Raw genomic sequence first — 72,089 nt, forward strand, 5'->3', positions numbered from 1 at the left:
AACCTGGGCAACCTCAAGTTCAAGCTCGTCGATCTTATTCTTTAACCCACTGTTCTCCTCACGCACTTGGGCAAGCTCTGCGGTAGTTTCGCTCAGTTCTTTGGATTTCTTTTCCCGATCTGCTTCGACTTGTCCCAGAAGGGTTTCTCTCTCGGTTGATCTCTTCTCCAGTTTAGCCATCTTGGCCTCGCCAGGTTTTTGGGCTTCCTCTAGCTCAGCTATTTTGGCCCTCATAGGAACGAGCTTACTCTTTAACTCAACAACTTCTTGAAGTTTGGCGTGCAGTTTCTGGCGCAATTCAGCCTTATCCTTGCGTAAACTTCGAAGCTCATCGTTGAGAGCACTTTCCACTCGCGAGAACTCTAGCCCTTGCATCAGCATGTCGCATCTAAGTTTACCAGCTTCGGCTCTCGCGGTGCTCGCCTCTTCCTGATGAATGCGGTTGTCAGTTTCGAACTTGCTCAGAGAATCCTTCAGAGCTTCACCAACAACTTGAGGAAGGTTCTCAACAACCATGGCATTTAGGTGCGCGGTGAAGGACTTCAGAGCTTCCTAGAGAGGGGCTGGAAGAGCTGGAGTTGGAGGAGGTGTTGAAGGTTGATTCTCGCCACCACCCTCACAAGATTGGATGGCAAGGGGAATCTCGTGGCGTGGTGGTGAGGCAGGTAGCTCCGCTGCAGGTTGAGGGGAAGCTTGCGTATCTGCAAGTTGTTCTTGTGTAGCTCCAGCAGCTGAGGCGTTTGAAGGGAGAACATCCCCAGCAGACTCGAAGGGTGTGGAAGCGCTGGGGGGGTTCTCGGCGTAGTTGGGGCTGGTGCCTTCAGCTGCTAGTGGCTCAGCTACAATCGTCCTCTTTCTCTTGCAGACTAGCCCGTCTTCGGTGCTTTCGTCTTCCTCTTTGTCTGACACCATCCTAGGGGTCTTCCTCTTAGCCCTTTTTGGTGGCAGCTTCTTTCGCTCAGGGGCAGGAAGAGCGACGACAGTGGATGGGCCAATCTGTGGAGATTTGCCTTGGGCAGCAGCGACCTCTGTGACAGAGTTGGGAATGGTTTGGGAGCCCGCCGCCAGATTATGAAGTTTGGCAATGGAGTGCAGCCTAGCCATTTTTTCTTTCCCCAACATCCTATCTGCATAAAGAAATCAATGATCACAAATCAGCCCAGTTCAAGCAGTTGATGATGCGCAGGAAAATAAGCAGTGTGAACTAATGCGTGAGTTAACCAGTCAAGATTACACGTAGATCAGAATAACACAAGCAATATTAATAAAAGATAGAGTAATGCGAATTCGGGAAAAGGGATCTTGGAGATGAGGGGAAGACAAACCTATGTGAAAGTCCAGTTGACTTTCGTGGAATTCGTAGGTGATAATGGAGGAGGTGACCAGGGTTATGTTGGAGGAGGCAACTCCTTTCCAGAAGCTGCATAGATCCTTGTCAAGCTCCCCCATCTTTTCCGGACTTCTAGCCCTCCTGAAGTTATCCTTGGACTCCTTCTTTCCCTTGTTCACCCAGTACAGGGGAAATCCGTCGAGGAGGGTGGGGTCTTGGTCGTTGCGGCAAACACGGACAAATTTGCCTTTCCAGTCCTTGTAGGATTGCTGGAAGATGGAGAGGATGGACCTCCCAGCAACCCCGTTGAGGCTGACCCATAGACGATCACCTGGGTTCTTGGCCTCGAACAAGAAGAGGAACACGTCCATGGAGGCTGGGTGTCCCAAGTGCGCGCAAATGATCTGGTACGCCCTGACAAATGCCCAGCTGTTGGGATGTAGCTGGGCGGGGGCTATGTCGAGCTCAGTCAAGAGCTCCCTCTCGAAGCGAGTAAAGGGGAAGCGGAGCTTGACCTTCTTGAACATGGTGGCATAGACGAAGCATAAGGGTTCACCATTGTTCCCCTGGTCGTCGGTGCAGATGGGCTCCCCAGGGGGACAAGTACGAACGGTCACCTTGTCATCATGCTCCTTGAAAAGGAAAGGTGAGCTTTATCACCTTTCTTGAGGCGAAGGATGTCGATGTCGGTGTTGATGGAAGAGGTCTTACCCAGCAAAGCTGAAGTAGCCCAGGGGTACAACTGTTTGTAGTCAGGAGGAGGTCTCACAGCTGCGTTGGTTTGAGGTGGGGTTGGTTGCGATTGGACGGGTCGAGAGGATGCGGGTCTCTCGGCCTGGCTCGAAGGGATACTGGGATCCCTTGGTGGATTGCGAGAAGAAGAAGGGATGACCCTACGAGTTTTCGGTGGAGGGTTTGGAGTGATTTTGGTGCGAGCCATCAGAAGAACTGCAAAGAAGATGAAAAAGGGAAGAGATGAGAGTTCATAAACAGAGTGACTCAACTGAAAAGAAGACAGAACGAACAAGGGGGGCTCGCAGAGAGAAAGCTAGAAAACCTAAACGCAGGAAAAAGCGAAGCAAAGAACAAAAACAACCCACAACGTATGCTCCAGACAGTTAATGGATGATGCAAACCGATTAAAATGCAGCAAATGTCAGTGGGAGAGATAAAAAGTTACCTTTTGATGATCAAAGGTGTATTGAGCAAGATGATGATCGAGGGAGACGAAGCGTTCGCTAAAAGTGTTTCGGGAGTTTGGAGTGAAGAAGAAGATAATGAAACAATGAAGTGGCGCAAAGGTTTTAAGAATTTCGAACGTTGCAGGAAGCGCAAACGGCAATGAATAATAGTCGTTGATAAGTCCACGTGCCATCTGATCGAAGGGGGTTGGTGAAATGTCAAATCAGTAAACAGTATGAGCGTCAGCGCACAAGGCCACGTAGATCGCCGAAAATTCAACTCCTTAGTCTTTTCGCTAGACAAGTCACAGCTTAAGACTGAGGGGCTTGTGTACCGATCAGGTCATCGGGTGTGATGACGTGGATAGTAAGCGACTACGTGGGGCGTGCTTAGCGGGACACGTGGACAAGAGAAAGATGAATGGTCAAGAAGTTAGCATAGTCGTCGTTTATGGAAGTGGCGTTCTACAATGTACATAGTCGGTTGTCGCCAGGTTTTCGTATCATCGCCGTGTTAGATGATGGAAGATCAGGTGGTCAGGAATCACCACAAGAGGCATATCGCCGGATTTCCCAATAAACTTGGTTGAAGCTGTTGGAGGTTCAGGCGTGTAGGTTCAGTAAAGATGATCATTACGTCAGCATGAAGCATGGAGGTTAAGTGAGTTGGAGGACACAACTTGCTCATCGATGATGGGATTCCCAGAGTGGACATTCGTCGATGGCAAGGTTCCCTCAGCTAGAACATGCATGGCGTGGTGGGGAGGAAGGTGGCACCTGCGACAAGCGATATCACAGAGATGATGTACTTTGTTGCATCCGATACTCGCTTTGTCGGGTGGCGTTCCAGAGCGCGTTACGTGCTAGGTTACACCTTGAATAAGAGATTTGGCCGCATAACAGGATGCTACACAAAAATGACGCTTAAGTCACTCTAGCCCAGATGATGACACGTGTAGGGTTGGATGCTGCATAGAAATGACGCTCAAATTACCCCAGCCCAGATGATGACACGTGTACAGTTGGATGCGAGCCACGCGTCCAAAGTGTAACCGTCTGGAGAGAGAAAATACTTAGGTATAAAAGGTAAACTTAACAGAATTTGCAGAGGTACGTGGATGACGACTCATTATTTTGTTGAGAACACTTGAGTACAGTTCTACAACACTTAGTTTTCTCTCAGTTTTTGGGTGTTCCTGTTACTGACTTGAGCGTCGGAGAGCCACCGGCCGCAGAGGCGCCATACTGTGTTTTTCAGGTTCTCAGAGAGACAATTTGTAGCGTGGACTTGAAGCGCACATGGTGTTAAAGCTGGTGAGGAAAGATCGTGACGAGGCATCGTTCTTGCGCTTAGTCAACCGGCAGGATCAAAAGGAATTTGGGATGCAATTGAAAATGGTCCTTTATCCCAATGTTTGAAAAGGATGGATCTGTCATTGAGAAACCATGGTCTCAATGGAGTGATGCATAAAGCAAAAAGGTCAAATTCGATTGCATTGCCAAAAATATTATAACATATGCTTTAAATTCTGATGAGTTTTTCAAGGTCTCGCAATGCAAATCATCAAAAGAAATGTGGGACACTTTGGAAGTCACTCATGAAGGAACAAATGAGGTGAAAAGAGCTAGAAAGCATGCTCTTATCCAAGAGTATGAGATGTTTAGAATGCTTAAAGGAGAAACAATTGCTGAGGTGCATAAAAGATTTACGCACATCATCAATCACCTTATGAGCCTAGACAAGACCTTTGATAAAGAAGAGCTGAACATCAAGATCTTAAAATGTCTTGATAGAGCATGGCAACCAAAGGTAACTGCTATTTTCGAATGTAAAGATCTAACATCATTAAGTGTTGCTTCTTTGTTTGGAAAGCTTAGGGAACATGAGTTAGAGATGAATAGACTCAATGTTTAAGAGAGTGAAGATAAGCACACAAGGAGCATAGTCTTGAAAGCATCCAAACACAAGGGAAAGAAAGATTCTAGTGATGATAGTGATGAAAAAAACCTTAGCTTGCTGTCAAGAAAATTCAGCAAATTCCTAAAGAGAAACCGCAACAAAGACAACAACAAGGATAGGTATGGAAACAAGAAACCTAATGAATTCAATTCAAATAACTATACTTGTTTTGGTTGTGGTGAGCAAGGTCATATAAAGGCAGATTGTCCAAACAAGAGCAAAGAGAAAAAGACTAGTTACAAGGAGAAGAAAGGCAAGACAAAAAGAGCCTACATAGCTTGGGATGAAAATGAGGTGTCATCATCAAGTTCTTCATCAAGTGAAGATGAAAAAGCAAACATATGTTTGGTAGCTGAAAATGATGATGAATCTTGCAGCTCAAGTGAGGTAAGTTCATGTGCTTCCTTAAATGAACAAAATTATAGTGAATTGCTTGAAGCTTTTCAAGAAACACATGATGAAGCTAATAGATTGGTCTTTTCAAACAACCGATTGAAAGATCTTAACAGTTGGCTTGAAAAGAGAGTTAAATCACTTGAAGAGGATTTGGAAAAAGCAAAAAGTGATTTTGAAAAATTGGAAAATCATTTCAAAAATGCCTCTTGCAAGTGTGATACTCTCATTCGCAAAAATTGTGAAAATCTTGAGAAAAAGGTTCATTATCTTGTTGAAACTGTGGACAAGCTTTCAAAGGGAAAATCAAACTTTGAGAATGTCTTGGCATCTCAAAGCTGTGTTTTTGGAAAGGCTGGTTTATGCTTTAATGCACAAAACAAGCAAGATAAGTTTTCAATTTTTTTTTTAAGAAAATCAGAAAAACAACCGATTGTTAAGACGAAACAACCGGTTGTTACATGCTTTTACTGCATGAAGAAAGGCCACTCTGTTAGGTTCTGTAAAATAAGGAAATATTCTGTTCCAAGAGGTTTTATGAAATGGATTCCTAAGGGATGTGATGTTTCTAATTGCAAAGAAAAGACAAACGGACCCAAATTTGTAAGGGGACCAAATCTTGCTACTTGAAATCGTTTATGCAGGAAAAATAAAGAAAAAGGGAAGAACTGAGTCATCTGATCAAGCTGTTGAAGAAAAAGGGAGTCATTGAAGCTGAATCAATGCTATGCAAAAGACCTCAACAGTGAAAAGAGGCTTCTTGATCATAAAACACATGGCTCATTGAAGAATCAACATAAGGATAAGACTTTCCTTTATTTGTTCTTAATTTTTGTTTCAAAGCTATTTCTTATGGCCAAACAATCTTTTTATAATCAATGTCATCTGCTTTGAACTGCTTCTGCTCATGGTTAAAATTCAAAAACAAGTTTTTTACTGCTGCAGAAAAACAATCGATTGTTTCTTCGAAACAACCGATTGCTTTGGGTCTGACAACACTATGAAGAAATGGTTTTAATTGCTATTTTGAATTTCTATCCGTTGCAGATCAATTTAAAAGAGAGAATCTTGGTCAAAGAATCTGTGTTGAAAGCTGATTATGTTCAGAAAGAAGTTACAACAGTCATAAAGGAATATATTCCAAAATCTTGGAATTTCAAGAGCCTTAATGACTAGTCAAAGATCACATGTGAAGACCATGTGATTTTCAGCTTTTTCTGACATTTTCTGTGCAGAGCAGAGTCAAGTCCTCTCTCTCTGAAAACCAGGTACCCATTGAATGAAATTAAATTCAAATTGATTCTCTTACTGCTATAAAATCTGGTGCAGATTTCTTCCACAAGAACAACCAATTGCAACATCTCTTGCAATATCTCTTGCAACATCTCTTGCAAAAATCTGTGAAGTGTGTTCTCCTCTGTTTTCGTCTCTGCCATCATGGAATCAACTCCTCCCACCTAAAAAAGAGTCAAAACCAGGGTTGTAAGGTCTGGAGGAAGGCTAAAAGGCTGGTTTTCTGGAGACAATGATCTCATTGAGAAGTATAGGTATGAAACAAGTATCAAGAAGATAAACAACCCCAAGGTTGTATGCTTTGATTGGCTGAAAAGTCAAAAGCTTGATAATGTGAGAAGGCTGCTTAAGGATCAATCTCTCAGAAAGTTCCTGGAGATGAAGGGAAACACTTATCCAGATTTGGTGAGGGTGTTCTACACAAACTTGAAGTTTGAGGGAAACAATTTTGTTTCTCATGTGAAAGGTGTAGAAATGGAGATAACTCATGAAGTATGGACTGCTGTTGCTGGTCTTAAGTTCTTTGGTCTGAGAATCAACAAGGGAAACCTTAGTGTGGTGGAGGATTTTAACAAAATCCAATTATACAAAAGTTGCTTAAAGAATAAACATGCTCAAGTTAGTACATGCTCGGTTGGAGGTTTGAAGCTTGATGAGAGATTGCTTGCTCTCATTGTAACTTGGATTCTAACTCCAAGGGGGAGTAATCATTCTGTGCTAATTGAAGAAGATCTGGTTTATATCTTCTGCATCACCAAGAAAATCAAAATCAATTGGATCCATATCATCAAAGAACACATGCAAAAAGCCATGAGGTTAGGTGATTATCATTATCCATAGGCTGTTTTGATATCTAAATTTCTACTCTATTTTGAAGTTAATCTTGAAGATGAAACTTCTGAGCTGGTCAAGTCAACTCAAGAGTTGAGCAATGGATCACTCAGCAAGATGGGTTTTACAAAAGTAGGTGGAAAATGGATAAGCAAGGATGGTGATCATGGTGCCTCATCTAGTGGTGCTGCTAATCTTGAACAAGATGAACCTGCTGATATGGATGTTCAAAATGATGATCAACTTGAAGATTATCAAGATGTTGAACCTAGTGCTGGTGCTAGAGATCAGGAAGATGGAATGCCAACCATGTCTTCTTTTGAAAGATACATGATCAATAGGCTTGATACTTTTGGGGAGAATCAAAGAAATCTTCAAGATCTATGTGTTAGCAACTTCCAGAACATTGATAACAGATTCAACAACATGGATGCAAGATTCATGACTCTGGATGAACAGATTGAAGCTGTTCAGAATCAAATCTTTGATCTTCAGTTTGTTGATGAAGAAGAATGAAGGAAAATCAACCGATTGGCTATCGGAACAATCGATTGTTTTCTTGCTATTACATCTGGTTTTTAAATTTCTTTCTTTCTGCTGTTGCTGCTTTATTTCTGATGTAATCCAAACAATATCTTGTTTTATATCTTATCTTTGTCTATTTGTGAAGACAAATAGGGGGAGATATATGTTGTGTTTTAAGTTTCTGTTTTCAGTTGATAAAACAGTTTGGGTTATGTAATATGTTTCTGATATTATGCTTTGAACTTTAATTGTTTATCTGTGCGCTAACAAAATATCAGAAGTTCAATGTTTTGCTCAAAGTTCTATTGCAGGAACTGCTTCAGATTTAATCAGGTACAACACAAGCATCAGGGATTTGTCTTCATCAAATAGGGGGAGATTGTTGAACCAAGTGATGTTCAAGTTTTGAAGAATCCAAATCCTTTGAAGGATGTTGAAGCCTTTGCTGTGCTTGGTGTTGCTGTGCTGGTTTAGCTTAGTTCTGGGGTAGTTTATATGTTGTAATCCACCATTTGATTAAATCTAAAGCATTAGCAATCTCAATCTTTGTGAAAGTAAAATGTTTTCAAACTAAGTTAAAACAACCGATTGGTTTGTCGAAACAACCGATTGTTTATACTTAGCTGTTTTGAGAAAAAGATTGAAAACTGTTTTTAAATGCTTAAACTGTTAAGTACCAAAACAACCGATTGATTAGAGGAAACAACCGATTGTTTGTTTTGGGACCATAACAGAAAATCTGTTTTATCTTTGACTGAGCTTTAAATGATTTAACTGCTTACGCTCCAGTCATTAAATGCTTTGACCAATCTTTTAATGCAATTTAAGAGTTTGTTAAGATTTGATAACAAACTACATCTTTGAATATATTCAGAAAAACAGATTTGAGATTTAAGAATCTTTGACAAGTTTTTGTTAAGAGTTTTGAGTTTTTCAAAGAGCTGAGATTGCTAAGAGTTTGTGATTGATCAAAGTGTATGGAATAGGATTCTGCTTGTATTGATTTCAGATTATCTTCTGTAACAAGTGTAATCCTTGTACTCTGTTGAACAAGTATTCGTTTCTATGTTTGCTGAGATTGGCTCTGTGTTCTTGAGGGGATCAAGGTCAACAATCTTAGTGTTGGTGTGTTGACCAAGGAGAGTGTGTTTCTTGAGGTGTTCAAGGTCATTTCTCTTGGTTGTTGTGTAAGTGATCAAGGTGTGATTGCTTAGTGGATTTCCTCAAGGTTTCTGAGAAGACTGGATGTAGCTCTAGGTTTGGAGTGAACCAGTATAAACAGTTGTGTACAATCTCTCTATCTCTAACTCTTTAAATTCAGTTTATTTTGTTGTTTACTGGTATAAACAACCGATTGTTTCTACGAAACAACCGATTGTTTTTTTGGTACTACAGCTTTTGCTTGCTGTTTTGGCTAACTGAATTTCTGAATCAATTGTTTTCTGAGATAAATTCATTCTAGTTTTGAAAAGTTTGCGAAAACTCTCTTTAAACAATTCACCCCCCTCTAGTTTAAAGCCATCTTTTCTAACATTAATATTCCTCTTCTGAAATCGAAATCATTTCCCCCTTTCCTTATTTCTCTTTCGATTCACAAATGGAAGGGTTTGGGAAATGATAGTCACCGAGTGACTTTAGGGGAGGAGTGTGGAGAAAGAGTTGGAAAGAATGCTCTATGTGAGGAGGGGTGGGAGGGTTTGCGGTAATGAGAGTGAGAAGATTTAGGGTTTAGTGAAAGGGTTCGAAAGACTGCTCTTTGTGAGGTGTGAATGGGTCAGCTTTCCAAAGAGGTAAAAGTGAGGTTTTCAAAGGGATCAAAAGAAAAAAAAAATTGAAAAAAAAGGAATGGTATGGAGGGAAGAAAATACTGGAGAGTGAATATTTCGAAGGACAATTGTGACGGTTCTAAATGACACATTTTGACGGAGAGTTCTGGCAGTTATTAAACTGTCGTATTATACAGAAAATTGTGGCAGTTTTTAGTAACTGGCATATTAAAACCGCCACTACATACACGTTTTTTTGTAGTGAGTTCTAAAAAAAATTCAAAAAGAAAAAATTTGAAATTTTAACTAAAAATAGCAAGCTGAAACTCATTCTGGGAGTGACAAGTGGCACTCTGTATGACTTACACGTGTGCAAAACCCCATTTCTTTAAATACTCCATTTCTTTATATACACTTTCAGCGTTTCTCTCTCCTATTACTCAACTTCCCCGGTTTCTCTTTCTTTTTCGTTGCCTTTTGGTTTCTTCTTCTCTAGGTTTCCTGTATGGTTCTTCATTTCTGGCTTCTTCATTTCATTTCTGCCTTCTCCTTCTCGAGGTGATTATTGCTTCTGTTATGTGGATTCTGTTCATCTCATTTACGATTTCTTTGTTCCACAACATAAAAATGAAAACTTTTTTGGTTTTTCTTATCAAAGTTTCGTTCTTTTCATGTTTCTACCGTTTCTTTACTTCTTTGTTGTTCACATGGTTGATTCTGTGTTTTTTTGTTACTTTTGACAGCATAAAAATGATATCCATCTACATTTCAGTTTTTGCAGCAACCGGTGGAAGTGGAATGAATTTTCGTTCATATCCATCGTATGTTCAAACACCACGGTAAGATCTTTTCCTTCTTCTGTTCGTCTATCCTCATGGTTTTTTTTCATTTTTCACTTTTTTGCTGATTTAATCTTTTCTGCAGTTTTTCCATCTACATTTCAGTTTCTGCAGCAACCGGTAGTGGAAGTAGAATGGATTTTCGTTCATATCCATCTTATGTTCAAGCACCAAGGTGAGATCTTTTCCTTCTTCTGTTCGTCTGTCCTCATGGTTTTTTTCATTTTTCATTTTTTTGCTGATTTAATCTTTTCTGGAGTTTTTACATCTACATTTCAGTTTCTGTAGCAACCGGTAGTGGAAGTGGAATGGATTTTCGTTCATATCCATCGTATGTTCAAGCACCAAGGTGAGATCTTTTCCTTCTTCTGTTCGTCTGTCCTCATGGTTGTTTTCATTGTTCATTTTTTGGTGATTAATCGTTAATGGAGTTTTTTTGGGCTACTTAAGGTTTGGACTTCCACTCAAAGAGATCTCTTTTTTGTTGTTAAACTTTCTTTGGCAAATTTTGAACACCTTTTCTCCATCTACATTTCAGTTTCTGCAGCAACCTGTAGTGCAAGTGGAATGGGATTTTCGTTCATATCCATCTTTTGTTTCAGCATCAAGGTGAAATCTTTTCCTTCCTTTGTTTTCATTGTTGTTTTCATTGTTCATTTTTTTTGCTGATAAAATCGTTAATGGAGTTTTTTTTGTGCTACTTAGTGTTTGGACTTCCTCTCAAAGATGTACAGAAACCGGTAGTGGAATGGCTACTTATTATGTCCCTTATTTGATAACTCTTTTAAGTTTAGTTAGTTTATTTGATAACTCTCATACATGTGTTTATTTTCTTTTAGGATCTTCCTTTTGCTTTTGCAAATTATATTCGGGAAAACAGGTTAAAGTATGTTGTCTTTCATCGACATAATAGTGAAGTAAATTGCAAAATTCTGATAAGGCCACCAAAGCTTCTATTAAATTTGGTTGTGGATGGAGAGAATTTTGTCAGATCCATGCACTCTGTGAAGACCACAAATTGATCTTTCATAGTGGAGTAACCCCAATTCATATGATGGTGTTGTTAGTGCTGTGAAAATTCAAGATTGTATTCTGAATTTAATTTTCCAAGGACAATGTTCTGATTATAGAGATTCAATTACTATTATAGATAGATGTAATTTGCAAATTGTTGTAATGTCCAATATAGAAAATTAATTGTTTACTTTATTTTAGTTATCAAATTTTGTTTAAATACATGGTCAAATTTTGTAATCTAATATTAAATATTCTTATGAAATGTTATTTTGTATAGTTTACTTTGAAAAGAGACATGAATGTGTGTTATTTTTTTTATTCTCATTAATGTATTTAATTTTATTATTCGCATTAATGTATTCTTTAGACAAACTTTAACGTTAAGATTATTCGCATTATATTATTCTTCAAAATTAAAATTCAATTTCAAAATTCAAATTCAAATTCTTCAAAATGCATATTAACATTAATTAATATTAATATTAATATTCAAAATTTAGAATTCCAAGATCATTAATTACCTTTCTGCTTCATATCTTCTTTTTCTGATTCATATCTTCTTCTGCTGCACACTTATTTCGAATTCCAAGATTATTATTATTATTATTATTATTATTATTATTATTAATCTTCAAATATTTAATTTTTCATATTTTCAAATTTTTTAATTCCAAGATCATTAATTACCTTTCTGATTCATATCTTCTTTTTCTGACTTCTTCTATTGTTGCACACTTATTTCCCAGATTATTATTATTATTATTATTATTATTCCAATATTTAATTTTTCATATTTTCAAATTTTACAATCCAATATCATTAATTACCTTTTTGATTCATATCTTCTTTTTCTAACTTCTTCTGCACACTTATAATTCCAAAATTATTATTATTACTAATAATCTTCAAATATTTAATTTTTCAGATTTTCAAATTTTCAAATTTAAAATTTCAACAACATTAATAACATTAATTACCTTTGTGATTCATATCTTATTTTTCTGACTTCTCCTGCTACACACTATTTCCAATTCCAAGATTATTATTATTACAAATGTTCAAATATTTAATTTTTCAGAATTTAAAATTTTAAAATTTAGCATTTCATTCAAATGCTTAAATAAATACAAAAATTAAATGATTTAATGTTTTACACAAATAAAAGTTATTTTAGTTTATAAAAGTTAATTGAAAATTTATAAATATCAAATACCATTAAATAAATGAAGTTTTCAGTCATTTTTACACACATATCCCATTTGGTTCAAAACACTTTTCTAAAATTATAAGATCTGACATTCCCATTTTCTACTTTCAGTAAACTTAGATTTGATTTTAAACCTTTACCCGCGTGCGTTGCATTGGTTTTTTTGTTTCTATTACCTTCCTGGCTTAAGTCATTAATGTTGTTTTGTGCTCTTTGTATCCAACTTTTTCTCTTCTTTGATTTCTTTTCCTTTTTCATGAATCTGTCAACCCCACAACTACTTTCAGAGGTTTGTATCTTCATTTTCCTGTTTTGCGAAGGAAGTATTAAAAAGTTTTCATTTTTTTAAATATCATTTTGTAGAGATCTGATTTTATACTTCTACCAACTTTCTTACATTTGGTTCTTTTGTTTTTATTACCTGATTATGTTAAGTCATTATCTCACTTTTTCTCCTCTTTGATTTCTTTATAGTTTCAGTAATTTGTGAATGGCACCGCTACTTTTATAGCTTTGTTTCTTGATTTTCATGTTTTCAAACTGATTCCCCAGTATATCAAGCACCAAGGAAAGATTTTTTCCTTCTTTCGTCCGCATGCAAAAGCAAGAGTCTATGGTCATATGAAATTGGTAAGATTTCTCTGTTAGGGTTTCCACCTTTCTGTCTATGTTCTGCATCTGCGTATTCTGGCAATCTGTGTATTATTTCAGAAATTTCAAAGCAAGGGTTCTTTTTTGTGCTAATCAAGAATCCTCTTTTGCAAATGTCCTAAGCAAACCTACCTAAAATTCCATTTATTTGCATAGTACGGTTATCCGATCATGCTAGGAATTTCAAAAATGGTGTACTTTCTTTTCAAATGTTTTCTTTATTATGCAACCTGACTTTTAAAAGTCAAACCACAAGTTTATTAATCGCAATGCTGGAAGTAGAATTGTTTGCACGTTTTACAGTTTCGATTTTTTATAGGCTTAATCTCTTCTGTACGAAACCTGACATGCTTAACTTCGTTTTTGTCATTCATTGAACATTTTTAAACTTAAGTTTTTTGTCATTACAGTTTGGAACGTTTTTGTCACAATACAAGACAAAGATGTAAAATACTTTATCATTTTCTTTCATATTTTTTTGTACTACAGTTTAATGTAATTTATATTAATCATGCTTAATGTTTGTTGCTATCTTTCAGGGTGATAGAATTCATGTTTCCGTTAGAAGAACTCTAATTTATAAATTTCAAAATGATATTTTTGAGGATAAAGTTTATTCCTTCAATTTCTTTAGTGTGTCTACTAATACAGGATCTTATGGCACTACCTGTCACCAATACAAAATAAATTTTCAGTTTGGAACCAAAGTAACCTGTGTTGGTAATGATCTGGTCTCATGTCCAAAACCTCATTACACACCAATTTTTGTGTTAAAGGCGTCTGGTTTTGATACGGACTACTTAGTCGGTTAGTAATATTCTTTTACTTGAACAAATTTCTTTCGACATTTTTTTAAATGAATATGTTTTTACAGATGTTATTGGAATATTAACTGGTGTGGGAACTGAAAGAGAGCTGAATAGATCAAGTTCAACAACTAAGTTAAATGCGATTTCTATTGAAGCTGATGGGTAAGCTAATATTTTGTACCATAACGAATCCAAAATATTTTTTCTTACAATTGTAATTTTAACTTACAACAGCTACCGCATTGAGTGTACTTTATTTGGTAACTATGTTGATGAGCTCAATACATTTATATCATCTGGAGATGTGGAAAATATTGTCATCAGAGTGCACTTTGCTAAAGTAAAAATTTTCCAGGGTATGTGAAGTGATGAATTTCTAATTTATTTAAATTTTTTTATTGCTATTTTATTTACATGATATTTGTTATAAAACAATGCATTATATTTTAATGCAAACAAGGTTTTTCTACAAAATTGCTTGGACTGTACGAAAATAATATATAATGATAAGTCCAAAGATGCAACCGAACTCAAGAAAATGTTAGTTTAATATATTATTTTTCGATAATTAAAATGTATGAACCTTTCTAACCACAACTTTTACATGTGTAGGATGATTGAAAGTACAGATTCTCCTACACAGGGACTCAGTCAATTGTGTGATTCTGGAAAACAGAATGTTGAGGATGAATTCATCAGCTTCATTCATAGAAATACTATTCAAGGCCTGAAAGATTGCAAAAAGGTATTACTAATGTTTTTTAACAGATTTTTGAAATGGATTATTAATATTTTAAGATTATTTTTTTTTCTTTTTACAGGAAAGCACTTTTGTTATCTTAGCTACAATAAAACATATTGTAGCTGATGACGATTGGTGGTACACAACTTGCTTATGCGGTAAAGCTGTTTACCCTGATTCTAAAATGTTTTTTTGTGAGAAATGTAACAAACATGTTATCAAAGTCCAACAGAGGTAGTGTTTGTACTTTCCTGAATTTATTTTTAATTACATATTACATATTTCTTAATACTTATTACTTATTATATTATTATATTAATTATTTTTTATTAATTTTAATTATTAATTTGTTAATAATTAACTATTAATTATATTCGTTAAATTATAGATAGAATTTGTAAACCTTTATGTATTTTATATTTCAGGTATAAGCTGAAGCTGCGAGTGATTGATGAAACGAATTCCACGACTTTCGTTCTATTTGACAGGGATGCCACTACACTGATCAATAAATCTTGCGCCGAATTATTTGAAAGTCATGATAAGGTAAATTATCGAACCATGCATATGTTTATTTATGCATATAAGAAAAGGTTATTATATTAATTGATTTTTTTTTTAATATTTAGAACGTTGATTCTGGTGTACTACCAAAAGACTTTGATCTTTTGATTGACAAAGTTGTGTTGTTTAAAGTTGGTTGTGTTAAATATCAATATCTTAGGTTTGACCAATCATTCCGTGTCAAAAAAGTTTGTATTGATGATAGTACTATACAAAGGTTTTGTGAAGGTCGTGTTGAAAATGTGGTATGTTTCCTAATTTTAGTGTATTATTACTTACATTTTACCCTTAAATTCATTATTTATACTATTCTTACTTAATTTAATTTAGTTATCATTTTGTGAAGGAACTTCATTCTCAGAAGAAAAGACTGTGTACTGTTAAAGATGTCCAACATAATGAGTCTTTTGTACCACTTTCTTAGGTAATTATCATTTGAAGTATTAACTTAAAAAAATAATAATTTACTCTTACTAATATGTTTTGTTATCATCGCAGGATTTATTTAATAAATTTTCCACTGAAGCTGCTGATTTGCAATCTAAAACTATTGATTTAGGCAGTGATAGTGTCTTAGGTACTGCTACTGAATTGGTTGCTCCACGGGTTACAACAGATTTTGCTTCACCTGCTCACACACCTGATGATGATATCCCACTGAGGATATTAAGAAAAAATATCAAGATCGAAAAGGGAGTAGTATAATTTCATACTGTTTCTCTAATGTTTTGTAACTTGAATGATCTATTTTCATGTCTTTTTTCTTTAATTTCTATATAGAACATATTATGATGTATTAGTACAATTATATTTTTAAATCGCTTTATGTAATATTGTTGGTTTCATATGTTGACATTATGTTTGAGGTACGTACTGACTTTATAATTCATTTTGACATTATATTTTGTTCTTTCATGAAATCTCATAATCGTAATGGTAAGTGCCTCAACTTTTACTTTTTCTTTAATTCATAAATTTATATAGAATTATATATTATTCTATTAATTATAATTTGTGTTTTTTTTGTGAAGGTTATTGAAATATTTTTTTCCTTTCCCAGGTATTGTTTTCCTTTATTACAGGTATTGTTTTTTCGTCAATTCATTTTTTATAGATAATACCTTAGTATGTGATAAAAAAGAAATCTTTGTGTAATGCTATGTTTGTCCTTACGAGAAAGATTTTTAAAAAAAATAAATAAATTTCCCTTACACTCAACCTCTAAGAATTCAAACGGATATAGAGGATAACATTAACTACGTGTTAGAGCAATTAATGCATCACTTCATTTTTTATTTTTTATTTTTGCATAAACTGTCCCTTCTGTATCATTTACACTTTTTTCAAAGTATTCATTTCATCTTCCAAGATTAATTAATTAAAAATTATGGATAGAAGTAATAATTACAGAAGTTAAAAGTATTATATTTTAAATTCAATATGAAATTATATTTTAAATTTTAAATTTTAATTACAGGTAGGTTATTTAATGTTGGAGGTTAGGGTTTAAGTATTTAATTTAAATATATGTATATATATATAATATAATATATTAATAATAATATATAACATATGGACAAATTATAATACAGTTTTATGTTCACTATTTTAATTTATTATTATATAATGCTAATTAATTATACGTGTCATTAATATTCATTTTATTTATCTATGAAAATAGTTGTATTTTTTATTAATTATTATTTGTTAATTTGTTAATAACTTATTTAAACTGAAAAAATCCTGTTGTATAAGGCAATGGAAAATGGAAACGTCAAAGAATAATTACAGATAACAACTCACCTACTATGCTTTTTATAGTTTTGTCTTTTCGTATTTATTTTTCTTTACTTTAATATTATTTATTTATTAATTATTATTATTATTTCTTAATTTATTTTACTATCATTATTGGATTTTAATTATGTTTTTTATTATTTAATATAGGAACTGAAAAGACATGTTGCTTCAGAGAAAACTTAACGTAGATTTGTAACTGAAAATGTATGATTGCTATATATAAGTAACGTAGGGCTTTTTATTACTCACAAACCTATTGCTATCTTCTTTGTAACTTCTTAAATTAGTCTTCTCTACTTCTTCCCTACTTCCATCATCCTCATCTTTCTTTTTCTCATTGTCATGGCTGTCATTTCTGAAGAGATCGTAAAACTTTCTGCTAGAGGTTTGTTTACAACAGTTAACATTCGTGGGGAGGTATGTTTTTTTTTTCTTCAGAAATTTCTTACTTTTCATAGTTTTTTCAGTTCTTTGAGTATTTTTATGGTTTTAAAATGGATAGAATGGACACGTGGATTGTGCATTCGCCATCGAATTTGAAAATGAACTGGATGAGGAATGGACCCTCAATGACAGTCAAGGCAATATTCATATAGTTTATTATAACAAAGATATACTTTGTCCCCAAATTTTGTATGGATGGTCCAGTCTGAGTGATTTTTATGGGTTTAAAGGTCACTATAGTATATTGTTTTGTTACGTGGGTAATAACTCCTTCAATATAATTGTTTTTATTGGGGAGTTATGTGAAATGGTTATAAGAAATTTTCTGAAGGATGTTCAAGGGAGGGTGCCGCTCAACAATTGGCCTTTTATACATTTTGGCTTAAAGTTGAGTTCAAAACAGGTCTTTGGAGGATATGTGGTTAGTTTAGCATCCTTTCTTTTTAAATGGTTATTAATATATTCTATTTCTTTTATTAACTAATTATTAACTAATAATTCCGTTATTGTTTAAGGATCTGCCTTCTCTTTTTGCTGAATATGTTCGTAGAGGGAAGTTCAAGAAGGTTACTCTACATGGATGGCTACAAGATGTGGAATGCAACGTTTTCAAGTCCAGGTTTCCTTCGAGAAGCGTTACACTCTATAGCGGGTGGAAACAATTTTGTCGTCTTCATTCTATTTGTGAAGATGACAAAATTATATTTGAATATTATAACAAGAAGCCCTCTTCTGATATCAAGGTTATACGACTGATGACGAGTCACTACAAAAGACTTAGTGCTTAGGATAATCAGTTATTATTTTGAACTATATTAGTTTGTTTAAGTTAATTTATTTTGCAAGTATTGTTTCGTTTTGTTGGGAAGCATCCAGTTTCCACTTTGAGGAAACAAGAACAATTTATTTTGTTTACTCTTTATTTTTATTTTATTGTGGTTATGTTTAATTAGCTCATTTTATTTCTTTGTATTTATTGTTTAGGGTTCCAATATTTTCAATATGTATACATACTGCTTTTAATTTTTCATTTCTTATCTGGCATATTAATAATGCGTTGGCATTTCTAAATATGCTTAACGCTATAAGAATTGCCAGTATATTAAAAAAATTATAAGCCTGTTTTAGATTGTGGAATGCATGTATATTAATTTGATTTTCTATACATTGTTTATGTTTATGTTTATATTGTTTATGATCAATTATTAATTAATTAGTTATTGATGTATTAACTATTTTTTTTTATCTTGAAACCTTTTGATGTACATATGTTTGTTTTTTGTATCATTTTTCTAATTTTTATGAGTACTATTTTATTTTAAAAATCTTTATTATATATTTCTTGAGGTGAGTTCATAGTTCAATATGAATTTGCTTACAATCTGTTTCTGGAGGAAACACACATTTTTTTATTTATTTGACTTGGTATAATCTAATGAATTATACTTTTAATTGCAGTAATTATTGTGGAGTATTTTTTGCAAGTTGAACTTAAAGAAGGAAGTTGGACTTTAATACTTTATTTTTCATGTATATATCTTATGGAAACATAGTATTAGAAAGAGTTTTATTTAATTTAAATTAGTTTAAATTATTGTAATGTATTGTAATTTACAAGTTATGGAAAAAAATTATTCTTTAACTTTTACATATAATTTGTGGGTCGTTAACATTGTAAATTTGTGTAATTTTAATGTTAATTTTTTTTTATATTTAATTTAATTAAATTAAATTTCAACTCCTCAATTTATCTATTTTTATATTCTTTAATTTTATAATTTTTATATTTAGCCAGACTTATTATAATTTTAAAGTGCAATAAAAAAAAGTTAAAATGTTGAATAACATAAAAACATTGTTAAGAAGAATTAAAGTAGCCCAAGAAAGGACATTTAAATTATTTTCAAATAAAATAAAATTGTATAAAATAATATTTAAGACATCGAGAACTTTCAGGTAATCATTACTTCCACACTGAGTACAAATTTCGAAGTTAAATTAAAAAGAAAAAAAAATTAAAAAAAACTAATATTAGTGCAAATTCAAAATAACTTAATAACACAATTTTCACAGTAGATCATTAACAAATGACTGAGGAAGTTTCTGGAAAAGCACATAAAGTTGGGTGTGCTAATATTAGTTCAAACTCATTTTCCCTTTATCATGTTCATCTTCTTCGGCATTCATAAGCCAACTGATATCTATTTGTTACAGTTTAGAACAACATCTTCTTTTTGTCCAGTATATCAGATACCAGATCTACCAGATTGTTTACTCTGTTTCTGCTTGATTCTGGGAGATACAACTGAAACGCTATAGAATGGAAAAGGTAATTAAAGCTTGGATCTTTTTTCATTCCTACCATAAATATTAATTAAAGGTGCATGCATTTCATAGAAAAAATGTTGTTCTAATAATATTTCTCTATCTTAAGCTTTAAGACATAAAAATTGTTTCTCTTCTACTGTGATTTCCCAATATAGAACTTGGTAACCATACGCACTGTGGAGGTATCCATGGAATGGAAAAGGTAATTAAAGTTTGGATCTTTTTCATTCTGAGCATAAATATAGATAAAAGTTTCCACTTTTTAAATGTTTTTAGTTCACAGATTTAAGGTATATACATTTCATAACAAAAATGGGCTTATAATAATAATTTTATTTACCATTTTTTTCATTTATATTTTTTTTCTTTGATTTGTGTTTTACTTAAATTAGTAAATACAGAATGAGCATATCTGTTTTAGTCAATTTATTTTGGCGGTATACATATATTACATGTTCTTGCATGCTGTGTATTATTTCAGATATATCCAATGCAAGGATTCCTTTTTTTTTGTTAAACAGAAAAGCTGTTATGCAATGGTGCAAAAGAAAGTTACCCAAAGTTCCTTTTTTTTTTTTTGCTTATTATGGTTGTCAGAACATCCTCTATTTTTTTAAATTGACGTACTTTATGCTTCTGTTTTTGGAGGTTACTTTGTTCTTCTATGGTTTAAGAGATGATTGTTTCTAGATAAATGTCGGTCCAAATATATTACTATATTTAATATTTACTATATATATATTATTATATATACAATCTGATAAGTTTATTCCCTGCAGTTTTGCTCTTTCAAAAAGTCAACCAACAATTCATTAATGACAATGCTTAAAGTAGAACGTTGTTCTTTTGGACTAGAACATGAATTTGTTTTCATATCTTAAAAATTAAGTTCCCCTTTTTCACAGCAACTTCTAGACATGCATTGCATGAGCTTTCTTCATTGAACATTGATACTACCTAAATGTGTAAATGTTTTTATTGTTGTTATTATTTGATTATTTTAATTACATTACATTTCGAAGTTTGTTTGTTTATTATGCAAAATAAAGAAAAATGTTGCAAGTGTTATCCCTTTTCAAAGGTAAATTTTTGGTTGAACATTTTTAAGTATTAAATATCATTATTATATCATTATTATTATATAAAAATATTACACATTTTTATTTTTTCAATATTTTAATATTTAATTAATAACTGCATTATGTCAAAGTAATAACATATAAGGAAGTCCCGTTCCTAACCATGTACCATCAAAATTGGCGCCAAAACAAACAGCCAAAACAAAGCTAAAGTGAACAATATATTGTACACACTTACTCGTGAAAACAGTACATACTTTTATGGCTGAAAATATTTGTTCTTACTACAATACTCCCTGAAGTTCAGTCATTCAGCTTTCAATAGTTATGGAGCAACTAAAGCAAAATATTAATAGAAGAAATAGGATTGTTAGCCTTTCTCAAACAAATTCTAATGTATTAGGTACAGGAACTACAACGTATATTTATATTTTTAAGTGTTATATGTTGAATCAAGTGTGTTCAAACTTTGAAGAATCCAAATCCTTTGAGTTTGATGGAAGGCTGGATGTGCTTGATGTTGTTGAGGTGCTTTAGAATAGGATCTGGGGTAGATTATCTATGTAAATGCACTCTTGATTGAATCCAAAGCTTAAGCATTTTCAAACCTTTTGAATTGAAAGTGTTTTTCAAACTAAGTGAAAAATAAACTGTTGTTCTGTCGAAACAATCGATTGTTTTACTCTTAGGTGTTTTGAAAAAGGTTGAAAACTATTTTTGGTGATTGACTTGCTGTCAAACCAAAACAACCGATTGATTCACACATTCAACCGATTGTTTGTTTTCAAATCATAACAGAAAACTGTTTTGTGTGTTGACTGAGCTTTAAATGTTTTTGTAACTGAATGCGTTCCTGTTTTAAATGCTTTGACCATTCTTTGAAAGCTATAAAGAGTTTGTTCATCTTTTGTAACAAACAAGAACTCAGATTTAATCATAGAAAAACATATTTGAGTTTTTCACTGTTTTTGCTTTCAAGAGTTAAAAAATTGCTTTGAGCTTGCTTTGATCAAGAGAGAATGGAATAGGATTTCATTTGTATTGATTTCAGATCATTCTGTAACAAGTGTAATCCTTCTGTACTTTGTGTAAACTCTGGTGTGATAGGCCAAGAAGTGTTGTGTGCTCTTGAGGTTGTGAAGATCAACATTCTTGTTGGTGTATGTGTTGAGCCAAAGGAAGTGTGTTTCTTGAGGGGATCAAGGTCACTTCTTTGGTGGTGTGTGTAAGTAATTTATGTTTGGTTACTTAGTGGATTCCCTAGTGGTTTCTGGGAAAACTGGATGTAGCTCTTGGTTTAAGAGTGAACCAGTATAAACTGTGTGTGCAATCTCTCTCTCCCTTAAACTCTTTAATTTTAGTTTGTATTTTTGTCAACTGGTATAAACAACCGATTGTTTCTGCGAAACAACTGATTGTTTTTCTGGTGTTGTATTAAATTGCTTTATGTTTTTGGCAAACTGAATTCTAAATCAAGTTTTCTCAAAGGAATTTCATTCTAGACTAAAAAGTTTGCGAAAACCCTCTTTAAACCATTCACCCCCCCCTCTAGTTTAAAGCCATACATTATAACAATATATACATACATATAGATATACATATATATATTTAAAAATTTGGTTCAAAAAACAATTTCATAGTCTATTATGATGTAAGAATATATAATGAACTTTAATCACAATTTATGGTAAAAATATATAAAAAATAAATGGTATGTTATATTCTTAATAGATTTAGTGTCTGCTTATGATTTGACCTATTGTTTTACATGGGTTTTATTTTCCAGAGAATGAAAATCCAAACACAACATGCATATCTGAATCCAACAATGGTAAGCATAACTTTAAGTATATTGTTTACTTAAAAGTACTGTATGTTATTTATTTATGATTTTATTTGTAATTTGTTTTTTTTTTTAGTTCTCGCCACTGATAAGGGAAAATATGCCAGAAGAAAAAGAAAAAATATATTGTATGAACTGCAGAGCGGAAAAGTAAAAAATCAGGTAGTGAACATAATTACCTTTTTTTTATCATTAATAATACTACATGTCAAAATTTATCCATGTATTTTTATTTTGAAACATGTTAATCCAAATGGAATACACTTAACTCATATAATTCTATGAACTTAATTTTAATGTTATGTAATTGTTTTATTATATATATTTAAAAATTAGGTTCATAAAAGAAGTTAATAATCAGTTATGATGTAAAAGTGAATGAACTCTCAACACAATATATGGTAAAAATATATAGAAAATAGATGCTATGTTATAGTTTTTAACAACTTATTATTTTACATGGGTTTTATTTTTCAGAGAATGAAAATCCAAACACAACATGCATATCTGAATCCAACAATGTTAAGCATAACTTTAAGAATATTTTTTACTTCAAAAGTATTGTATCTTATTTATATATAATCTCTTTGTAATTTTTTTTTTAGTTCTCGATGCTGATAATGGAAAATATGTCAGAAGAAAAAGAAGAAATATATTATATGAATTGCGCAATAAAGAAGTTAAAACAACAGGTAGTGAAACCTAAATATATATATATATATATATATATATATATATTTAAAATAGAATTAACATTATTTTTCAATTGATATAGAATGTGTAAAACCAATTCAAATTAGTTTTCAATTGATATCAAATTTGTCATTCGTTTACCTTATTTATCACTCATTTTGACTTTTTGTTGTAGGTGGAAGTACTCCTAACTCATGTCAAGATCTTGGTTCTCTAGCATCACGAATTATGATAACAAATATCGTGTTTAAGGTTACTCCCAACAATCAATTAATGCATTCAACAACCAAAGTATTGTCATCAATGAGTACTGTAAGTAATGTAGAACTGCTTCAAGGTCAGTGAAAACGTATTATAAATTATATTCATTACAATTTAGACTAATACTACATACTACATCAATAAACATTTTAGTTTTTATATATATTGTTTTTGTGGAATCATTTTTTTTTGTTTATATTAATCAGATGTTGCCAAATCTGCAAGGGCGGAGGGGGAAAACTTCATTTATGATCAGCGAGAAAAGGTTGATAAAAAAAGAGGTAGTAACAATGACATTTTATTTCATTTAACTCTCGCAGTATGTCATTCAATGAAATTTCTAATTATAGTACTAAAGTCAACTCTTATGCCTCATTTATTTTTTTGTATGTCAAACTATTGTGAACTCAAGTAAGCAATTTTTGTGTCAAACTTCTCAAATAAAAGCATAAATGATTCTGTCTCTGTAAACCTGACTCCTGACAATGAATTCAACACCATGCATTCAATTACAAAAGTATCAATTGGTACAGTTATTAATGAAGAATTTGGGCTTACAATGCAAGTTCATGGTTCGTTCTTAATGGATAATTCACATGGTTTGATTACAATTATAGTATTATTACAAATATACTCACAATTTAGATTTATTAAGTATAGTACTAATTTATGTTTTACTATATTTTTTCTTAATCAGTTGAAATTATTAAGTAGTAATAATTATCATATATATATATATATATATATATATATATATATATGGTTCAAACACACTGAAATGTTAAAGTTCTTCAAATCATTGTTGAAAGATTAACTTTAATGTAAAAGAATTTATAAGTTCTTATTGTTGGGTTTAATAGTGCCAAAGTTCAAGAGGGGGGGTGAATTGACCTTTTAAAACTTTCTCGCAGAAACAGTGTTTAACACAGTTTTACAGAAAATAAATCGATTTATGTGAAAATGAACAGATTTATTTCAGCACTGTTTTTGTTTGAAAAGCTTTTAATTCAGCAAGGTTAATCACAAGATTATGCAGTGAGAATTTCCAGATGCACACACACAGATATCAGATTTGAAAAACAGTGAAACACAAAACAGCAAGCTTCAATTTCAAGCAAGTGATTAAGGTTCAATTGATAGCATGCTAATTAATTGAGTGACCTTTGCAAACAACCTGTTCCAGTGGCTTTTAACAGACTATGAGTGTTCTTCTTGATGTCAAGCAATTTTCCAGAAATTAAGAACAATGAATCACAGAACAGCAAGCTTCAACTTTAAGCAATTGTTTAAGGTTCAATTAATAGCTTTGACAGTTTCTTGAGCAACCTATCACAGTCAATCTGTTCCAATGGCTTTTAGCAGATTATATATGTTCTTATCAGATTCAAACAACTTTTTCAGAAATCAAGAACAGTATGCACAGTGCCCAGAATGAACAGATTTATTTTCAATTGAACAGATTTATTTCTTTGTTGTTTTATCAATTATGCAGAAACGAAATTGCAGAGAGTGAGAGAGAATGAACACAAGCAGTTATACTGGTTCACTCAACTGAGCTACATCCAGTCTTCACCAACAACAGGTGGAAATCACTAAAACACAGTACAACCAAGTACAATTCCCACTGTTCTTGAAACCTACAAGAACTTAGGTACTCTTGCTGAAAAAACCTATTTCAGCACACACACACCCACTCTTCAAGAACACCTATCAAGAAGAGTGTTCAACCAAACTATTACAAGAAATGAGAAGTGAAACGACTACACCTGATTGAGGATACAAAGATCTGCCTTAAACCAGTAGGCAAGATTGCTAGAACAGTAGCAGCACCTCACACCAAGCTTTTGGAACCAAACCAAGAACAAGCACTTTGTGATTTTTGAAATCTTTGAAGAACAAATGCTAATCCTTTGTAAACACTTAACTCTCTGCTGTCAAAACTTGTTTTTGCAAATGTATGAACTGTTATTAAGCTCAGAAACAAGTTTTCATTTTATAGAAAACCAACTTAAAACAGATTTTTGAAAAATAGTTAAAGCTGTTATAAAATGAACAGATTGAAAATAAAAAGAACAGATTTATTTTCAAAAGCAGTTAGAGAATTTGTTAAGTGAGGAGACTTAGTCAACCATTCTGGTGCTGAGATAAAAACTGAAAAACGTTTAAGCTTGACATGGCACCAGAGACAAAAAGAATCTATTCATTTACAGATGAACAGATTTATTTTTTCAAAACGAAAACAGAGAAAGTTTAACTATTTAAAACTCAGTCGTTTTGAAAAGAAGAAGACTTAGTCAAAATACCTGATGCACAAAATCTAATTTTTACAAGACTTAGCCAAGGCATCAGTGTAAAAATGAATTTGTTTATTTAGAAAAGAACAGATTTATTTTTATGCAGTAAACGTGTTTTTTGTAAAACATGTGAAAAACAGTTTAAGAAAACTTATGCTTGTTCTTATCACATGGCCAGTGGTTATGAGGTGAGTTACTCAGCAAAAAGCCCACTCTTAGACAACCTCTAAGCACTACCTAAGACACACTTAAAGCAAAGCAAAATACAAATGAAATGTACATATAAGACTTCATCAAACACTCCATATAAGTCTTCATCAAACACAACTTGAAGGGGCAGCAACCATCTTCAACAATCTCCCCCTGTTTGATGGAGACAAATCCCCATAGCTAACCTCGTAGCTTTGTTGCTTTAAGCACTTGCACTGCACCAGATTTTAAACCAGAATTGCACCTGCACTGCACCAGATTTTAAACCAGAAAAAAACAGCAGTATTGCATAGCATAAGACATGGTTTTAAGGTGCAGAATTAACTCCCTGTTTCAGCTAGCTTCACCTAGCATGGTGAGCTATTTTTCTCCCCCTTTGGATTCATCAAACAAAATATAAGCATAGGGAATAAAGGGATATAAAGCAGAAACCATAATCATAATAGTTCAGAAACAGAAAACCAAACTGTTCAGCATTACAGAAACTTGAAAACTGATAAAGAAAGCATTAAAAGCAGAAAACTACTGATCCTTGTAGTAAAGCTCTGCAAGTTGTGCCTGAACCCCTTCAATCTGATCATCAAGGTGTTGAAACCTTGCATGAGTAGTCTCAAAGTGTGCCCTTTGTTCTGCAGACATTACATCAAGACGATACAGCACTTGCCTCTCAAACATAGACATTGGTTCTCCACGGTATTCTGGACCTTGATAGGCAACTATGACATTTGCAGCAACTTCCTCATGTTCAGATTGGGTAGCAGGTGAGTCATCATCCATAGGAACAACTTCATCCTCATCCTCATGTTCTGCTTTCGGGTCCTTCTCCTTGAGAACCACCCACTTGTCTTCAATTTTGTGAAAACCCATTTTGGTGAGAGTTGAAGTATCAATCTCACTTACAGCTTTGATAGGGTCATTTCTCTCATTTGTAACATCAACACCAAAGTAATCAATTAATTTGGAAACAAGAATAGCATAGGGAAATCGGTAATCAGCCAACCTTTTTGACTTGAGCATGTGTTCATTGACAATGAACACCCAGTTTACCTTAATCTGGTTCATGATGCAATATAGGAGAATGAGATCCTCTTCATGTAAGACAGCATGGTTTGTCCCTCTTGGAATCAGTTGTCATGCTATGATGTATGCAACTAGACGTGGAGTGAGGTTCAAATGCCCTGCATGGAACCTGTTTATACTCTCTGTAGGATTCCTCATGCAACTCTTATAATATTGCAGCTTGTTGAATTCTGAGATTCCACTGGTATTTCCCTTTCCTACTTTCAATCCAGCATATTTTATTCCAGCCACAGAGTTCCACACCTCACTTGTGATCTTCATCTTAATTCCTTTCACATAAGAGACAACATTCTTCCCATCCAATGTGAGGTTAGTATAAAACACCTTAACCAAGTCAGGATAAACATTACCTGTTAATTCCAACATCTTTTTCAGTTTCTGGTGCTTCAACACAGCCCTTGTTTCTACCAGTTTTTCAGATTTCAGCCAGTTGAAATCCAGCACTTTGGGTATGTTGATCTGCTTCCTGCTTGTCTCATGAATGTAGGCATTGATGCCTTCTTCATTTCCAGCGAACCATCCTTCTAACACACCTTGAAAGGTGGTTTGCTTCCCCTTACTTTTCTGTTTCTTGGAAGAAGAAGTCATGGTTGAACCTGAATTCTTTTCTTGGTTTCAAATAGTGAGAACAGAAAGAGAATGGCCAATGTGTGTAGCAAGTATTCACACAGATTTATAGCAGAATAAATGGATTGATATGGCAGTTATGAGTGGATATGCATGAAGATTTTATGCTCTAAATTTGTGCAGAGAATCTTTGAAAATATGCACCAAATATTTAGGGTCACGATGCATACACTCAAACTCTTATTGAGCACCCAAACCATCAAATCGGTTACATAACCATGACCAAAACCGTCAAAGGTACAGAGGTTAATGCCCACTAAGTCAGTCAAGCAGTCAAAGATCAGAAATTCTATTTCCTAGTCATCAATGCATATCAGTGCAGAAAATAAACACATTCAATTACGAATAAACAGATTTAATTTTTTACTGCTAGGCACAATTGACATTTATAATACCCAATTCATTAAGCAGAAAATTAAACCTATCTTTGGCTAATGGTTTTGTGAACAAATCAACAAGTTGTAAATCAGTACCAATGAACTTAATATCACATGTTCCATTAGATATGTGTTCCCTTAGAAAATGATGCCTTATTTCAATGTGTTTGGTTCTTGAATGCATGATAGGATTTTTGGTTAAGTTGATTGCACTTGTATTATCACACAGCAGAGGTATATGGTTAAGTAAGATACCAAAATCATTCAATTGTTGTCTTATCCATATAGTTTGAGCACAACAACTCCCTGCTGCAATGTATTCTGCTTCAGCAGTGGAAAGAGCTACACAAGCCTGCTTTTTGCATTGCCATGAGATCAAGCTTGATCCAAGCAAATGACATGTTCCACTTGTGCTCTTCCTATCAATTTTTTGCAACCTGCAAAATCTGAATCAGAATATCCAGTTAAACTTAATGAAATATTACATGGATACCACAAGCCAACTTCTTTAGTTCCTTGCAAATACTTCAAAATCCTTTTGACAACATTGTAGTGTGATTCTTTAGGAGCAGATTGAAACCTTGCACACATGCACACTGCAAACATTATATCTGGCCTGCTGGCAATGAGATACAGTAGTGATCCTATGAGTCCTCTGTATTTGGTTTCATCAACAGAAATTCCAGCTTCATCATGATCCAAATGACAGCTTGTTGAGAAGGGTGTGCTGATTGGTTTACACTTGTCCATTTCAAATTTCTTCAGCAAATCCTTGCAATACTTAGCTTGACTTAGGAAAATGCCATCCTTGAGTTGTTTGACCTGCAAGCCTAGAAAATAGTTCAACTCACCCATCATTGACATTTCAAACTCACTCTTCATGACTTTCACGAAAGCTTCACACAATTCTCCATTGTTTGATCCAAAAATGATGTCATCCACATATACTTGGACTAGAATTGAGTCATCTCCTTTCTTCTTAATGAACAAGGTCTTATCTGATGTGCCTCTGTCATAGCCTTGTGAGGTTAGAAAATCACTTAGCCTCTCATACCATTGCCTAGGAGCTTGCTTGAGTCCATAGAGAGCCTTTTGGAGTTTGAACACATATTCTGGATGTTGATGGTCTTCAAAACCTGGTGGTTGTGAGACAAATACTTCTTCATTTATATAGCCATTTAGAAAGGCACTTTTCACATCCATTTGAAATAGCTTGAACCCTTTGATGCAGGAGAAGGCAAGCAGCAGTCTAACAGCTTCTAACCGAGCCACTGGTGCATATGTCTCATCATAGTCTATCCCTTCTTCTTGATTGTACCCTTTAGCTACAAGCCTAGCCTTGTTTCTGGTGATCACTCCATGCTCATCCATCTTGTTTCTAAATACCCATTTTGTTCCAATTACATTCATCTCAGGTATTCTAGGAACAAGAGTCCATACCTCATTAAGAGCAAATTGATTCAGTTCCTCTTGCATAGCTAAAATCCAGTTGCTGTCCTTAAGAGCTTCTTTCAAATTCTTGGGTTCAACTTGAGATACAAAGGCCATTGCTTCACAGAAATTGTTCAAGGATTTTCTAGTTGACACTCCTTTCTCAATGTTTCCAATGACATTATCAAGGGTTAAGTCTCTTGGGGTTTTCCACTCTTTTGGCAAACCTGCAGCTGCAGTAGATTCTTGTATAGCATGTGTATTAGCAGTATCAAAATGAATCGATTCATTTTGATTTAAAACAGATTTAAATTCATTACTGTCAGGTTCATCAGCAGCAGTTTTAGATATGCTATGATCAGTTTCATCAAAAACAACATGCATTGATTCTTCTACTATAAGCAACCTTTTATTGAAGACTCTATATGCATGACCATTCAAAGCATAACCAATGTGCACACCTTCATCAGATTTAGCATCAAACTTACCAAGATTTTCTTTGCCATTATTCAATACAAAACATTTACACCCAAATACTCTAAGGTGGCTTACACTAGGTTTTCTGCCCTTATACAATTGATATGGGGTTTTCTTAAGAATTGGTCTTATTAAGGTCCTATTTAAGACATAACCTGCAGAATTTTTGCTAATCTCTTAAAGGCAGTGTAAGCATCATGTTTATGTGCAAGAAATAGAGTCCATGTAAATCTAGAGTAATCATCCATAACAACTAAAAACATACAAATTTCCAGCCAAGCTAGTGAATTTTTGTAAGATCTTCTATCATATGTTTGGAACAGCCATTGTCCAAGTACCATTGATTTTTCTTGCTTCCTATCTGCAAAACAGAGCAAAGATGATACAAATGGTACCCTTTACAGTATAGGGTCCAGCACAGATTAAAACCTTCTCTTTGGTAGCCATTTTGCTAAGTTCTTAGGCACAAGATGTTTTCTAGCAATGCAAGACCTAGATGTATGACCAGATTTCATGCAGTAAAAACAGGTTACATGAGATGCCTTTTTGCCACTGTTAAAAGCTGAAAAAACTGATTTTGCTGGAACAAAAAAACTTGAAAGCTTTTTGACATTGGTTGTATTTCCAGGGGTATAACCAAGTCCATTCTTATTGAAAACAACATTCTGTGATCCAAGGAGAGACTCAAGGTTTTCTCTTCCCTTGGTGAAATTAGAAAGGGTTTTCAGCAAATATTCTACTTGTTTTTCCAATCTTTTGCAGTTTTCACAGTTTTTAATAGAGGCATGCAAGCAAGTCAGTTCAAGGCTTACCAAATCTGTTTTGGCCTTATGCAATTCTTCCTCAAGTGTTTTTACTTTAGGTGCAAGCACATTATTTACCTTTTGCAGCTTATTACATATTACAGCTAGCCTATTGGCTTCATCATGTGTTTCCTTGAAGGCAGCAAGCAAATCATCATAGTTATCAGAATCAGCAGAAAAATTACTTATTGATTCAGAGCTTGACTCCTCATCCTTCATCATGAAACACAAATTGTTCTCCTCATCTTCTGTTGAAGAGCTGCTGGTTGAGGATACTTCATTTTCCTCCCATGAGATGTAGGCTCTTCTTCCCTTGTTCCTTTCAAATTTCTTGCTGGCAGATTTGTCCCTTGTTTGATTGTCTGGACAATCTGTTTTGATATGCCCTGTTTTGCCACATCCAAAGCAAGTATATTTAGAGGAATTTGAATCATTGGGTTTAGGATACCTTCTTTTCTGCTGGTTCCTATTTTTGCTTTTCTTCCTCAGGAATTTGCTGAATCTTTTTGTAAGAAGGCTGATTGTATCATCATCTTCAGCATCTTCTTTTTCTTCCTTGATCTCATTCAGTTCAGTTGCTTTCAGTGCAAGACCTTTGGGTTTTCTCTCTGTTGTTTCCTGCTCTTTAAGTCTTTTAAGCTCTAGCTCATGCTCCATCAGCTTTCCAAACAGTGCAGCAGTTCCCAACTTTGACAGATCACGGCTTTCAGAGATAGCTGTCACCTTTGGTTGCCAGCTTCTGTCGAGGCACTTCAATATCTTTATGTTGAGCTCCTCTCTGTCAAATTCTTCTCCCAAACCAGTGAGGTGATTCACAATATGGGTGAATCTTTTCTGCACATCAGCAATGCTCTCCTCGGGTTGCATTCTGAACAGCTCATATTCTTGGATGAGCGCATGTTTCCTTGACCTTTTCACATCTTCAGTACCCTCATGAGTCACTTCTAAGACTTCCCACATCTCCTTAGCTGACTTACATTGAGATATCCTGAAGAACTCATCCATTGTCAATGCAGAGGTTATGATGTTCTTGGCCACAAGATCATGTTGAGCCTTCCTCCTTTCGGTCTCATTCCATTCTGATCTTGGCTTTACCTTTTCTTCATCCTTGACAACCTGCATTGGCACATAAGGTCCATTGACCATAGCTTCCCAAATTAATGCATCAATGAATTCCATGAAAATTCTCATTCTAACTTTCCAAAATGCATAATTCATTCCATTGAACATAGGTGGTCTATTAACAGCAGAACCCTCAACAAAAAGCACATTAAACTCAGACATTATTACAAACAAACTTGATTAAAATACAAGTCCTAGCTCTTGATACCAATTGTTGGGTTTAATAGTGCCAAAGTTCAAGAGGGGGGGTGAATTGACCTTTTAAAACTTTCTCGCAGAAACAGTGTTTAACACAGTTTTACAGAAAATAAATCGATTTATGTGAAAACGAACATATTTATTTCAGCACTGTTTTTGTTTGAAAAGCTTTTAATTCAGCAAGGTTAATCACAAGATTATGCAGTGAGAATTTCCAGATGCACACACACAGATATCAGATTTGAAAAACAGTGAAACACAAAACAACAAGCTTCAATTTCAAGCAAGTGATTAAGGTTCAATTGATAGCATGCTAATTAATTGAGTGACCTTTGCAAACAACCTGTTCCAGTGGCTTTTAACAGACTATGAGTGTTCTTCTTGATGTCAAGCAATTTTCCAGAAATTAAGAACAATGAATCACAGAACAGCAAGCTTCAACTTTAAGCAATTGTTTAAGGTTCAATTAATAGCTTTGACAGTTTCTTGAGCAACCTATCACAATCAATCTGTTCCAATGGCTTTTAGCAGATTATATATGTTCTTATCAGATTCAAACAACTTTTTCAGAAATCAAGAACAGTATGCACAGTGCCCAGAATGAACAGATTTATTTTCAATTGAACAAATTTATTTCTTTGTTGTTTTATCAATTATGCAGAAACGAAATTGCAGAGAGTGAGAGAGAATGAACACAAGCAGTTATACTGGTTCACTCAACTGAGCTACATCCAGTCTTCACCAACAACAGGTGGAAATCACTAAAACACAGTACAACCAAGTACAATTCCCACTGTTCTTGAAACCTACAAGAACTTAGGTACTCTTGCTGAAAAAATCTATTTCAGCACACACACCCACTCTTCAAGAACACCTATCAAGAAGAGTGTTCAACCAAACTATTACAAGAAATGAGAAGTGAAACGACTACACCTGATTGAGGATACAAAGATCTGCCTTACACCAGTAGGCAAGATTGCTAGAACAGTAGCAGCACCTCACACCAAGCTTTTGGAACCAAACCAAGAACAAACACTTTGTGATTTTTGAAATCTTTGAAGAACAAATGCTAATCCTTTGTAAACACTTAACTCTCTGCTGTCAAAACTTGTTTTTGCAAATGTATGAACTGTTATTAAGCTCAGAAACAAGTTTTCATTTTATAGAAAACCAACTTAAAACAGATTTTTGAAAAATAGTTAAAGCTGTTATAAAATGAACAGATTGAAAATAAAAAGAACAGATTTATTTTCAAAAGCAGTTAGAGAATTTGTTAAGTGAGGAGACTTAGTCAACCATTCTGGTGCTGAGATAAAAACTGAAAAACGTTTAAGCTTGACATGGCACCAGAGACAAAAAGAATCTATTCATTTACAGATGAACAGATTTATTTTTTCAAAACGAAAACAGAGAAAGTTTAACTATATAAAACTCAGTCGTTTTGAAAAGAAGAAGACTTAGTCAAAATACCTGATGCACAAAATCTAATTTTTACAAGACTTAGCCAAGGCATCAGTGTAAAAATGAATTTGTTTATTTAGAAAAGAACAGATTTATTTTTATGCAGTAAACGTGTTTTTTGTAAAACATGTGAAAAACAATTTAAGAAAACTTATGCTTGTTCTTATCACATGGCCAGTGGTTATGAGGTGAGTTACTCAGCAAAAAAGCCCACTCTTAGACAACCTCTAAGCACTACCTAAGACACACTTAAAGCAAAGCAAAATACAAATGAAATGTACATATAAGACTTCATCAAACACTACATATAAGTCTTCATCAAACACAACTTGAAGGGGCAGCAACCATCTTCAACACTTATGTACTGATGTTGATTGATTTATCTTATTCTATCACTCATTGAAATTTTTTGTTGTAGGTCAAAGTACTCTTAAATCAAGTTAGGATTTTGCTTCTCAGACATCTGGAATTACAGGCTCAAATTTCCCTTTTTCTCACAACCTTACTCCTAACAATGACTTAAACATGATGCATTCTACTACCAAAGGAATGTCATCAATGCAAACAATTACTCATGGAGACATTAGCCTCACTCAACATCCTCATGGTTAGTTTACAATCCATTATTCGTTCTATATGATTACAATATATAGAAATAACACATTAGAAATTTATTTCTTTATTTTTTTTGGGAAACTATTTTTTTTGTTTGTATTTGTGCACATTTTGGGAAAGATGCAAAAGGGTGATCAAGCTAGAGGTAGTAGAAATATAAACTGAATGAAAATTAATTTAATGAAAGACACACCTTTTTAACCTAAATCATTGTGTTTCTCAATCAGTGACCCCTAAGAATCATTTGAACGTCATGGATGCAACTTCTCAATCTTTGTCATGTTTACAAACAATCTGTACTACCCCTAAATTTCAAGGTTAGTTCAGGAAACCATTGTAAATTATTTTTCGTTATTCTTTTATGACAATTAAATTTCAAAATCATATTGATGTTTTAGTACTACTTAATTGCTGCTTTGGAACATATTTTGTCCAGGTAATTCAGTTGCAGGGAGTGTAAGGTATGTATTTAGTAACACATTAAACTTACATAACAAGTCTGGTACATACAATGTTCAAATCCTTGAATCAGTGACTCAGAGATTGAATTTGACGAAGATGTCCAAAATGAAGAAACTAATGGTACTAAAAATTGTTAATTTATAATTTTATTTTATTTTTAATAACTCTAACTTCTTCACTTCTTCATGCAAACTAAATCCATTTATCTCAGAAAAGTAATATATCACCTTTCTTAATTTTTTGAAAATAGATACTGTTGAATTTGGACAACCTACTATTCAATGTGAATACTGCTTGGGCGAGGTCTGGTATGAAGAAAGATCTCAGAAATCTAAGACTTATGTTAACATTGATTTTTCTATTTGTTGTCAAAAGGGAAAAGTACAACTCCCTTTCTTACAAGAACCTCCTAAGTTGCTGTTAGAGTTATTAAATGGGCAAGATAGTCGAAGTCAACACAATCTACAAAATATTAGAAGTTACAATAGTATGTTTTCATTTACTTCAATTGGAGGGAATATTCAGTCTTTTATAAATGATGAATATGGACCTCCTCAATTTATTCTGCATGGACAAAACTATCATAGGATTGGAAGCTTGCTCCCCGATAGTGGATCAACTCCTAAGTTTGCACAACTTTACATATATGACACTCAAAATGAAGTGTCAAATAGATTATCTCACTTTGGGTATGTGTTATATTCAATTACTTTAATGATTTACTTTCTATTTACTGGATTAATTCAAAGATAATTTTTAATGATATATTTTTAAAAATTGCATGTAGGTCGAAAGTGAAAAATGTGAAGTTTGACAAATCCTTGATTGAAGATCTTACCAAGATGATTGATGACAACAATGTTTTGACAAAAAGTTTTAGAAGAGTAAGAGATTTTGTACATAATGATGTAAATTCAGATTTTGCATTGAGGTTATTTAGACACCGATACAAAGATCCAAGAGTGTACAATACCCCTACAACAGATGAGATAGCAGCATTAATTATGGGTGATATGAGCAACATGGATGTAAGGCGAGATATCATAGTGAAAAAAAGTTTAGGACAATTGTTTAGACTTCATGAAACACATACAACCTTTATTCCATTACAATATCCATTAATATTCCCCTTTGGAGAGGATGGGTATCAAGCACAGATTCCAATACGGAATTTTGGAAGTAAGAGCAGAGAACGTAAGAGAAGTCGTATTTCATTAAGAGAATTTATTGCATTTAGAATTCAAGAAAGAAATGTGGAGTTTGGGAATATAGTTCATTCACGTTGATTGTTTCAACAGTTTTTGGTTGATGCATATACAATGGTTGAAGCTCAAAGATTGTCGTTCATAAGGCTAAACCTAAAAATAATCCGTTGTGATATTTTGCAAGGTGTACAAGAAGCAATGAATCGAGGAGAAACAAATTCTTTTGCAATTGGAAAGCGTGTAGTTTTACCTGCATCTTTTACAGGAGGAATGAGGTATATGTTCAACAATTGCCAAGATGCTATGGCCATTTGCAAAACATTTGGATATCCTGATTTATTTATCACTATTACCTGCAATGTAAACTGGTCAGAAATACGTGACTTTGCTACTTCAAAAGGATTAACTGTTGTTGATAGGCCAGACATTGTTTGTAGAGTTTTCAAGATGAAATTGGATCAAATGATGATTGACTTCAAAAAAGATGACTATTTTGGCAAAGTTAATGCAGGTAATCCACATTAACCCATATTTAACAGTTTCTTTGTTATATTATTATCTATTACATTTTGAAGAATTTTTTTTATATTCTCATAGGTATGTACACTATGGAATTTCAAAAAAGTGGTTTACCTCATGCCCACATATTATTGTGGTTAGATGGAGATAAAAAGTTAAGAACTCCAACAGATATTGATGGAGTCATTTCTGCAGAATTATCGGATGCAATTTTATACCGTAAATTGTCAAAGGCAGTGGCAACCTACATGATACATGGCCCCTTGCGGGGTAAGTCGAATAAGTTCACCTTGCATGATTAATGGTAGATGTTCGAAATTTTACCCCAAGAAATTTAAACTGTTGACTACTATTGATGAGGATGGATATGCATGTTATAAACGTCAAGATAATGGAACATTAATTCTTAAAAATGGAATTAAGTTGGACAATAGAAATGTTGTGCCATATAGCCCATTGCTACTACTGAGGTACCAAGCCCATGTTAACACAAAATATTGCAACAAATCAAATTCAATAAAGTATTTGTTTAAATATGTGAACAAGGGTCCAGATAAAGCCAATTTGAAAATTACTACTGCTAATAAAAACTCTACAAAGACCCCAGTTATTGATTAAATTAAACAGTATTATGATTGTAGATACATATCCCCATGTGAAGCTGTGTGGAGAATATTTGCCTTTGATATTCATCATAGATGGTCTCCAGTTCAACGATTGACTTTTCATCTATTGTACTAGCAACCAATTCTCTTTAAAGACAATGAAGACATTGATGAAATATTGAACTTCAATGAACATAAAAGAACAATGTTTTTAGCTTGGTTTGAAGCTAATAAAATTTATCCATTGGGAAAAAATTTGACTTATTGTGAATACCCTAGATGTTTTGTTTGGATGGCAGACAAAAGAGAGTGGAAGCCAAGGAAAATTGGTGTTAGTATTGGAAGGTTAACATATATTCCTGCAGGGTCAGGGGAATTATATTATCTGAGGTTATTGTTGAATTATCAAAAGGGTTGTTGTAACTATGATAATATCAAAACTGTTAATGGTTTCATTCACAAAACATATAAAGAGGCATGTTATGCAATGGGGCTATTGGCAGATGATAAAGAGTTTATTGATGCAATTATAGAGTCCAGTGACCTTGCTTTAGGAAATCAGTTGAGAAGACTCTTTGTTACCCTTTTACTAATGAATACTATGTCTAGACCAGATGAAGTGTGGAACAAAACATGGAAGTTGTTATCAGATGACATTTTATACCAAAAAAGAAAGGAGTTTGTCCTACCAGGTATAAATTTTTTATTTCTTGGAAATTTATAATTTATAATTTATAATTACTGTATGACATATAATTTCTTTCCTAGGTCTTAGAATTGAAGATGCTCAAATACAAAACCTTTGTCTTCTACAAGTAGAAGAGTTATTAATTTCAAATGGTAAGTGTTTGAAAGATTTTCCAAGTCTGTCACAACCTATTCATTCAGATTCTTTTATTTATCAAAATAGATTCATTATTGATGAATTGAATTATGACAAAATAGAAATGTCTGAAATGCTTTGTTCTCTTTTTCAATCTCTTACTTCGAGCAAGTGGAAGTCTATGAGAATATAAAGACAGCAGTCCTGTCAGAGCTTGGTGGTTTTTTTTTTTCTTATATGGTTATGGAGGAACTGGAAAAACTTTCATGTGGAAAACTTTGTCAACTGCTATTAGATCAAAAGGGTCGATTGCGTTAAATGTAGCTTCTAGCAGTATAGCTTCTTTGTTACTTCCAGGAGGAAAAACAACTCATTCTACCTTTTGCATTCCTTTGTTAATAAATGAAGAGTCAACCTGCAATATTCCTCAAGGAAGTCTTAGGGCCAAATTGTTGATCAAAACTAAATTAATTATATGGGATGAAGCCCCAATGATTAATAGGTTATGTTTTGAAGCCCTGGATAGAACTTTAAGGGATGTCATGAGAGCTGAAAGTGAAGAAAATGCTCTTAAACCTTTTGGTGGTAAAGTAATTGTATTGGGAGGAGACTTTCATCAGATATTACCTATTGTAAAAAATGGATCAAAATATGACATTGTGAAGACAACAATAAATTACTCGAAGTTATGGAAACATTGCAAAATCTTAAAACTTACAGAGAATATGAGATTAAAGAGTCATACATCAATGCAAAGTCAAACAGAAATAAAAGAGTTTGTTGATTGGATACTTCACATTGGAGATGGAGATATGGAGTTAAATGAGTTGGGACAAGGAATCATTGAAATACCGGAAGAGAATTTAATTTTAGATGTTGAACAACCTTTACTGCAGTTGGTTGAGTTTGTTTATCCCTCCTACATAAACAATAGAATGTGTGGATCAAGTGAATGAATTCTTTTTATCATTAATACCAGGATCTGAAGTTACTTATTTAAGTTCAGACAGTCCTTGCAAATCTGAAAAACAAGAAAATGCTCAAGCTGAGTGGTTTACAACTGAATTTTTGAATGATATCAAATGCTCTGGAATTCCCAATCTTTGTGTTAAATTAAAAGTCGGAGTTCCAATAATGCTTCTAAGAAATATTGATCAAGCCAATGGACTTTGCAATGGAACAAGATTACAAGTAACTCACTTGGGGAAAAATGTTATTGGTGCCAAAGTTATTACTGGAAAAAATATAGGTGATGAAATATTTATTCTGAGAATGAACTTGACTCCTTCCGGAACAAGTTTTCCATTTTAGTTTCAAAGAAGGCAATTTCCAATATCTTTGTGTTTTGCCATGACAAGAAATAAAAGTCAAGGTCAAACTCTCAATAAAGTTGGTCTATATCTACCGCGTCCAGTGTTTACACAAGGACAGTTATATGTTGCTCTTTCCAGAGTAAAATCTAAGAAAGGGTTAAAGATATTGATTTTGGATGATAATGGTATTACCACTAATTTCACTACTAACGTGGTTTACAAAGAAATATTCGAAAATGTTTGAAGTATTTACTTACAACCTTATATATGAGGTATGAAAATTCTTTAATTAATTGAAAAATATTTTTATTTCTCATATCTTTTTTTTTTGTAATATATGAACAACAATTTAAGAACTAATATACGCTGTCTCTGATAGGTTTTGATCATTGCTTTTGTGTGACACAAATATTTATGGTCATCTTGAAAGTATGGTACGTATTCTTTATCAATTGTAGAATGTGTTAGATCCTATTCTGAAATACCTTTGTCAAAGTTTGTTAATTTCATTAATGTTTTAAAGGAATTCCTTATCGGAAGAAACAATTTTGTAACATTAAAGTTCATAAATGATGATTCTCTAAAGCACTTCATGAGGATGCTTCTCTGAAGCACTTCATAAGGATTATTCTCTTAAGCATTTGATGAGGTATTGCTTACTTAATTTATTAATTTACATAATTTATTCTTACTATTACAAATTTCGTGTATCAATTTGTGTACTTACTATCCCAGGATTGTTAATAAATTGTCAAATTAGGCTACAGACTGGATGATCATATCTCATTCAAGATATTAAGGACAAATATTAAGATTGATTGAAAATGAAGTATTTTTAATGATGAATTTTTATGTATTATTAGCACTAATTGGATAGTTTTAGGGTCTATTCGTTACTCTCTACATATTATTTAATTTCTATTAATATATTGATGATTTGTAGAATTACTCTTTAAAATTTCTTTGTATAATGTTTTGGTGTCATCACAGGACACAATGTTTCAGGTATGCTTAATATTGGAGTAAAAACAATTTCTTAGACTTCAATACATTTATATTATATATATATATAAAATTTTTTATTATTATGTTATTTTAATCATTTTTTTATTTATAATTCATATAATAATTTTATATCTTGAATATTTTAGGTAAGTTATTTATTTCAAGAAACTTTACAGGTATGTATATTACCTTATACTTTCTTTAAATCACATGTACTAATTTGTAGAACTATTTCTCAAACAATTGTTAAATTGTTAAAGGAATGTAAAATTATTTTGTTTCGTAAAAATCTATTATTCATGATTATTTCATAACTTTTATTAATTTTTAGCGGTTTTACTATTTGGACAGTTTTAGTTTCTATTCGTTACTTAGTACATATTATTTAATTTCTATTGAGAACATATTGTGATTTATTAGGAGAATTATTCTTTAATATTTCTTTGTGTAATGTGTTGGTTTCATCATTGGACAAAATGTTTCAGGTATGCTTAATATTGGAGTTAAAATGTTACTTTAATCAGTTTTTTTATTTATAACTGATATAATAATATAATAAATTAATTTTCTGTAAATTTTAGGTAACATTATTTGTCTTTAGAAACTTTACATGTATGTCAATTAAGTTATACTTATTCTTCAAATGGTTTAAAATTACACATTTGTACTAAATTGAATAACGAATTATTATTTAAATGGTTTAAAATTGAATAGAATATTGTCACGACAAATTGCATGCTATGTCTAACAATGATTTGTTATTTAATCATGCTCTATTTTTATTACTTATAACTTATACCTTAAATGCATTATATAAGTTACTCTAGTCAGTATATATCAACATTATGCTCAACAAGATACAAGGTAAATCATTTCTTATTTTCAAGGCTTTTGTTTATTGATTTTTATTTTTTTTTATTTATATTTTTTTTATCAGCAATAAAATAGGTGATTATTGATACATGATTGCATTAAATAGGTGTCAGAATAATTAACTCAATAATTTATTTTATTCTTTTTAAGATAGAGTGTGCTCTTTGTATTTTCCTTTTACACTTTTTTCTAAATTTACTTGACTCTTCCTATGCAGAGTTAATGAAGCAGGTAATCATTTCATCCCAATTTCCAAATTATAGGATTTCCAAATTTATTTTTTTACAGAATAATTTTTTTAAACATTATTTAAATTTTGACCTTTGGATTTACATCTTATTATTATTATTTATGTAAAATAATTATATGTTGTCTGTATTGATTTTTTTTTTTTGGGGCGACTTCTTTTTATGTTATATTTCTCATCATCAAACTTCTTAAAAATGAACAAATTCATTATTCCAAAACATTTATTAAATAAAACAATTTGATTAAATAAAAAAATATTTAAAGGCTTTATTTATTGATAAATGCTTCCTTTCCATATATCTGATAGCAATCAACTCAGAAATTTACAGATACTGTCACCTACTTGATTTGTACTTTTTTATATTCACTCTGACATACTTGATTTTGTATTTTTTTTTCAGATACATGTGGCTAATGTAGTTTCTCTTACACAGTTTTCAAAATATTCATTCCTCTTCCCTATCAGATTTGGTAGATATAGATAATCATTTCATTTCAACATTAAACATTAATAGTTTAAATTTAAATTTCACTTTCCTACAATCATTTTTTATACAATTAAAATTTAATTCAAATTCAATATTATTTAAAATTTAACTTTAATTTTATTTTTATTATAATTAAATATTCTAAATTTTATATACATAATATATAATATTATATATATTATATAATTATGTATTCTGTATTATTATATTGAAGTATGCCTGTTATAATTCAGTTTAATTGTTTAGTATTATTAAATGATTATTAATTAATGTTGTACTTGAAATGAAAGAGACCCTGGACAAACCAAAGGTCATAATATTGTTGTGTTTTTTATTATTCACAACCGTACTCTTTTCTACTCAAATCTTCTATAAAATCTTCTCCTCTACTACTTTCTTTCTGCTGCTCTACTACTTTCTTTCTGGTGCTTTCTCTATTATTCATTTTCTCTCCTACTTACTTCTTGGTGTTTTTTCCACTACTCATTTAATGGCGCCCAGTGCTGAAGAAATCATTAAACTTCAAACAAGAGGAGTTTTTTGGTGCATGAACAACCGTGGTGAAGTATGTATATTTATCTTTTTTTCAAAAATTTCTTCTTTTAAACATTTTCTTCATTTCCTGACATTTTTTTTCTTTATTTGAAAATCAATAGCTTCGTTATGTAGCTCGGGCTTTCGCCATCGAGTTTCAAAAAGAACTTGGACAGGAGTGGACCCTAGCTGATTCAGAAGGAAACGTCCATATAGTGGAATATAATGAAAATTTATTGTCGCCGAAAATATTGAGTGGATGGTTTAATTTGTTTGATTTTTATGGTTTCATAGATGATAACTACATTTTATTCCGTTATGTGGGTCACAACGCTTTCCATATAACTGTTTATATGGATGACATCCCTCAAAGTGGAGTAAATCGTTATTTGGACGAAATTGAAGGGAAGGAACCCTTAAGCATTGGTCCCTTTGACCATTTTTCCATAAAGTTGTCTCGATTAAGTATCAAACTCTGTTATTTGGTTAGTATACCATTCATTTATTTAAAAATGCCCTGTATTATATTCTACTTCATTTCTATTTACTTATTATTTTGATATTATTGTAGGATCTACCTGCTCCTTTTTCACAATATATTCGACAAGGGAGATTCAATAAGGTTACTCTGCATGGTCTACTAATGGATGTGGAATGCAAGGTGTTGAAAGGGAAGTCTCCTTCTAGACGGATTAAACTTGGAAAAGGGTGGAAGAATTTCTGTCGTCTTCATTCTTTTCAAGAATGAGACAAGATTATCTTTGAATGTGATACGAGAAATCCTTCTTCTCATATCAGGGTTTTGTTACTTACTTATATTCACAGTTTAAGCTATCTTGCATAATTTATTTTATTATTATCATAGGATAATGACTTACTTCTAATTATTTTTCTGCTTGGACTTTTTTGGAAACCTGTTAGGTACTCTTTATGTTTATATTATATTCACTATATGTTTCTGTTTAGTAGTATTCATTGTTCATGCATTTCTTGCCATGTGAATACATAAATTATTACAATTTAGTTTCATTATCTGGTATATTTATAATAGGTTGGCATTATTACGTATGTTTAACGCTATAACAATTGCCAGTATATTAAAGTCATAAAAATCTTTGATCATATTTTATATTTTATATTTTTTGTGTTAATATTATAGAATGCTTATATTCATTTTATTCTTTGTATATTGTTTATTATTAATTAGTCATTGAAGTATGAATGGTTGATGTTTTTATCTAAAAACCTGATGATGTATATGTGTTTATTATTGTTGTATGGTTTTTAAGATCTTTAGTTATTTATATAAATAGTATTTCATTGTATTTATATTTCATCATGTTTTATTTGTATTATATTACATTTTAATTTAATTTATATCATAAAAGGTGATTTCATAATTTAATATGATTTTGCCTACAATATGTTTCTGGAAGAAACACACATTTACTAATAGTTTTTTGCAATAATTGTACTTGGTATAATATAATGAATTCTTTTTTTTAATTGCAATAATTTTTCAGAGAGTTTTTTTGCAGATTAAATTACATCATGAAGATAGCATGAGGTTGGTGAAAAGGAGTTCATTTTCACCATAAATACGTTATGGGAACATAGTATTGGATAAATGTTTATATAATGTATTTGTTCAAATTATTGTATTGTTATTGTATAATAATGTATTTATTATGGCAAAAATTTATTCATTTATGTTATATATAATGTACTTATTTATGTTATGTTATATTAAATTCATTAATATACTAAAAGTATGTAAACTTATGCTATTGCACTATATTTAATTTCATTTCATCAACTTTATAATTTATATATATATATAAATTAAATTATTAATTTTAATATTAATATTTACATATAAAATATTGGAAAAATTCTCGTGCGTTGCACGACTCAACATACTAGTATGTATACATATGAGGCATGGACAGCTGAAGTCTCCAAACAAAACTACTTTAATCAATTTGGTGGTGTTGCAAAATTATGATGAGGATCTGGTCCCTCTGGTGTGAGTATGTGTATTTCTGTCCTTGTGAGGAACAACAACAGCATTATCTTGAACATGCAATTGTTGTTTTGATAGGTTCAAACCTAAATATTTGTGTTTGAGTGTGCATAATAATAATTAGGTCATACTATAGATAACTAAGGTCATACTATAGATAACTAATGTTTAGGTACCCTTTATGCGAATCTAACGTACAGAATATCATGTGCATTAAGGCCATCTTAAGATGTTTTGAATTAAGCTCCGGTCTTAGAGTCAATTACCATAAGAGTAAAATTGGTGCAATTGGTGTAGATAGGTATGAGGTGAAAATGTATTCGGAAATACTTCACTGCAGCCTAATGGATATACCCTTCACATATTTAGGCTTACCCATAGTTGGTAATCCATCTAGATGTTCGTTTTGGGAGCCTGTGCTATCAAAGGTAAGAAAGAAACTTTTAGTATGGAAGGGGAGGAACCTGTCATTCGCGGGAAGAGTATTCCTTATAAAATCTGTCATAAATGCCATACCACTATTCTTTCTATCCTTTTTTAAAGCACCGATTGAAGTGTGCAAGGAGATTACAAAATTACAGAGAAAGTTCTTGTGGGGGTGAGGAGCGGATGGGAGGAAAATTGCTTGGACCAGTTGGGAAAATATTTGTAAAGCGAAAGAGGAGGGAGGTTTAGGTATTAGACGCATTGATTTGTTCAATAAGGCACTCATGGCAAAATGGCTATGGAGATTGGGTTCTCCAGAGACTGGACTTTGGAAGGATGTCCTAGAATCAAAGTATGGTCAATGGGACTGACAATCTCACATGCACCGTATCGAAAGAGGTATACATCTAGATGGTGGAGTGATTTAGCCAAAGCTAGTCTTTCAGACCAAGGGGACAACTGGTCCAATCCGAATATGGTTTGGAAAGTGGGATCTGGGAGAAGGTCAAATTTTGGGAAGATGAGTGGTTAACCAATGGTCAACTCAAAATAAGATATGAAAGGATATATAATAACTCTGAGCTTAAAGACAAGTCTATTGGTAGTTTTGGAAGCTGGACTACGGAAGGGTGGGAGTGGAAATTCAGCTGGAGAAGAGATTGGTTTGAATGGGAGAAAAGCATGGTAGAGGATTTCATGGCAATTATATCTCAAGTGCCTCTACAACTAGATAAAGAGGATTTACGGATATGGAACGACCCCCCCCCCCCCCCCGTCATACACATTCTCAGTAAATCAGCTTATAACAAGTTAGTAAATCACAGTACGGGGGGTATCGACGGTGTTTGAACTCCTTTGGAATTTAAAGGTTATGCCATCAGCTCAGTTTTATGTGTGGAGGGCACTATCGGATAGATTAGCGACAAAACAGAATCTGCACAGAAGGGGAGTGTTATTGGGGGATACTCTATGCGTGTTTTGTGGAAGGGAGGAAGAGACAAGTTCACACGTCCTCGTTTCATGTATAGAATCAATTAAAGTATGGAATATGTGTTTTAGCTGGATGGGAATTAGTTTGGTGAATCACAATGAATTGAATCATCATTTTGAACAATTCTCTTGCATATGTTTTAATCAAGAAGGCAATAGGTTATGCAAAAGTCTTTGGGTATCAGTAGTTTGGAGTATATGGAAGCACAAAAATAGGGTTATCTTCAACCAAGCAAAGTTACTTTTTCTTTTTCTGATTGGATTTTATCACCTTTAACATGCATTAATATGGCAACTAGATAAGTGTCTAAAAGTGTTTTCAACCTTTGTCAATATTCTGCATGTAGGGTTGGTTGTAGCAACAATTATAAAATAAAATGCTCAAGGTCAATGGGATGAATCTGTTTTGAATATCTGTATTACTTGTGAGGTGGGGAAGGTATTTTCTCTTTGGTGTAGGTAAAGCGGGAGGAGAGCGACTAATATCATCAGTTAGAGGAGAATGAATAGTGAAAGAGTGTAGAAGGATGATGGAAAGTAGGGGCATAGGGAGAATATTAGAGAAATGTCATGTTCTAGCTTTTATCAATATCGAACTGTTGAACCTTTAGAGAGGAACCCTGCTAAAGGAGCTCGCTAATTGGAATGGTATTAGAAGATAGAAATTTTGGTAGCTCTAAAACTGGTTTTGTGCAGTAGGCGTTGAACCATATTCTATGAGCTATTGCGCATGCCAAACCAAATGATGATCCATACTCATTAAATGAGCCAAAACCCGAGAAAACAATTCAAGGAAAGATATGAAAATCAAGAGCATAAATGGAATGAAAAAATGGAAACGAAAATGACTGGAAGGGATGGTGAGGATGATCACGCCACTTGGGGTGTGGAGGTCACCAAAATGACTGGAAGGGCCGCCACTTGAGAGCCTCACACTCTTCAAGATAAGACCATGTAAAAAGGAAACAAGCCTCACTATAAGCTCACACAAATTGTGCAGAGTTTCTTTGCTTCTCAAAATTCCATATAGAAATAAAATTAGAATACAATGAGGGAGACCTCCTATTTATAAGTGAAAAAGCCTTGCAAAACAAGTAAGAGGAGTATGATAGGAAAAAGAAAAATATGGTGCGGCTAGGGTATTGACCTTGGTCAATGCCGCACCATCATCCTAACATTCTAGAAGGTAGGTCAAAACAAACTCAAAATGATAGCTCACCCCCTCCTTTTATGCTAAATGACACTTATTCTACTGAAATTAAAAATAATGAAACCAACTGATGCTCAGCACACAAGGTCTATGCTTTGCTCCTCATGATCCTCTAGAGCAAACTAGGTGCTGAGGTAGTGGCTGGAGAATCTTGACCTGGCACTATGTCTTGAGGCATGTTCTTAGTCTTCCTCCTGAGAGGTTGGGCGTGGTCAGTAGGTGCACTCTCTCCTAGGTCCTCATCAATATTTGAGTCGCCGGAGTTCCATGCTGCAGATTATGAACTTCCACGCTCACTTGTACCTCATCTTGAATCAACTAACAGTACAAGTAATACTCCATTTGCACTCTCCCAGCCATCCGCTAGGACATCATCATCTAGGGAATCAAAGAGAAAAGGCCTCATGGTGGATGTAATTGAGAATCAATTCGCCATGTTAAATATGAACCTGCAAGATTGTGTCTCCTCCATCAACTGTGGTAACGATGTCGCTGATGAGATGGTAGTCATTTTTTGTATACAAGCCACGACATCATAAGACATCATTGTAGAAATTTTACGACGGAAAGACTATTATAGTGAGCATGTACAGAATGACCGTCATCAGGCTTCGTATCAATACTCATTGTCGAATATTTGGTCCATGCTACTTGATCTAAATATTCATGATGAAGAAGTCATGGACTAATGTTATGACTTCCTCTGTGAAAATCCAGATATAGGAATGCAAGTATTTGGTATGTCGAAAGAGCGAAGGATGACAAAATTGTTTAACATCACAACTCAGCATCAATAAATTGAGTTTAATTGTATTTTAATGTTGTTACACTTGTAACTTAATTGCACATACTTTCAATTGAAGACAGACATTGTACTTGCCATTTGACTTCTAATATTATTATTGGCTACTTTGGCCTTTTGTGTATATGCATGTTCAACTACCATTCATTTCAAATTTTGGTGTGAGGTTATTTTGTAATATAGTATTATTTGTGATTGTTTCATAAATTTTCCATCATAGGTTTTAACTTCCCTATCCATGGCATCTTCAATCACGAAGAGACAAAAAATGTCTAAGGATAAGGGTAAAGACAGATCACATGATGATGAAGTTCCTATGATCCCACAACAAAGGAGGGATAGCGTTTTAGATTATTCCCAGTATTTCCTAACAAAATGTCAGATGGTAGAGTTTTGAGAAAATGTTTCATGATAAATCAGTAATATCACCAAAAGTGATAAATTTCCCATTTTTTTGCCACATCTGGGTTTGAGTTTAGGGTTTAGGGTTTAGGGGATTCGTCTAAAGCTTCAATGAAAAATGACATGTTGGATTGCAACGTGATTCAGTTTTTTGGTATTAATACTCGTACTGGTAAAGTTCTTCGTCTTCTTCCTGTTGTTATATGGGAGTTCTCTTTACCAGGTTGGGTTAAAATTAACACTGATGGAGTTGCTAGGGGATATCTAGGTTTTGCTACTTCTGGAGGTATTTTCGGTGGGACTATGGGGGAGTTTATTAGTGTTTTCTCTGTGTTTCTTGAAGTTCAAACTGCTATGGTTGTTGAGTTTTATGGAGTTATACATGTTATGGAGGAAGCTCAAAAGATAGGGCCTACTAATGTATGGCTTGAATGTGATTCTGCCTTGGTTTGTGTTGCGCTTACTGTTAGGACTAATGTTTCATAGATGCTTCGTAATCGATGGAATACTTATCTTAATTACTGTGGGAAAATCAGGTTTAGGCTTACTCATATTTTTTGTGAAGGGAATACATGTGCTATTAAGTTGACTAATTTAGGATTTATTCATAGAGAATCATTTCATTGGTATAATAAGCTTTCATTTAATTTGTTCTTAGAATTCTTTATGAATAGGTATAGTCTACTTATATCATTTTTGTTAACATATGAGTTTTGGTCTAGTCCCTCCATATATTTTTTTTGTATTTTCTTTATTTTTTTATTTTTTTAATAATTTTCATATGATGTCAGATAATTGTTGTTACTTGAGATGTCAATCTAACTAAGATATCAAATTACGTACTGATGTCTAACCCGAAAACTTTTATAAGAAAAATCACGACTACTATACATTTTAAAAAAGTTTAAAAATTTATGTAAAACGAATAAAATTAAAACTCATTTTCTTAACACGATTTCAATAACGAGCTTAAAACACAACTTCTACTTAAAAAAAATATTCAAACGAAAATTGTTTATCAAATGATAATTTTTTTCTGCAAAAATCATCAATCAAAGTCAATTTAACTATTTTTTTAATTTTTTTAAAAATTATCCATTTCTGTAAAAAAAACCTCACCAATTACACGTAACAAAACCAAAACAATTCACTTTTTCATCTTTTAGTTATAATATTTTTTATTATTTATCAAATAAAAATAATTTCGTTACATTTATAAAATTATAAATAGATAATCATACAATTTCTCTACTTAAAAATAACCTTATAAATTTTGTACTTAAATGTAACCACAAGAAACATTAAATTATTCAGAAGTAAATATGAATTTTTTATACTAATCAATCCTTTTATTTCTTTAAATGATCTCTTTCCTATTCTTTTAGAATCATTCTCATAAAATTATTATTATTTTAATTCTTTTAAGTATATTACTTTAATATAATAAAAATGGAGAAATAGATTATTTGAGCTATAATATAAGATGAATTAAAACAATATGATGACATAAAAAAGAAAGGTAATATATATTATTGCCATATATGTGGGTAGAAAGAACTCCATTACAAATAACAGTGGAAAAGGAAAAAGAAAATGCAGCACGAACAAAACAAGGAAAATGAGCACTACAAGCCGACAAATAACACAAACGAAAATAATTCAAACTCCACCTACACATGCTGAAGAACACTGGGTTTAAAAGCAAGTAGGTTCATTTGAAAATACCACAAAGCTTAAATAGGGGAAGAAAATTAAGATGATATATGAAGTTCAGCCATGCACCTCATAACACAACCTTTTTGCTTGTTCTATTCCAAGATGAACATATATGTATGTATATATGAGGAATGCACAGCTGAAATCTCCAAACAAAACTACTTCAATCAATTTGGTGGTGTTGCAAAATTATGATGAGGATCTGGTCCCTCTGGTGCGAGTCTATGTGTATTTCCATCCATGTGAGGGACAGCAGCAGCAGCATTATCTTGAACATGCAACTGCTGTTTTGATAGGTCCAAACCTAAATATCTGTGATGAAGTTGATGATGGCTGTCCGCAATATTATTTTGACGAATGAATGGATGGCCATGGAGATTACGTGCCTGCAAAGTGATGGAAAAGGTGTACACGATTATTAGTACAAACATGAACACTCGAGCCATTGTTGTATTGGCCATGTTGTGAAATGAAAACTCTGAATGAATGCTGAACAAGATGCTCAAAGTGGGAAGTACTAAGTTTGATGAGAGCAGTGTGGAAGCATACAATAAGCATTACTTATATAGATGGCGAAATAATGAAAGAAAAGGGTTTAGATTAGATATAGGAGTGGATTCTGTTTAATTCTTTTAAATAAGCATCGCATTCTATATTAATTGCATTTCTAACTTATGTAAAATGTTACTTTGTATATTAGTTTAAATTAGTGTAAAATGTCATATTATATGTTGATTGTAACCGTAACCGATGTAGAATGTATATGCTCCACAACTCATAGAAATTCACATTAAAATAATAATTTATCCACTTATCAAACCATTTATTCAATTAAATTTTTTACCTAATAAATGTATGTAGAAATTTTATATATTGTTTATAAATATTTTCTAAATATAATATACACTTTTTTTATATAAATCTATTTTGTAAAATTAAACTCAAATTTCAAAGAGGAATAAAGTATCTCGTCTTTATGGTGGTCAACCTCAAAATGGAATGTAGTACAACCTATATCATTCAAAGTGATTGTTTATTTGCAAAGAACATTGATTTGAAAAGACAAAATAACGTTTCAAACCTTGAACTAATAAAGTTCTAAAAACACAAAAGTAGTGGTCATTCATTTTGAAGGGCTCAATGCATGCATGCATAGGGGTTCCTCTAAGGTTCATATGAGCCACATAAAAGATCTCTCTTATATATATATATATATATATATATATATATATATATATATATATATATATATATATATATATATATATATATTCATCTTATGTTATAATAATGCAACGAATCAAAGAAAAAATATATGATTCTTGTTTGGGCAATCAGGTTAAAGCATCATGCTAGCATGATTTCCTAGAGCAAGTCGTACACCACACAGAAACCTTAAGAAAAATGAATTAGCTTTGAGGAGGAAGAATAGGGGAAAAAAAAATAGTAAACCACTCATTCATATTCCATTTCTGGGAGAATATGCTACTACCATTATCCGTTCCTGGTTCCTCTATTTTACTTTCTTTTCATCAGACTTGTAGAGAAGAAAATTTATTATATAAGTGGGTTCATCTGAATTAGTCTCTGAAAATGATTGAAAAAAAAATATTTCCTAATATTTTATATTTACTAGTATAAAGACACAAGGATACAATACTTTTTATATTTAAAATACTTATTACGAAAAAAAAATCAAACCATCTTTGGTCTAATAATACTTTTTTATATTTAAATTTTGTATTATGAAAATAACCCTAAAAAATTAAATTGATTTTAGATAAGAAATTGATGGTTGAATTGTATAAATTTATTTGTTTTAGAAAATAATTGTCAAATAAAAAAGTGAAAAAAAAAATCAAGCAAACTCTTGATTACTAAAAAATCAAATTTAAAAATGTGCGATAATTCTTTATAATTTAATGAATGGAATAAAATGTGCCCATGTTTATAATTAAAAGACTATTTCATGACATTTTCCTCTCAAAATCTAAAATCTAGTAGAGTAAAGTATTTTTTAGAGGCTGATTGAATTGAGTTTTATTCCCATTAATAATATGCTTCCTTTATTTAACAGATAAAAATATGTTTGGTAAGTAAGAGAAAATAATGCTGACAAAAAAAAGAGAAAATAAATTTTATATAGGAATATGTTTTTTCTCATAATTTATTTTTTATATAAAGATGAGACATTTAAAGGATCGTGTTGTCAATACTTATTTTTTTCAAGACAATTTTTATTTAAAAACATATTTTAATTATTTTGAATATAAAATTTATTCGGAAGATATAAATTCTAAAATATTAGACCATGAAAGAATTTTTAAAATTTTATTTGAGCATAAAAAAATTATTTAAACATGATGCATTCGATACGAGTGCTTATTACCTTAATCAGACTTTAAGATATTGATGTCTTAAACCTAACTTGAAGGATCAAACACAAGTAACAAAAAGTGATTTATAAATTAAAATTTAGGAACTGAAAACAACAAAATATGAAAAGTAATAAAATAAGAAAACACACGTAATAACGGATATAACTAATGCTTTGATATCTTCCACTTGCGTTACTTTTTATCTATAACGGATCGCCGCGTAAAAGCTTCACTTTGGAGCATAATTAAATGGATATGAGTCAATTCTATGTTGCCTTTTGGTCGTAGAAATTTAAAATATAACGAATCCTAGCTTTTCATTTAATTATTTATTTTAACTTTTCTATTATTTAAATGTGAAGGTGTTGAGTGAAGATTGAAGTGGAAGCAAGAAAATATGGTGGAAATGAATGAAAACCAACTGAGGAAGAGACAACATGTGATAAACTGTCTACCACATATCAAGCATATAAAAATGTTTGAAAAGGGCTGCAGGAGTTGAGGAACTGGGTACCCAACTAACTTATTCATCCTATATTTATAAAAAAAATAAGTTTAATAATATCAATTCAGGTTCTAATATAAGTTTGTTAAAAATTAATTTAGTTTCTTAGTTTTTATTTTTTTAAATGTGATTTTGAATTTGTTTAAAATTATTCAATTTAGTTCTTAATAATTTAATGTTTTTAAGTGAGTAATGTCTTGATAAATACATTAAATTACACTTAAAATAAAAACTCCAAATTTATTCTACCATCAATGTTTGAGAAAAATATGTTTTTTCCACATCAGAAAATATCTAAAAATCCACACATTTTTCATGTTAACTTAAAATATCATATATATATATATATATATATATATATATATATATATATATATATATATATATGTCACGTCTTTACTGAGTCATTAGTAGACTAATAGAATTAACAAAAATAACTAAATTGAACGATTTTAAATAAATTTAAAATTATATTGAACAAAATAAAAATTGATATATCAAATTTATTTTTAACAACTTATTTATACCAAAAGGTATTCAAAAATTATTCAACTTGCATTTAACAAAAATTATTGTTTATCTTGCATTTTGTATATTTATTTCTTTCTTTTATTGGTCAGTATCTCACATGCTTAATAAAATTATATATTTCTTGTATCTAAACAATTAATAATGGTTATAGGGGACACTAAAAATAAAATTTCAATTTTTTAAATAAATTAATATAAAAAATATATAAAGGCTAAAACAAAAATTTTATTAATTTTACGTAATCCAGAAACTTATTTAAGTTTTTATATTATCATTTAGACTAAATGTTTAGTTTAGGACAATACTTACCCATAGAATTAATGGACTAAATGGCTTAATTATAGTTAATGGCATTGTTTGCAATTACACAAATATTCATAAGAAGTGATGACATAATATTAAACTTCATCACCAACAAACATTTATAATAACCAATGATAATATTTTTTCTTCAGTATATTTCCAACCTTGTTCACAATTTATTTGTGGAGTATTCTTTGTTAAAACAATTACCTGCTCAATAGATCCTGTAAGATAATACAATATTCACTTCATTGTGTATTAATACAATTTATTTAATTCTTTGTTGATAAAAAAACTGGTATGTTAATTAATTAATAAGTTAGTTTTTTAATTTTTTCTATATTCATTCAATAAAAGGAGAGATAAGAATTAATTTTAGGTTCTCAACTTAAGAAAATTAAATGTTAATATTTATGATATATGTAAAAAATTTAACAAAGTTTTCAAAATATATATATATATATATATTACAATTTTATAATGTAATTTTTTTAAAAAGGTGTGTAACCCTTAAAGTTAATCTTTTTTATATGCCTCAAATTTTGGAATAAAAAATAGTCATTTAAGATTTTGTTTTGATTAAAACTAAAAGACAAATATCTTATAAGAACCAAACTAAAATATGTTAATTTTATAAACACTAATATTAAAAGGCTAAAAGTAATATTTTTTTTAAAGAGGTGGAAGGCGAAGAGATTGGGGAATATTTATCATTTATGTTTTTTTTCAAAAAGACGGGGTGTAAAAATAGAAAGGCCTGTACGAGGTATTTTCTGTTGTGACTCTATTTCAAAAGCCCAATATGGCCAAGGTGGAAGGAAGTTTCTTCCTGCACCCGTACATTTTTCTTCCACCTCCACAATTTTGTAAATTCTGAAACTGACCCCCACAATTTCGGGATCTGGGAGTGTGTTACGGATTCATCAATCCGAAAGTGAATCATGTTGCATTCTGGATAAGGGGGTGTTCCGGAAGCAAAGTTTGCATAAATTATTGATTTCTGGATTGCTAAATCTGGAAGCCTAATTTCTATTATGGATTGGTGGATCCCGCATGATTTTTTTCAATTATGGATTTCTGAATCCAGAATGCATATTTTGAATTACGGATTAGCGGATCCAGAATGATTTTTTCAATTATGGATGTTTTGAATTTTTTTATTTTGGATTAACACTATCATTCATGTACTACCAGAAGTATCAATCCGAGAGATTACCGGATGCGCCAATTCGAAAATTTACCGGAAGCGCCAATCTAAAAATTTACCGGATTTTATAATCCAGAATACAAAAAAAAAAATGTACAATTTATATAGAGACATTTTTGTCTTTGCGTAACTTTGTGGGGGTGCAGGAAGAAAAATGTAAGGGTGCAAGAAGAAACTCCCAAGGTGGAATGTAAACCTTTTTTTTTCATTTTGGGCCTCTCAACTTGAAGCAACAAAGAGAAATATAATCTGTTTATGGCTCTTTCTTCCAGCACCTCCATATTTTCTTCTCCCACCTTCGTAAGGAAATGAAATTACCATTTTTTCCTTAAACACTACAACACCCTTCTTCATTTCCATCCTCTGTACCACTGCAATATACTCTTCTCTTGCTTCTTTTTCTTTTGGAAAACACTCCTATATCTCATCTCTTCTGCATCATTCCCTATAATGAAATATAAAATCAAAGACCCTAAAGTTTTAGACTTTTTCATGGCGATAGAAAGAAGATATTTACTGTGAAGAAAGTGTTAAAACCAATACAAATACAGAAAAAAAACACGCGAAAATCGAAAAAAAAATTTCAATCAAAACTTTTTTCGTTGGATTGCGAAGAAAGTTATAATTTACTAAATAAATATATATTTATTTAATTACTTAATTACAATTTATTTTTTTATCCTTTTCATTTTATACTTAAATTATTATTATTCAAAATAAATTTATAATTAAATATAAAATAAAATAAAATTATAAAAAATAATTATTATAAAATAAAATAATTAATCATATTATATATAATAAATTATAAATATAAATAATAATAATAAAATATTTTTTAATAATATAGAAATAAATTTATATAATAATTATATTAATTACAAAAAATAATGATAAAAATAATAATATATTTAATGTAAAAATAAGTTTTTATCAAATAATTATAAATATTTAAATAATATTTTAATTAAAATAATTATAATTTATAAATAAATAAATCAAATTAATTTTTTAACAACTTTTAGATATAAGGGTAAATTTGTAAACTTACATTCTTATCAATTAAAAAAAATATAATTTCAATCATACCTATCACATCACTCACAAACTTTCATAAACTTTTCCTACATTTTCCACTTTATTTATCTTAATCCAAACACTTTAACTTTCTTTACACTTTCCCTTCAAATCATCTCAAATCCACTCCCTCATTTTCACTCTCTCATCCAAACAAAGCATTAGAGTTTCACTAATAATTATATCACCATACTAACATTTGCAATCAGCATACTCTCATCCACAAATTTATTTGGGTAGGTATGTGTTAAAAGGATATTAGCAAGTGTATTGAGCTATAACTACTAAAATGATTTTTTAAACTTAAGTATTGAATTTCAACAGATTATAGATGCAAACGTATATATATTATTTTATTTTAAAATTAAAAAGATTATCATAAAAGATAAAGATAAAATGAAAATAATAAAGTTAAAGATAAAAGGTAGGGTTGTGTTTCATAAAACTATCATTTGTGTAAGTTATTTAAAAATAAACTTATCTTGATAAATCTTAATCATATTGTCAGTTCATTAATTGTTTAAATCTTAATTTCTTAACCAAATGAACTTCAATTGATTGACAATCAATTCCTTACCAATCATAATCAATGTAACATCTCTATTTTTTTCCTATATTTGTTAATATATTATGCATGCAATATCTAATTAACATGTAAACATATATTAGGTTATCATATTTGTATCTCAAAAATATATCCCTCTTCATAGGGAGTTAATATATACATCAAAAGTAAAAAAAACAAAAGAAACAAAGCATTTAAAGGTAAATCTATCCAATACTCTAGTTGTTCACTGAGGAGCTCTATTACCTGCAACCTCATCTGCTCCCGTGTAAAACACGATCATCACAGATAAAGAAACAAACACAAACAAATAACAGGGTAAGCTAGCTATATAAAAATTTCTATATAATTTCATGTCAAATTAATCAACTTAATTCATCAAGTCTCATACAATTTCTCAAATCATCAAGTGTCTATTAAATTTCATAATTCATCTTTTCACATGTCAAACTTCTACTGACTCATAACACATAGACACTTGACTCTACTTCCGGAAGACTCGTGCGTTGACTTAGACTCAGAGATCTGCACTTGTCATACTACATCACTGTGAAATCCGCACAGCTATGCGCATAATTAATCTCAATATCATCTCTCTCCTAGTATGACAGAGTTAATTCATATAACAGGTCAAGTTAATTATCTTTCAAACAATTTACCCATTCATATGAACCTCCTTCGACTCTCACCACCTGAATAACTTCATCTATATGATTCCATTATCTCAGGAGAGTCAGGATATCTCATTCTAGACGAATCCCTAGTCAATGCACATCCTAAACAATCTTAACACGGTATTTTCTTTCCTGAAAATACTATGTCTAGATTAGAATTCATATTTTGAACCTCATAATATCCACCATCAAACAATCAAATCATACAAATGTTTAGAATTTCCAAAATACACAACAATTCATTGATTAATCATATAAATGTCTAATTAAAGAGATTTTCAATTAACTATACATGAAATATAAGTTTACATACTTTATAAGAAAAACTATATAGAAATAAATAAATCAATCTTTTAAAAGCAAATAAAAATTAGTTTAATATTTTTATTTTATTTATTTTATTTATTTTACTTTAGCTTGAGCTAGAATTCACTAGCTTGAGCTAAAATCCACCAGAGAGCACCCAAAATTTTAACTTGAGCTAAAATTCGCTAGCTTGAGCTAAAATCCTCCAGAGAGCACCCAGAATTTTTAGCTTGGGCTAAAATTCGCTAGCTTGGGCTAAAATCCTTCAGAGAGCACCCAGAACTTTTAGCTTGGGGTAAAATTCGCTAGCTTGGGCTAAAATCCTTCAGAGAACACCCAGAATTTTTAGCTTGGGCTAAAATTCGCTAGCTTGGGCTAAAATCCTTCAGAGAGCACCCAAAATTTTTAGCTTGGGCTAGCACTTGCTAGCTTGAGCGAAATATGCAGAAAAATTCTGCATAACTTAATATACCTATTAGATTATAAATCAATATCTCATTCAATTCTTAAATTATAAATCTACACACTACATTGACAGTTCCTGTTCAGCATGATACAATCACTCTCATTGAATCATTGAGTTATTATGTCCATTTATACATATATATGATTTCTAATTCCAAAACCATTTAAATCAAACAACCAATTCTCAATCACAACACTTTCAATTTCAATCAAACTACAATCTACTCAGAACAAGAAATCTTGCAACAAAATCTGGAATTGGTGACCCCGTCACACTCACATTCAAATCTTCTAACCTAGGGTTTTATTGAAGATTTTAAACTAGCTTCCCTTACCTTTACTTGAGCATATGCTCACGACGAGCTCCAAACCTACCAAAATCTTCAAAAGTAGCTTAACCTGCACCACAGAGTCATGATAAAAAATCTAACTATATCTCTAAGACTTTGATCTACTAAAGACTAATCCTAAATCTAAAATAGGCACATGCATACACTTAGATTGAGATAGACCTACAAGTTCAAAATTTGACTCAGAGAAGGGTAAAAATTGATTTTACTCTATCAGAGATTTTGATCGGGCAATCTTATAGGATTCACTGCCAGAAGTCCAATGGCAGACTTCGATCGTCAAACTGATAAGCAAGGAGATCAGAATCTTAGAGAGAAGGGAGAGAAAAGGAAAAAGAGGAACAAAACTAAACTTACTCTATAAGAGATCATGATCAGACAGTCTTAGAATATTAGAGAGAAGGGAGAGAAAAGGAAAAAGAGGAACAAAACTGAACTTACTCCATAAGAGATTCTGATCGGGCAGTCTTGTAGTCTTCGCTGCCAGGAGTCCAATGGCAGACTCCGATCGCCAAACTGATAAGCAAGGAGATCAGAATCTTAGAGAGAAGGGAGAGAAAGGAAAAGGGAAACTTTTAGAGAGATGATGGTTCTTTTAAAATGAAACCTGAATAACTGAATTTTCTATTTATATGTCATTTTCATTTTAATAATAAAATATTCAAGTGTCATTTAAAATATACCATTGCTACTCTAAGGTTATTTTCTAGATCCTTACATTCTCTCCCACAAGAAAAATTTTCCGAAAATTGACTTACCAGAAAAGAGATATGGATAGGTTTCTCTAATGGTTTCTTCTAATTCCCAAGTTGAATCACCAGATTTATCATCCCACACTACCTTCACCATACTGATGGTCTTGCCTCTGAGTTGTTTACTCTGATGGTCTTCAATCCTAACTGGTTTTGCTTCAAAAGACAAGTTATTCTTGATTTGCACATTATCCACTTCCAACACATGACTAGGGTCTGGGATGTACTTCCTTAGCTGTGATACGTGAAATACATTATGCAGGTTTGCTAATTGGGGAGGTAGAGCAATCTCATAAGCCACTGGACCTATCTTCCTTAAGATCTGATATGATCCAATAAACTTAGGAGATAACTTCCTTGATCTAATAGCTCGTCCTACACCCTTGGTTGGTGTCACTCTCATGAACACATGATCTCCAGCTGCAAATTCCAAAGGCTTTCTCCTTTGATCTGCATATGATTTCTGCCTACTTTGAGAAGCTTTCATTTTGTCTTGTATCTGCTTCACCTTCTCAGTAGTTTGTTGAAGTAACTCTGGCCCAACCAATACTGTCTCACCATCCTGATACCAACATAAAGGAGTTCTACACTTCCTCCCATACAAAGCTTCATATGGTGTCATTCCAATACTGGAATGATAACTATTATTATAAGTGAACTCCACCAGAGGCAACATCTCATCCCAACCTCCCAAATGATCCAATACACATGTCCTCAAAAGATCTTCTAAGGATTGGATCATTCTCTCAGATTGCCCATTTGTTTGAGGATGATATGCAGAGCTCATTCTCAATCTAGTTCCCAATGAATCTTGTAGAGTCTGCCAAAACCTTGAAGTAAACCTGGGATCTCTATCTGAAACAATACTAGAAGGCACTCCATGTAATCTCACAATCTCTTTGATGTACAACTGTGCCAACTTGGCCATAAATACCCTCAAATTAACTGGGAGAAAGTGAGCACTCTTTGTCAGTCGATCAACTATTACCCAGACTGCATCATGACCCCTTACCGATCTTGGTAAATGAGTAACAAAATCCATATCAATGCTATCCCATTTCCACTCAGGAATATCTAACTACTGCAACAAACCACCAGGTCTCTTCTGATGCTCTACCTTTGCCTTCTGACATGTTAAGCAAGCAACAACATACTGAGCTATTTCTTTCTTCATGTCTGACCACCAGAAGGACTCCTTCAAATCTCGGTACATCTTATTCATACCAGGATGTAGACTAAGACGACTCTTATGACCCTCGTCTAGAATCATTCTCTTCAGCTCTTCATTTGCAGGTATGCAAATTCTGCCATGAAATCTCAAAATCCCATCTTCTCCCATCACAAAGTCCTTAGCTTTATTTGTACCTAGCAACTCCACAATACGCTTCAGACTAGGATCCTCTAACTACTTTTTCTTTATCAATCCAAGGAAATCATTCGTTATAGTTAACTTACTACAACTAATGTGATCAACATGAACTTTCACTCCCAAATTTAGATCTCTGAATTACTCAATCAACTTTTGTTCTTCAATCATCATGGCTGACACTTGTACTGACTTTCTACTCAAAGCATCTGCAACGACATTAGCCTTCCCTGGATGATACATCAGTTGGAAATCATAATCCTTCAAAAACTCCATCCATCTTCTTTGTCTCATATTCAACTCTTTTTGATCAAATAAGTATTTCAAACTTTTATGGTCACTGAACACCTGAAATTGAGCTCCATACAAATAATGCCTCCAAATCTTCAAAGCAAACACCACTGCTGCCAACTCTAAGTCATGAGTTGGATAGTTTCTCTCATGAACTTTGAGTTGCCTTGAAGCATATGCAACTGCCTTTTTTTCTTGCATCAAGACACATCCTAATAATCCCTGAAGTGAAGCATCACAATAAACCTCAAAAGGTTTTCCTGTATCAGGAATCACTAACACCGGAGCACTAGTTAACCTTTTCTTCAGCTCTATGAAACTTTGCTCACATTTTTCTGTCCAAGCAAAAGGTTGATCTTTGCGAGTTAACTGTGTCAAAGGAGCTACTACCCTGGAAAAATCTTCAATGAACCTCCGATAGTACCCAGCTAGACCCACAAAACTCCTTATCTCAGTCACTATCTTTGGGCGTTCCCATTGAAGCATTGCCTCCACTTTGGCTGGATCCACTGAGATCCCCTGAGCTGATATTACATGCCTTAAGAAGTTAACTTCCTTTAGCCAAAACTCACACTTAGAGAATTTAGCATATAATTGCTTCTCCCTCAGAATCTCCAACACTGTCTTCAGATGTTTTTCATGTTCTTCATCGGTCCTTGAATAAATAAGTATGTCGTCTATAAAGACTACAACAAACTTATCCAAGAAAAGACGGAAAATTCTATTCATGTAGTCCATGAACAGAGCTGGAGCATTTGTTACTCCAAACGGCATCACCACATACTCATAGTGTCCATAATGAGACCTAAAGGCTGTCTTCTGAACATCTTCAGCCTTTACCAAAATCTGATGGTATCCAGATCTCAAATCAATCTTTGAGAACACTGAGGCTCCATGTAATTGATCCATCAAATCATCAATTCTGGGCAGAGGATACTTGTTCTTGATGGTCAACTTATTCAACTGCCTGTAATCTACACACAACTGAGTCCCTCCATCTTTCTTTTTAACTAGAAGCACCGGAGCCCCCCATGAAGATACACTTGGCCTGATGAACTATTTTTCCAACAAATCTTCAATTTGTTTCTTTAGTTCTATCAACTCAACTGGAGCCATTCTGTAAGGTCCCATTGACACTAGTCCAGCTCCAGGTACCAAATCAATAGAGAATTTCACTTCTCTCTTAGGAGGTAATCCATGTATTTCTTCTGGAAATACATCTATGAAATCCTTCACCACATGTATACTACTCATTTCTTCTTCATTCTTAACTTCCATCTGAGTTAAGATTACAAAGCATCTTGATCCTTCTTTCAATTCCGACCACACATGTTGAGCATACATCATATCTAACTCCTTGGAATATGAAAATACTATTTTCTGTTGACCACAATCTATGAGAATGTGATTGGCAGATAGCCAATCCATTCCTAGGATAACATCCAGATCCTGAAGAGGTAGACAGATCAAATTTATTTTGAACCTGCGTCCCTCTACTATTACTGGACATTCAAAACAAACTATAGAGGTCAATACTTTTCTGATGTAGGTGTAGAGACCAGTAGTTCAAACGACAATTCCTTAACTGGAAGACCCAACTCAGCTACACACAGACTTTACACAAAGAAGTGTGTCGCTCCAGAATCAAACAAAACTTTTACACATCTACCAGCTATATGACAAACACCTTGTACCAAGTTACCTGAATGAGATGCTTCAACTCCTGACATAGCAAAAACTCTCCCTGCTGCCTGAGATCTACTACCTTCACTCCTAAACTGTTGAGAACCGCCTGATAGAGTCATCATATTCTTGTTAGGACAATCTCTAGCAAAGTGTCCCATCTTTTGGCATGTAAAACTTCTTTTCTCTGGAGTCCCCTTGGGGCACGTATTGGTGGTATGTGGTCCACTACAATAGAAACATCTAGGTTTCCATGGTTGTTGCTATTGAAACTGAGGCGGAATTGCTCTTGCCTTATGCTGCGAAGGTCTAACATAAGGCTTATGTTGTTGATGCTGCACCTTGACCTTCCCACTAGAAGATCCTCCTGGGTGTGATCTGATCACCCTGGAATCACCCTTTTCTAGGGTCTCCACCATTTTCGCCTTCTCCACTAAGGCAGGAAACTCTTTAATGCACATAGGAGCTATAGTCTTCTTCAGCTCATGCTTTAAACCTTCTTCAAACTTCCTACACCTCCAAGCCTCAGAGGTAGCTTGGGTGTAGAATCTGGCTAGGTACTCAAACCTAGCAGCATATGCATTCACTGACATCTCTCCCTGTTCCAACCTGAGGAATTCAACTTCCTTTGCAAACCTTGCACTATCTGGAAAATATTTCTCCGAAAACCTCACTCTGAAACTCTCCCAGTCTAATACTTCAGCTCTGGCTTCCATCATCTGTTGAGCTCCCATCCACCAGAACTCGACTTCTCCAGACAATAAATATGTAGCAAAAACCAATTTCTTATCCTCAGGGCAAGAGGTTGCCCTAAAGATCTTCTCTAACTCCCTAATCCATTGGTCTACTTGGTCAGGAGTGGCATTTCAGTGAACTTAGGTGGGTTGTGTCTCATGAACTTTGTCAGTCCCTTCTGCTCCTGAGATTGACTAACATGGGAAGCTGTTGCAGCAGATCTAGCATTCTCCCAATGATGCATTGTTGCCTGGTGATTCTAAGCCATTGTCATATTCTGTTGTTGGATAGCATTTGCCATCATCTTAGAAGAAGGTTGGGGAGGGGTAGGAGGTCTAGGAGCCATTCTATAAAACACAAAGTAAAGATTTAGGATAAATCTTTAGAATTTTAAATTATGTAGTTTTACTAACAAATCAAATAAAACACACACAAACAACTCCATAACCCTTAGGTCTCCTAAGGTTCGAATAGCTCTGATACCAAAATGTAACATCCCTATTTTATTCCTATATTTGTTAATATATTATGCATGCAATATCTAATTAACATGTAAACATATATTAGGTTATCATATTTGTATCTCAAAAAGATATCCCTCTTCATAGGGAGTTAATATATACATCAAAAGTAAAAAAAAAAACAAAAGAAACAAAGCATTCAAAGGTAAATCTATCCAATACTACAGTTGCTCACTGGGGAGCTCTATTACCTGCAATCTCATCTGCTCTCGTGTAAAACACGATCATCACAGATAAAGAAACAAACACAAACAAATAACAGGGTAAGCTAGCTATATAAAAATTTCTATATAAATTCATGTCAAATTAATCAACATAATTCATCAAGTCTCATACAATTTCTCAAATCATCAAGTGTCTATTAAATTTCATAATTTATCTTTTCACATGTCAGACTTTCACTGACTCATAACACATAGACACTTGACTCTACTTCCGGAAGATTCGTGCGTTGACTTAGACTCAGAGATCTACACCTGTCATACTACATCACTGTGAAATCCACACAACTATGCGCATAATTAATCTCAATATCATCTCTCTCCTAGTATGACAGGGTTAATTCATATAACAGGTCAAGTTAATTATCTTTCAAACAACTTACCCATTCATATGAACCTCCTTCGACTCTTACCACCTGAATAACTTCATCTATATGATTCCATTATCTCAGGAGAGTCAGGATATCTTCTTCTAGACGAATCCCTAGTCAATGCACATCCTAAACAATCTTAACACGGTATTTTCATTTCTGAAAATACTATGTCTCGATTAGAATTCATATTTTGAACCTCATAATATCCACCATCAAACAATCAAATCATACCAATGTTTAGAATTTCCAAAATACACAACAATTCATTGACTAATCATATAAATGTCTAATTAAAGAGATTTTCAATTAACTATACATGAAATATAAGTTTACATACTTTATAAGAAAAACTATACAAAAATAAATAAATCAATCTTTTAAAAGCAAATAAAAATTAGTTTAATATTTTTATTTATTTTATTTTTATTTTTTATTTTACTTTAGTTTGAGCTAGAATTCGCTAGCTTGAGCTAAAATCCACCAGAGAGCATCCAGAATTTTAGCTTGAGCTAAAATTCGCTAGCTTGACTAAAATCCTACAGAGAGCACCCAAAATTTTAGCTTGAGCTAAAATCCTCCAGAGAGCACCCAGAATTTTTAGCTTGGGCTAAAATTCGCTAGCTTGAGCTAAAATCCTCCAGAGAGCACCCAGAATTTTTAGCTTGGGCTAAAATTCGCTAGCTTAGGCTAAAATCCTTCAGAGAGCACCCAGAATTTTTAGCTTGGGCTAAAATTCGCTAGCTTGGGCTAAAATCCTTCAGAGAGCACCCAAAATTTTTAGCTTGGGCTAGCACTTGCTAGCTTGAGCGAAATATGCAGAAAAATTATGCATAACTTAATATACCTATTAGATTATAAATCAATATCTCATTCAATTCTTAAATTATAAATCTACACACTACATTGACAGTTCCTGTTCAACATGATACAATCACTCTCATTGAATCATTGAGTTATTATGTCCATTTATACATACATATGATTTCTAATTCCAAAACCATTTAAATCAAACAACCAATTCTCAATGACAACACTTTCAATTTCAATCAAACTACAATCTACTAAGAACAAGAAATCTTGCAACAAAATCTGGAATTGGTGACCCCGTCACACTCACATTCAAATTTTCTAACCTAGGGTTCTATTTGAGATTTTAAACTAGCTTCCCTTACCTTTACTTGAGCATATGCTCACGAAGAGTTCCAAACCTACCAAAATCTTCAAAAGTAGCTTAACCTGCACCACAGAGTCCTGATAAAAAAATCTAGCTATATCTCTAAGACTTTAATCTACTAAAGACTAATCCTAAAACTAAAAGAGGCACATGCATACACTTAGATTGAGATAGACCTACAAGTTCAAAATTTGACTCAGAGAAGGGTAAAAATTGAACTTACTCTATCAGAGATTCTGATCGGGCAATCTTATAGGATTCACTGTCAGGAGTCCAATGGCAGACTCCGATCGCCAAACTGATAAGCAAGGAGATCATAATCTTAGAGAGAAGGGAGAGAAAAGGAAAAAGAGGAACAAAACTGAACTTACTCTATGAGAGATTCTGATCGGACAATTCTTGTAGTCTTCGCTGCCAGGAGTCCAATGGCAGACTCCGATCGCCAAACTGATAAGCAAGGAGATCAGAATCTTAGAGAGAAGGGAGAGAAAAGGAAAAAAAGGAACAAAACTGAACTTACTCTATAAGAGATTCTGATCAGGCAGTCTTGTAGTCTTCGCTGCCAAGAGTCCAATGGCAGACTCCGATGATGGTTCTTTTAAAATTAAACCTGAATAACTAATTTTCTATTTATATGTCATTTTCATTTTAATAATAAAATATTCAAGTATCATTTAAGGTATATCACTTTTACTCTAAGGTTATTTTCTAGATCCTTACCATCAACCCATTATCATTATAGATCAAGATTTTTTTAAAAATCGTCTGATTAAAATCAATTTTTTCCTATCACTAATTTAAATTATGTGTTCTGCACAACATTATAAGTTTAAAAAAATTATAATTTAAATCAAATTTCAATCAAACAAAAAATTTGATCAAATTAATACAAACTTTAAGCACACAAAGTAAGTAAAGAGAAAAACAATACAATGAAAAAAACTTTTGATAATTAAGAAATACAAGTTAAAGTTTTAATATTTATGAGGACTTATTATGATAATTATAATTCACTTATCATAATAATAAATTAGGTGACAAAATCATAATAAATATATTTTCATTATATCTTATTTATACTTTAAGAAATGTTTTCTAATTATCATTAAGAATTTTTAATATATTATGTCTACAAGTTATGCAACTCTTTCCTTAAATCTTCATTTGTAGGAATTCTATTGAATCTAAATCAAAGATATTAACAAGTTTTCTTATATTTGAAATTTCAATGACATATGTATGAATCTTATCTCTTAACATTAGTTTATATGTTTTATGTCATAATTTCAACAAACATCAAAATTACTTCACTTTTTATTAAATATAAAATAAAAGATAAAAAACCTAAAATACTTTTTTATACAATAAAAATTCAAAAGTTTATAAAATATGTTCTATTATCATTGTTAAGAACTTCATCATCAAACACCCCAACTTAAAAAATTGCTCGTCTTAAGTAAAAAAGAAAAAATTATTATAAAAATAACATCTTCCAAGCAAAAAATATTTACATTTCTCAGGAATAATAACATTATTATTTCTTTAAGGATTAACAAATATGACTATCAACTAAAAAATAAACCTTGTTTATAAAGAATTTATTTGAAAACTTCTCATGAAGTATTTATCTCTTCATGAACATTGAACTTACGTAAACAAATTTGATTTTCGTCTCTCATACTCTCTTAACAACAATTCCATGCAAGGATCAATTAGGTTTTTCTTAGGTTGTAACAATGTTTGACTAACAAAAAATTTGTTTCTAGATAATCAAAAGGATATTCATTTGTTTTTTTTTATAAAAGAAAGGGTATTCATTTGTTTTCTCATACCATAATTTATGTGTATACTTATAACTTTTGTTTTATTTATTTTAATTGTCTTGAATGACAACATTTTTTTAATATTTTTTTAAATAGTTAAGAACTGTTGATCTTTCTTTTCTTTGTTTGAGATATATCTAATATTTTTCCTTTTTTGGTAGGTGTATTTTATATTTACTAGTATTGTCCTACTTTCTAAGTGGGGGAAAATTTTCTTTTTATTAGGCTCAAAGGTTTTAGAAAAAAGTTATGTAGTTAAAAGGTTAGCAAAGGATAATTAAAGTTAAGTTTACTTTTTGACTTAATGATTATAAATTAAAATAAACAACCACTCAAATATTTAATTATGTAATTAAAAGATATTGTAGCAAAATCATTTATATAAAATAGAAAAAAATTTAATTTAGAATTTTAATCACTCAAACTGCGTGCATAAATTATATGTGTTTAACTTTTAAAATATCAAGTAACATCCATTAATTATAAAGAAAAGTAAATACATCACACTACAAAAAAATAAAAATTAAATGAATTTATCTATGGAAGAAATCCATAGGTAACAACAAAAATCCGTAAGTAAATCAGTTTTACCTATGATTATCCACATAAAAAAATTTGTAGGTAAATTACTTACAGATTATGAGTCAGTGGGTAACAACAGTTCATAGATAATACCTATCAACTGTAGTTCGTACCTACCAACTACAATTCATAGGTAATACCCACGAACAACAATCCATAAATAATACCTACCAACTACAGTCCGTAGGTAAAGTTTACACACATTACCCACCAATTATGTTCAATGGGTACATCAATAGGTAATCTTACATGCATCAAAATATCCATTCATACATTTAAATGAATGCATTTTTTACATATGTATAATATTCAATATATGATCAATAATTGAACATATATTAATTGAACAATTTATTATCAAACATCATCCAATACACCTTACAAAAAATAAAACATTTAATTTCAAATTCAAATACATCATAGTTGAAGTCTCTCATTCTTTTCCTTATAATTTTGGACATGTTACTTTAGCCGCAAAAGGTTCTGTGAATCATGACAAAAACTCAAAGATTCATGAAGCATTGATACTGACTAGAGCACCTCTGATCTTGGTTGGGGAAGCTTCGTAGATGTATAGAGGGGGCAGTCATGGATGCCATTCCAACTCCCAAACCAACTAAAACTCTTGCCATAATGATCACTAATGAAGCATTCGGGAGGCAGTTTGGCAATAGCAGAGGCATAGCAGCCCATTTTCAAGCTTGGAGTTTTGACTATCCACACTCCAACTCGAGGGAGGATTTTAAGTTTTTTTTTCTTTTCTTTTTTAGGTCTTTGGGTAGTTGTTCTCTCTTGGTCCATTTGAGTTCTCTATGTATTTATAAGAGTGCATGCATGCAGTTACAACACGTTGAATGAAAGTAGAGACATTTTTTACACCAATTTTCTCTTTCTCCTTGTCGTAGTTTTCATTTTTTTTTTCAGTCTTCTTTTCACTCATGAATTTGTTATTAAGAGAAATTTTGAAAAAAAAAAACAATTATGAGGCTAAAATAAAAATCCACTCATTTTACAATAATTTTTTTTTATCAATACTCATTTTTCAATAATAAAAACATATTTAAATAAAAGGAAACAAAAGTGAGTCAATGATGTTTGGGGTCAGGTCCTCCGGGGCTTAGTCTTTTGGAGACAGTAGGATTTGCAAAACTCCCTCTTTTTGGAAAACTTGCCTTCATAAGTTGTGATTTTTGAATCAACTGTTGTGAAAAACCTTCGAGTTGGGTCTTCTTCTTCTCCATGAATCCCTGAATTGAACGACTTTCAAACTTGGCAAATAAAAGCACCAACAGAATTAGACATAATACTACTTGCTTTGAGTTGGCCATTGTCCCCAAGCCTTCAAGCTAGCTTAATGAATTCCAAATGAGTATATCTAGACGTGTTTATATAGTATGTACACTCCATGCCCCTTTTTGATATTTAAATCAAAGCTCAATTTAAATATAATATTTGTGTTCTTGCTTTCGTTTATGTATGATTTCATGTGTTTATTGTCAATAAATTATATGCTTTATCTAGTTTGTTTCATTTTAAACCACCCAACAAGGATAAGATGGAGATGATTACCATTACTACACTAGGAAGCATTTGACTTGTGTACGAAAGTGGAAAAGTTTTACCATTTGTAAGAGTTGAAATGTGTCATTTTTTAATTTGATCTCTTGTTTTTTGAATAAGCAAAAGATATTCGTCATAAAACGATGAGAGTTTATTAATTTCTTAAATATATGAAAATCAAGTTTTATTTTATTTTAGTATGGCACACAAAATTCGTATGAGACTTAGCAAAAGGCATATGGTAAAAGAATGTTGTGAACATTAACATGTGACGCACAAACACGAAAAACGCATTGGAATAAAATGACGTATTGATCCAATGTATATGCATTCATGTTTGTCTTCTAGTACTTAGGGTTCGGACATCAATTTCTTTGGCCAATGTGTTTTCAAAACAAATGTATAATAATATCTAACAACAATATAAATTTATATTTGAGCTGTCCACTGAGAGAACTAGCACTATAAGACCTTTCAAAGTCTAGAAGGTTATATATTCCCACCAAACTTTTTCCTTATAGAGGTTCCAAAGGCCATTCGGAAACCCTTTTTTTTTGTGTTTTTCTAATTTCTGAATTCCTACTATTCTCAACAAACATGCATAGATTTGCAAATTAAAAGATGCAGGCCATAGATAAAAGTGTAAAGTCATAGACTCTAAAGAAAAATTTAAATTAACACATTAATGATTCATGAATCAGCTTACATAATAAACTGACACTATAGTTGTAATTCAAAACTTTTGATACTGAAAACTATAGTGATGTAAGTTGTTCATCAAGACAGATTATGAAAGGAATAATATATTAAGAAAAATTGATATTAATAAATTGTTGTAAAACTGGGAATATTACAAAAGTTGTGGAAGAACGTTGCATAAATCTCAGTGCTGCTGAAAAACGTTGCAGCTCTTCTCTAGATCCCGACCTAGTTGGAGCTCTTCACGGTTCAGGAAGGTTTGCAATTTCCTCCTACATCTATAAATGGGCATTTTATTATGCTTAAACTCTCACGTCTATTTTTTTTCTTTCTCTCTTTTTATACATCTGTATTCCTATGTTATTTTGTTCTTTAAAATTTAAAGTTTCTGGCTAGTTTTGATATTGTCAATATTATATTAAAAGTTTATATTGTATTTTGGAAAACTTACATAATTCACCGTAAATAAATCTTCATGGATAATGATCATTCACTTCTAATAAAATTATCTCTATTCGTGTTTTCAATCTAATATTATTACATAAACTATAAGTCAACTTAGCACTTCCAATTCAAATTTTAAAATAATATATTTACAATTTTTTTCGTTTTTATATCTTACTCAAATATCACATTTTTATTCAAACTTAGACTTGAATTTTTTAACAAATATTTGTAAATATTACATATTTTTAATTTTTGGTAAATTATACATATTATATCATAATGTATATATATCCTCTATACAATCAATAGCTCATAGTATCGTTCTCCGAATGTGAACGTGAAGCTCATCGAAACAAATGTGGCGAACCGAAAAAGAGTACATGTTTGGATGGAAAATTTAATTGTGGCATTTCGATTTTCTCCTATAAACAACTTCAAGATCCGTTAGGCCAAAAGTAATCAAAATTTGGAGTATTCTAAGAGAAGATATATTCTGCAATAATTTATTTGGTAAGGTAAAAAGATGGAATAATAAATGAAACCATAATGATTCCACAACGAAAAATATATTTTAAAAATATATAGTCTCGAATATTTTACTAACAGATTAAAATATATCTAATGACTAACATTTTGTAGATTAGACATGACTTTCTTTACAGAACTCACTATCTTTCTTTATTGCAAAAACTAATAAATTTCACTAATAGAGTCAAAAGTGAGGCTAATAAGTATGTAGCTGACAAAGATTGTAGATTGGACTTTGGTATACAGTATACATCAGTGACGTGTTTAAATAGAATTATTGACTTTAATTTAATATTAGAGCATGGTTGATTGAAGTGCATTCCATGTTAAACAAGGCATAAGATTAGAAGATAGTGACCTAACTCTGATATCTTGATATAGTAAAATAAGTAGTGAATATTTGAAATTTTAATTAAAGTAGTACATTTGGACCATTTGTTTTTTTAAATAGTATATTGTGTTAAATATTTATTTAAATAGTATATTAAGTTAAATCAATATTCAAATAGTATCAAAATTTAGTTTTATTTTGAACTTGATTTTATTTTATTTGAAAAGAAAAGAAAAGAAAGAGAATTGATAATTTTAAGTTTTTAAAAAAAATATTTAAAAAATTGCATTAAAAATTAATTACTTAAATAAAAATAATTTAAAAAATAATCATATAGAATATAATAATTTAGAAAAGTAATTATTTAAAGAAATAATTATTAACAAAAAACATATATTTTAAACAATAATTATATATACAAAGGTTTGAAATTAATTAAATTATATTTATAAAGGTTTGAAATTAATTAAATTTCCTATTACGAGACGAAAAGACCATCCGAAATAACATGATTGTGATTTAAAAAACCTTTGATTAAGTTCGAATATTATGTGAACATGTTTAATATTTAAAAACGAAATGCATATATAATTTAACATATTATATAAAAAAAATTAATATAATAATACATTTAATTATAAGTCAGTTTATTAAATTTAAAAGACTTTTGTGAGGTTAATATAATTTTATATATATTATATTACAAGCACCTACCAAAAAATGTAACTATTTTTTCTACTTAAAA

The 72,089-nt window shown here is 32.0% G+C and overlaps 1 protein-coding gene and 1 pseudogene across 1 annotated transcript; one reads left to right on the forward strand and one right to left on the reverse strand.

The window, feature by feature from the left end:
- Nucleotides 1-17,250: 17,250 nt before the first annotated feature.
- LOC137834283 (uncharacterized) lies at nt 17,251-39,422 on the forward strand (annotated as a pseudogene).
- Nucleotides 39,423-61,722: 22,300 nt separating this feature from the next.
- Nucleotides 61,723-62,094, reverse strand: LOC137834284 (uncharacterized). Its single transcript, XM_068642346.1, has one exon. The coding sequence runs from the start codon at nt 62,092-62,094 to the stop codon at nt 61,723-61,725; it is 372 nt and encodes a 123-aa protein (XP_068498447.1).
- Nucleotides 62,095-72,089: the final 9,995 nt, after the last annotated feature.

The sequence above is a fragment of the Phaseolus vulgaris genome, chromosome 5, assembly GCF_000499845.2.
Source record: "Phaseolus vulgaris cultivar G19833 chromosome 5, P. vulgaris v2.0, whole genome shotgun sequence".
In the NCBI taxonomy this organism is placed as follows: Eukaryota; Viridiplantae; Streptophyta; class Magnoliopsida; order Fabales; family Fabaceae; genus Phaseolus; species Phaseolus vulgaris.

Excerpts from the sequence above, each read along its gene's own strand:
- LOC137834284 (XM_068642346.1), bottom strand. The coding sequence starts at position 62,094 with ATGGATTGGCTATCTGCCAATCACATTCTCATAGATTGTGGTCAACAG.